At 38.0% G+C, this 72089-nt stretch overlaps 1 protein-coding gene and 1 long non-coding RNA gene across 2 annotated transcripts; one reads left to right on the forward strand and one right to left on the reverse strand.

Moving 5' to 3' along the window:
• Window positions 1–14952: 14952 nt before the first annotated feature.
• On the reverse strand, window positions 14953–17037 carry LOC110864036. The gene is made up of 3 exons (XR_002549564.2): window positions 16335–17037; window positions 15564–15633; window positions 14953–15091 (listed from the first exon to the last, which is right to left on the reverse strand). It is a non-coding gene; the product is annotated as an uncharacterized LOC110864036 (long non-coding RNA).
• A 31219-nt stretch (window positions 17038–48256) lies between these two features.
• Window positions 48257–49906, forward strand: LOC110865581 (probable receptor-like protein kinase At5g20050). The gene has a single exon (XM_022114877.2). The coding sequence runs from the start codon at window positions 48419–48421 to the stop codon at window positions 49829–49831; it is 1413 nt and encodes a 470-aa protein (XP_021970569.1). The 5' UTR covers window positions 48257–48418; the 3' UTR covers window positions 49832–49906.
• The last annotated feature ends 22183 nt before the right edge of the window (window positions 49907–72089 follow it).

A 72089-nucleotide genomic window follows, 5' to 3' on the forward strand; every position in this document is an offset into this window, starting at 1 on the left:
CAGTGGTTTGACTCGTTGTCAAAATATCTCGATAAAACGACAAACAATCAGAACAACCAAGTGTTGGACGAACAGGCTGACCAGGTCAGGGTGCTAACCGATCGGACTGCTGTCTGAACGGACAGCCAGCCGATCGGACAGTCAGCCGATCGACTGGTCAGCCGATCGGCTAGCACATGGCCCCACACTTAAACAATTCATTGAAGTGGAGTATTGAACGAACTGATGTTCGATCGGACTGCCGTCCGATTGAATTACTCTTCGGATCATGAGATACTTGACTTCAACACTTAATCAATTTTTTACATATTCAATGCAATAGGATTGCCACCCGATCGAACTACTGTCCGATCGAGTGACCTTTTGCTAAGGACATGTTCTCCTTTGAAGTATTAGCCGATCGGGTTGCCGGCCGATCGAACGACCGTCCGATCGACCGACCTGAAAGGTAAAGATACTTCAATGTTTTCAAATGCTACAACGAAAACTTCAAAAGTCAAGCCATCACACACAAACACATCTTACTCAAAGGAAGAAACAATCCACTCGAACAACCATCCGATCGGCCTACCGACCGACCGGATAGCTGTCCGAACGGACTGTTAACCGAATGGTCAGCCGTCCGATCGGACTACCGTCCGATCGACCAGCTGTCCGATCCTCCAACACTTGTTTCCGTTTTACGCGTTGCTTATCATTATGCTATCGAACTATTCAGGCTAACCCTACTCTCAAGCGCTCCCTTCAATCCATCAATCGCTGTGAGTATACTCGATCCCTTTTTGCTTTATGCACTTTTGGGTGTTACTTACGTTACTTATACAAAATCACAATCGAACACACTACTCAATATTTTGAACGCTAACCATTACCGCATGTATTACGTGACTTAATGAATGCTTGTTGTTATGTTTACACATGGAATGCTGTCTACATGCCTTAACGACGATAGTACTATAGTTTGGACTCAGCACCCGTTCACACAGGGGTTGTTAAGGACAATTACTTGCATGGATTACGGTGGTAATCATGTATTGTGAACTGCCTCGGGCAGTCAACCCGCAATCATTAGTATCGATAGGTTCATGTCGATAACTAACATGCATCGTTTTCCTCTGTGTACGTGCTGGTTATGCGTAAACTATTTCGAACTCTATATGCTATTATCAAACTTGTATGCTCACCTTTACATTTTATGTATTGACTTTATTTTAACGCATGTGACAGGTGTTTAAGATGCTTATTTGCTAGGAAAGCGAGGCTAGAATAAAGCTCTAGAGCCCAACAAATAGTTGTCTGTAGTGGTCAAATTATGGGTCTCTAGAAGCAGATAAACAATTGCTGTATTTAAAATCTGAGTTGTCGGAACGGAAATATTTGCCTGGATTTTGTCTGTAATAATTTGTTTACTGTTTGAGATACGGTATGGGACGTATTATTTTAAATTGAATAGTAATGATAATTGTTATGGAAACTTCTGGACAATCTGTTTCGCTCAGTGCCATGCCCCGATGATTCCGCCATCGGTTGGGGTGTGACAACCAGTTCCTGTGAAGACCGGTGGGCGGAAAAATATGTGACACTCTAGGTTTTCCCGAGTAACCCTCTTGTATTAGCAATGTGCACGTACGAATTATTAAATGAAGGTTGTGATTATCTCGTTATGCTATGTGTTGCATGTATGTATAATATACGTATGTGTGTATACTAGTGAGCCGAGACCCCTCCCTTGCACACTATGGGCTGCCAACCTACCTACCCAGCCCAACAACACAAGGACCCGACTCGAGACCACCCGGTCTCGAGTGAACAGTAAATAGTTGGGCCGGTTGGGGCTGCAAACCCCTTTAAGCCCACTCGGAACCTTTGTAGGGTGCACCACCCAAACCGAGTATAAAACCCATGCCCAAGCCAACCATCCCTCATTTTCCATCATTCTCCCACACTCACTCCCACACACACACTCCTTCTTTCTCTCTCACTAAAACCCTAACAATCAAGCTCACCTCCTCCTCTTTCTCTCGGATTCAATCGGCAACAACAAGGAGGGTCGGTCAAGCTCATCATCATCACTCGGACACTTCATTTTCTCACTTTCTTCCTTGACTCGGTGCCTTTCACAACCGGTTAGTGTTTCTTATCAAACACATGAAAATGTATGATGAAAGTGTTGATTGATGATTGTGTAGGAAGATGTTACTCATGGTTTATGAATTATATGCTTAAAAATGTGGGTTTGTATGAAGGAATAGGTAGCATAATCAGTGTTTGCGGTTTGAATGTTAAATGGTTGAATGTTGATAATAAGTAGTATACAAGCATGTTTTTGTATTGATTGGTTACACTAGAGTTAGTAGTCGATGATGATGAAACTGTTTGATTTACTATGTGCAAAGTGATAAAAACTTGTTTGAATATAATAGGAAATATTTGAATATGTGAAGAACATGTTTGAATGTGATTTGGATATTTGAAAAATGGTGTATTTGATCTGTTTTGATTAAGGTTTAGACAAGAAAACATGTTTATGCGATATCATTGGATAGTACACAATATCATGAAATCGGAATTCTGTTGGATAGTACAATGCGGGCAGATGCACCAGAATCAGCAGGCAAATGAGTCGAGACCTCTGGTTTCGACTCGAGACCATGGAGCTACAACTCGAGACCGAAATGGTTGCGACTCGAGACCCAGACCAAGCAACTCAAAAACGGACTTCAGGGACTCGAGACCATCAAGGTCTCGACTCGAGACCACATAGTGACAACTCGAGATTGGACTCGAGACCTCTGAGGTTGCGAGTCATGCCTGCACCACTCGAGACCAGCCATTACAACTCGAGACCTCTTGGTTGCGACTCGAGACCGCATGTTCTCGAGTCGAGACCACCTTGTCTCGACTGGGCTGCTTACTTTAATTATTGGGCCACTACGGGATTTGTTTGGACTGCCTGTTTAACTGGACTATGTGTTAACTGTTACTGTTTGACTGTGCAATTGCTAGAGCCGGCCCAATAACTCAATAGATAACTATATGCATATTATGTGTTAGATACGTGTAGGATTATACGTGACATTCTCTGTCACGGCCCCCGACCCGGTTTGACCCGTTTCAGGAGCCGCGGGACAGGAAATCCCGTGGTATCTAATTTAGGCGACAGCGGAAGCTGTTGGTGCACTACATCTGTTGACTCCGTCTAAGTGTCTAGGATCAGATCTTACATTGTATTGTATAGCATAGGGCATGAAATATGAGAAAACGGGAGTCTGTATAGGTTTTAGGAGTATGGATCGCTCATAGGGTCATAGATGTTTGGATCGCTTATGTGTCATGGTGGATCGCTTTTGTGGTCAAGTCTGGATCGCTCATATGTACATGTTCATATGAGCGGTTCCAAGACACTATATATAGGAGTGCTTGAGCGATCCTCAGTAGTGATTCCTGGTATTCTATGCCGAAGCTCTGCCGGTGTGAAGATCGAGCTGTAAATCGTTTCAAATCAGTAAAACAAGCAGTTAGGAAGAAGAACAAGCTATATCTACTTGCTTTTCTTATTATTCCGCATCTGAATTGCAAGAGACAACCTCTGAACGACTCGTTCGGGTCAGCAATCGATCCTACAAGTGGTATCAGAGCTTGGGAGGAGGTTTTCTGCAGATTGTAGCTGTTTTTCAGTGTTTCTTCTCTCTTCTACACCTTCTTTTCTTATTTCCGGGAGATTTCACGGTTGAAATTCGTTCAAAAGCTCACAGATTGTTCATTATCATACTAAGACAAACCCTTGGAAGTTTCAGGCCGAAATTCAGCTTAAAAACAAATCAAAACATGTTCGGAATATGGACCGCTCGTAGTGACGTCATTTCGAACCGCCTTTAGATCACTGTTTTGGATCGCTTATTTGTGCATTATTAAGGCTGAACCGCTCGTAATTCAATTTCTGGACCGCTCAAAATTTATTTTTGAACCGCTCGAAAGTTACTTTCTGAATCGCTCTTAGAACAATCTCTGGACCGCTCGAACGAACAGTCTTGAACCGCTCGATCGAACAACCTTTGGACCGCTCGAGTGTAAATTTCTTGATCGCTTTTTGGACAATCTCTGTTTCGCTTATACATCAGTTCGCTTATCAGTCAATATGAATTCCGAGTTTTACAACGCCTTTACTACATCGACTACTCCAGCTGCAATTGCTCAAGCAATGAATTTAGAAAATGAGACGGGAACGACTCAAAAGCCCCCTAGATTGATGAGCATTGAGGAGTACTATGGATGGAAATATCGGTTTGAATACTGGATTCAAGCAAACCATCTTAGATCATGGGAGTGCATATTGAAGAAGTACACGTTGCCTAGAACAGAGTTGCAAGTTATTAAAGAGATATCCGAGTTTACTGAGCAAGAACGAGCAATGTATAGAGCCGAGAAAATGATGATTAGTTTGTTACAGCAGGCGATTAAAGAAGATATATTCATTTTGTTGCAACACGACAAAACTGCTAAGTCTATTTGGGATGCATTAAAAGTCAAGTTTGAGGGAAGCGAAAACATGATTAAAAGCAAGAAAGCTTTATTAAAGAAAGAGTTCGATCTGTTTAGTAGTTTGCCGGGTGAGGATACTAAAAAATTAATCGAAAGATACTGTCACTTGGTGCGATCGTTATCAATGTTGGGAGTTGAAAAAGGTCGTGAGGAATGGGTGGATAAATTGGCTGACGCGTTACCTCAGAAAGAGTGGGGAACGTATTTGATGATCTTGAAGAATACAGGTGTGTATGATGGGTTGACGATCTCACAGTTCATTGAGAAAATAGAAAGTCAAGATCTTGAACAGCAAAAGATCGCGAGGATGAATAGTCCAAGTGGTCAACATGATGTGAAGATGTATTATCGTGGTAGTATTCCAGCGACTGAGTCTGAAAGAAGTCCGAAAATTCAAACCGCTTTCAGTGCTGGTGACTCATCTGAGAAAGCTGATCAGGGTTCTAACAAGAGTATCAGCGGGTTTTCATCGTTTCCGAGTGTAAATCCAAAAGAGACTAACACTAGTTTTCAGTCTCAGAGTACAAAAACTGGAAGCGGATATGTGATTCAATGCAACATAGCTCTCAACCTTCCAGAAGGTCAAAGCTTCTCCGAAGACACTGCTAAAGATCATATGGCACTTCTGGGTTCAGTTCTGTTATCCTATGAAGGTCTAGTGACTGGTCGAATCGGAAATCCTATGCTCACTAAAGAGGATTACGATCAAATAGACGCTGAGGAAATGGAACTTATGGATATCAAATGGTGTCTTGCAAGTGTTCTTCGTCGGGCTGAGAAATTCAAAACCATTACTGGGAGAAATGACTTTTTAGATGCTCATGTTTCAAGTTTAGGTTTTGATAAATCTAAAGTTACTTGTTTTCGATGCAGGGAAAAAGGCCATTTCAAGCGGGAGTGCAAAGGAAGAGAAGCTAGCGGAGCACATAATCCATTTGGGAAAGATGATTATTATCGCAAAGCTATCTATCAGCAAGTTGGACAATCCCAAGAACCTCAGACTGCTCATGGGAGAAAGATTGAAGATCCTAAGAGAGCATGTTTGGTAGATTTCAGCTGGAGTGATTACATATCATCTGAAGCCACAGAATCACGCATTATCGATCAAGATGATGAGAAACTACCTGAAGGTTTCAGCTAGGATATGTTTGTGGATAAGAAGGGAGAGTTCAAAGCCTTCATTGCCAAAATTGTCCGAGAACCAAATTTATTTGCTACTTGGATGAGATCTATCGGAGAGAATGTGAAAAGTGAAGATGAAAAGTCTGTGTCATCTGATGAAAGTTCAGACAGTACTGATAAAATTTCAGAACACTCTGGAGATGTTTCAGATAGCTCAGATGATAGCATACAGAGTTTAGATGAACTTGAGCAAAATGAAAATGTTCAAGAAAAGGAAGTTGTTTTTGACAAAACACCGTCTGATTCTGATATATCAGATGGTGATACTGACAAATCTGTACACTTTGATAAATCACCTGATAACAGCAGCAGTGATGATGAGAAAGAGGAACACATAAATATTGCAAAATCTCATTTGTCTCCTGAAAATTTTCATTTTTATTTTGCAGAAAGAATGAAGAAACTGAAGGAAAAACAAGCTGCAAAAGAACAACAATCTGAATCTGAAGGTGATGTTCAGAATGTTGAAAGTGTTGATGAGAAGGTTATCAAGGTAGATAAAGAAGTAGAAAAGGTGATTGAAATAGAGAAAGTGATTGAAGTTGTAAAAACAGTCGAAGTTGAAAAAATTGTTGAAGTCATCAAGCCATGTGAGAAGTGTTTGGAAGCCTGCAAAGAATGTGCAGCAAAAGATGACATCATAGCTGAGTACGAGAAAAAGAAAGAGCAGTTATTGTTCAACCTCAATTATGTGAAGGAATCGTACGACGTGTTGAACAAAACAGTAACTGGTCTCCAAACAACAAACTCAGAAAGAGAACAGGCGCTGACAATGATGAATGCAACTTTAATGTCGAAACAAAAAGCTATAAATTTTTACATTGAAGAGAGTGCCAAATGGAAGCAAGAGTTGGAAACTGAAAAGATTGAAAATGAGAGAATTAGGAGGTTATTTTTGAGTTATTCTACCTCTGATTATCTCATTGATCGTGTTTACCCGACTGTTGCAGGTATGGAAGCTTTTCAAGACGAGAAGCCGAAAGAAAAGAAAGACTGTGGTAAGAAAACAACTGTTAGCTATAACAAGTGTCCGCCTCCAATTTGGGATGGGTATTCACCTAGGAAACCAAATGAGGAGCAACTTGCAAAAGCAGTCAATATAAAGCTTAAAACCGACACAACTGACGTCTTACCAGAAAACATTGATGTGACGTTTACCTCATCCGATACTGATCATGAGTCTGAATTAATCAAAAAGGTGGTCGATCAGGTGTTGGATACTGATGAGGAGACAGAGTCGAAATCTGAGTCTGAAAAGCCAAATTCGTCAGTCAATAGTCAAAATTCGTCGGTTAAACGGTCTTATAGTAAAGAATTTTTGTTATCAAAGGCAGATTTGAATGATGAAACATTCGAAGTTGTGTATACTTTGAATGGTTCTGACAAATTATATTACAACAAAAAGTTTCCGATAATATCTATCAAAATGGAATTAATCACCAAAACTTTTAAACTAATAGAGGTTAATATTCCTGAATTAAAAGTTTTGAAAAGTTTTGATAAACCTAAAAAATATACTTCTAGAGTTCAACAACGTCTAAACAAGAAAAAAGGTTACAATTCTGATTCTGATTTTTCAAAGAAACTTAACCAAAATCGTAGCTACAAAAAGAAAGGTTTAGGTTTTATTCCACCAGAAAATCAGAAAAATGAGAAAAATTCTAAATCAAACACTGAATTTGTATCAGGTGGAAGCTCGGAAGACGAACAGCAGAAACCATTTTGGAGACAGTCTAACAAAGAGTTTCTTGCTGAGAGGAGAAGGAATGGAACTGGAGTATTTCATCCGAGAAATACTCAAACCTGTTTTAAATGCAATGAAGCTGGTCACATTGCATCAGATTGTCCGAAAGATATCAAAGCAAAACAGGGAGCTCCTCAGAAGTTGAAAGAAAAAGTCGTTGAAAAATCTAAAATTTTTGAAAATTCGAAAAATGAGGTTGGGGAATGTTCAAAGAAACATTTTTATCAAAGGAAAGGAAAAGACAACCAAGTGTGGGTTGCAAAAAAGGTAGAAGAAAAAGTCGGCGATGAATCTGGTTCCACAAAGCCAGAAGAGCCACAAGTTGTGAAGAAAATTCCAGTGAATGATGATGTTTTTCCATCACTGAAGTTTGAGGAAGTTAAAAAGAAAGTTGGCAAAATTGAAATTTCAAATCAATTTTACAATGAAGAAAAAGAATTTGATGTCGAGAAAACATTCAACGGGAATGTTAAAAATATTTTTGGGAAAATGTTAACTGGGAATGCAAAGGGGGTGAAAGATTTTTATGCCACCAAAAAGGCGACATGCAACCCCACTAAGCAAGAGTTGAAATCCATCAAGTCTGAGAAGACTTGGGTGGAAGTTTGTTTCCCAGAATAGTTAAAGGACTATGCCGGAGATCCCAAGTTTATATCGTGGATCAGGAATCGGCATCTTTCTAGTATTTGAGAAGTTTGTTTGTAAAATTTTGAAATGTTTGAATGTTTTGCAGGTGAAAGGACTACGCCGGAGCTTCCAGGTGGGTAATTGCGAAGCAGGAATCGGCATTTTGATTGGTAAAATGGTGATGTAGACGTAACATTCCTACATTTGGTAGTTTTTTTGGTATCTACAAGTGGTAATCTTGATCCCACAAGTGGTATTTGTGGTTAAATTTTGAGATGTTTGGATACTTTGAAGTAATTACATTTTCAAGTGGTACAGAAGGTTATTAAATGCAAATGGTAAATCAGGGACATTAAATTGTACTTGATTTACTATTCATGGCAAAAGATAGACAAAATGATGAACCACATCCCCGTTTTTTTTAAAAGATAGACCTACAAGTGGTTGTTATCAACACAAATTTATTTTCCGGAAAAATCATTTCGATTAAAACAAACTTAAGTGTTTTGAAATCTAAATGAGAAAATGGTTTGTGATAGGGGGAGTTCAGATTGTTTATGCCTAGTGAATGGCGTTTTGATGTGATTCAGTGTCAGTTGTCAAGTTTCTGTACAGTTTGTTTTGTTTTGTGAAGTTTAGAGTCTAGAAATCTTCAATTTTTCTTTAAAATGTGTTTGCATTTTAGGGGGAGTAGGGAAATCTCGAAAATCCAAAAACATTTGAAAATTTTGAAAAAGCCAAAAACATGATAAAATCAAAAATGAGTTTTGTTGCGAAAAAGAGGAAATGATAGTACATCAGTGGACTATCACGGCATGCTAAAGAATTGAAAAGTTTAAAAAGTGTTAAACAATCTTACTGCGGATGTGTCAGTAGATTTTCGCACATTTAGTAAATTGAATTGAGATATAAACCTAATTCAAACTTGCTTAATTCGTGGGTAACTATTTTTGAATATATGGGTAACCCCGAAATCTTGTTTGAAAGGTCCCATATTCTGAGATACTAGGTCTTTATACTCAGTGATATCTGGGGTATTATCCCGGGACTTCTGCTGTATGGAAGTACTGACCTAGTCCCCGGATAATACTTTCTGCAAATGCTTGAAAAAGCGTCGCCCTCAGCATGCTGATGAAACAATAAAATTGATAGTCGCTGCTGTTGAAATGCAAAAAGATCCTCTAAAGGGGACCCACCAAAAGTCGAGCCGTCATCTCTCTGATGAACGGAAGTTCTGACCTGAGCTCTCACGGTTTCGCATCTAACCCCTTTACAGATATCAGCTGTGGTATACTCACCTGTAAGACTGAATATTTTGGATCTGGATACAGGAGTATATTCAAGTGGAGTGATACACAATTAAGTTTAAGTCTCTAAAACATTAATATCGTATCTCGAATCGATTGAAATTTGTGTTGAGAATTTAAGAGGACAAACATACTGACAATCTAGGTAAATTGTTTAAAACTTAAAATGAAATCGAGCTTAACGGTGTTGGTGATTTGTCTCATAAACTGATATGATTCTCTTGCACGAACTCACAAAAAATATTGTCTGTAAATATTATATTTCTGTATAATTTTGTTTTCAAGTGGTGTCAGAAAATATTTCTCAGAAAATCCAAAAAGATTTTAGTGTGTTTTAGCATAAAATTTTGAAAAAAAATCAAAAAGATTTTCGACAACTGATATTGAAAAACTGATTTTCAAAATTCCAAATGCTAAACATGATGAGCAAAATTTGAGGGGGAGTGTTTGTGTAAATCTAATTGTATTTGTTAAATCTAACCTTCTTCAAGTGGTTCATCATAAATAGTTGAGAGAAAATTATTAGTGCATAGTGATTTGAAATGTTAGTGAAAGAAATTTATTTCTAGGTTGAGATTGTGCAGGTAGCCAAGTTTCGATCCTAGAAATCACTTCTGAAGATTTCTGTTTAGAGTCAGATTCTGTTTCTGAAGATCACGTCTATTGTTGATGCTGATGAACTTAAGGAATCAAGAAGATCTGATCAAGAGAATTAGAGTGATTTAAAGCCAGGCAAAGATCCTGAAGATGTTACTGAAGAACAAAAGAATGCCAGTAAATCGAGAGGGGGAGTCTGAAGATAGAGAGATAGAGAAAGCCCAGAGACTGATCAAGACTGAAGATGTGAAGACACAGCTTTGAAGTCAAGGTGTGTTGGCGACTCCATCAACATCTGAGGGGGAGTCTGTTGGTGCACTACATCTGTTGATTCCGTCTAAGTGTCTAGGATCAGATCTTACATTGTATTGTATAGCATAGGGCACGAAATATGAGAAAACGGGAGTCTGTATAGGTTTTAGGAGTATGGATCGCTCATAGGGTCATAGATGTTTGGATCGCTTATGTGTCATGGTGGATCGCTTTTGTGGTCAAGTCTGGATCGCTCATATGTACATGTTCATATGAGCGGTTCCAAGACACTATATATAGGAGTGCTTGAGCGATCCTCAGTAGTGATTCCTGGTATTCCACGCCGAAGCTCTGCCGGTGTGAAGATCGAGCTGTAAATCGTTTCAAATCAGTAAAACAAGCAGTTAGGAAGAAGAACAAGCTATATCTACTTGCTTTTCTTATTATTCCGCATCTGAATTGCAAGAGACAACCTCTGAACGACTCGTTCGGGTCAGCAATCGATCCTACAGAAGCCTTTTGAAAACAGGATCTTTTTAATATTAAAACTGCTAGTTTTATATAATATAGAGATAAATCCCATAATTTACAATAAGGTGATTTCCCGGGGAAATCTGTATTTCTCAAAACATGTTTCTTTATTTATTTACATTGAGCCACTTTTCTAAGCTTGTAGTGCTCCACGGCACTTTTCTTTGCTCACAACAGATCACCTGAAACATGTTTGAAAAAGGTTTTGTCAGCAGGGAAATACTGAGTGAATCATTCAGTTTTACTAAAATGACACGTTGTTATAATTTACAGTATTAAGAGCGATTACAATGTTTCCATATCAACCAACTACCCACAGTACTTGTCACTCGACCGGATCTGTGACTGTGGTCATATCACTGTTGGGTCCGTTCACCCATAAGTGACGTTAATCACTATTTCGGTCCGACTACCTAATAGTGTATATCATGATTTAGGCTCGCTCACCTAAAATGATACAAATAAAAGTAATGTGCACAATACCCCACATACCGGCTGTAATTTGGTGATTACAAAGACTTAATCCCTGTAATTATAACTTTGGAAAATAATTTGGAGTATTGTAAAACAGTTGATAAAAAGAGAATGACTCACATTGCAGATTTAACGAGCAGAGTATAAGCCTACTGGTTAGCCTTGATTAACCTAATTTAAATAACAATGCACACACAAACGGGTTAGTAACTAATACAGCAGTTACGACAATTCACAAGATTAAACCCTCACAACGATTTACAAGTGCAATACTTAACAATTCAGCGGATTCACAACGAATGACAGCGTATAGTCCGAATTCGAACAGCACTCAAATATTCAAGTCGAAATCACGGTGAATAACAAAGTATAAACTCAATTTGAGCGGCACTTAAACAATCGTTGGACAGTTATAATCGATCGGACGTTGAATCGTAATAGCGATCGAGTTATTACCCTGATTGCGGCAGCGTTTCGGGATTTAATGTGTGTTTTGTGCAGTATACAGAGGATATCTCCGTGTGTGTTTAGAGTTTTAACGTCGAATGAACAGCAAATTTCAAGTGCCAACATCCCCTATTTATATCTGGAAAATGTCCCCCTTCGCACCACGCGAAAGAGACATGTGTACCCGTCGCGTGGTGCGACGGGTCTACTTCCTAGCCTAGGTTGTGTCGTGTCTCAGATAGCCTTGGTGAGTAATTTGTACGAACAAATTTCAATTCTACAGCAAATTTAAAAGATAAATGTCCACTAGGGTTTAACCCCCCCCCCCCCCCCCTGAGTTTTAGGGGCCCTGATCCTGATTCCGATTGTTATGAAAATTTTAGGGTTTATGCAGAATTGCTTGGGTTTCTCAATTAGGGTTTCCTTAATAGATAATTAATCTACTAAGTATTAATTTTAGTGTAAGTTGTTACATTCTATGCCCCCAAACCTGACCTGTACTGGTAACCATGCTAGGACATGGTGACCAGCGTGCTTGACCAAGTAACCTAATCTGCCGAGCAACCCAAGGTGAGTTCACACACTAAAAGCATGCGTCCCAGGGAGGGACACAGACAAAGTGCCAACTTTGGGAAAAATACGTTTGAACTATTATTTCCGGGGGAATTCCGAATGGGTACTTACTATCTTCGGGGGAGATACGTTTGGATATTATTTATAAATCACAACTAGCCAATCTAAACGAAACTCTATCACCTTAAGTCCCTGCTTACAGTACCGATTAATCGCCGGGGGCGAACGGGTTATTAGTTGATAACGTTATTAGGTTTGACAACCTCACACCGTGACCGGGGGGATAGACATTGACTCGGGGCACAACAACTTTCCGTCAACAGTTTCGGTATCTACAGTTTAGTGAGCTTACAGATGGGGTAGCTCCCCACAACGTGATTATAAATGCTTTATCTAAACAACTTACGTTTTCAAAAACTAAAACTTGACACCTCGTGGACTCGCCAACATAATGTTGATACCCTACTGCATGCTTTGCAGGTACCCAATGATTCAGGAGCTTGCAGCTTGCGGATGTATAGTGGTCATCTAACCCGTGTGTTGGGTTCTAAACAAACTTGAACTAAGAATCTTGTTCTAAACTATTTTGTCTATGCTTCCGCTACTTATCTGAACTATTACTTAAACTTAAAACATTTGAACTTTGACTATGATATTTGCTAACCTTGTGGTTGGTGAGTATTACTTATGTTATTAATTAAATTGCTCAGTATAATTGGTGGCTGGATCCTGGTCAGTCACGCCTCCAAGCGGTGGTACTCCGCATGTGGATTTTGGGGGTGTGACAGATTGGTATCAGAGCCATTGGTTATAGTGAACTTGGTTTTAAAAAGGGGAAATCTTTTTGAGAAAAACCAGACTATAACCCGTGACTCGTGACGACACTACACTCCAAGTGCAAGACTCAACACATTAGACCTCATAGCTCGGACTAGCGTTTACTTGCTTGCTTTATGTATTCTGTTTTGCTATACGTACTAGTGTGCCTAGTTAGATAGATACACCTCCCTCTCCTATCTCATTCTCGCTACATTACGACATCACACTCATACTATGTTTTCTGATTATGAAGACAATGAGTGGACGAGGAAGAGGAAACATTAACATGACTCAGGCTCAATTCACTAACCTGCTCAACACGGTGGCTGCAGCTTTCGCAGCTCACCCTGGAGGTAAACTCATTATTTTAGGATGTTTAGATCTCACCGCCGCACCGTCTTTTCACCCCTAAACCTATTCGCTTCGCTTCTCACAACAGGTCAGCACGCGCCTGCGCAACCACATGTGTGTACTTTCAAAACCTTCATGGATTGCAAGCCTCTCCCTTTCAATGGCACTGAGGGTGCCATAGGTCTTCTGCACTGGATTGAGAAAGTCAAAGCCGTCTTTGCTGTCTGTGAGTGTCCCCCTGCGAATTGGGTGAAGTTTGCTACTGGTACGCTTGAAGGAAACGCGCTTTCCTGGTGGAAGGCGCAAATTCAGGTGTTTGGTTTGGAAACTGCTAATGCTACTACGTGGGAAGATTTCAAGGACATGATTAAGGAAGAGTATTGTCACAGGGATGACATCCACAAGCTCGAAAACGAGTACTTTGAGCTCAAGATGGTTGGATCAGAGATCGAGGCATACACCCAACAGTCCAATGACTATGCTGCTCTTTGCCCAAACATGTCTTGACGTATCGAAGAATCGAATTGTACATCAAGGGTTTGGCTCCAGAAATCCGAAGCCATGTGACTGCAGCGAACCTCAATACCATTCAGCCAGTAGTTCGTCTTGCTCACAAACTCACTGATCAGGCTGTGGAACAGGGCAAGTTGCCCAAAAGGATCAATGCAACTACTGGAACTTCTGGTGACAACAAGCGTAAGTGGGAAGGAAATCAAGGCAAGGATGCTAACCCCACTCAGGCCCCAACCCAGCAAAGGAAAACTGACAACAACAAGGGCCCTCAACAACAGGGTGGCTATCGCGGGAACCACCCCAAGTGCAACAAGTGCAACCGACACCACAGCGGGCCTTGTGGGAAAAGTCAGTGTCAGCGATGTAACAAGATGGGGCATGAGGCCAAGGACTGTAGGAGTCCACGTCCCACGGGGCAGAACCAGCAGCAGCAGCAACATCATGGGAACGTCAAGGGTTGTTTCCAATGTGGAGTTGAGGGGCACATTAAGAAGAATTGCCCTGAACTGAACCAGAACCGCAATAACAATCAGGGAGCTGGAAACAACGATCAAAACAACAACAATGCTGGGAATGGTGCAAGAGGAAGGGCTTTTGTGATTGGAGTTGGAGAAGCGAGGAATGACCCCAACGTCCTGGCGGGTAAGTTCCTACTCGATGATCGTTATGTTTCTGTATTATTTGATTCTGGAGCCGATGCTAGTTATGTATCCCTACGTATTAGTAAGAAGCTTAAGCACCCGCCTACGTTGCTAAGTTCTAAGCATATCGTCGAGTTAGCTAATGGTAGAAACATCGAGGCCTCACATGTTATCAACGACTGCAAACTAGTACTGTCTGGTCAGGCCTATAGCATCGATCTTTTCCCTATCGTTCTTGGAAGCTTCGACGTCGTCATCGGTATGGATTGTGTCACACCCCAACCGATGGCGGAAACATCGGGATGAGACGAACAAATTGCTCAAAACAACATAACACTAAATGTTTCAATAATTTATTTAATTCATTTCATAAACTCTAAAGTGAAATACATAGTTCCAAACAATACAACATATTGTTCAACAATAATTTAAATGTTATGTGGGTTTCTAGTGTTCATCCTAGCTTGATTCTTGAATCTTGTACTTTCAACCTGCAATATGTATTAAAATAATGTCAACAAAAACATGTTGGCGAGTATACAAGTTTTCATACATAGTATATACATGTTTAAAATGTTTACTCAATTCCAAATGTGAAATCCCATACCATATTGACAGTATATGATGTTACTCTATGTGCCCAAACCAAAGTTTAACGCAATTAAAGTGTACCCAAACGAGTTTGAGTAGGTTGACATAGTTTAACCTAACAATACCTGCTCGTAGAACAGGAGGGGCGTTTCTCAACCTATAGCGCTACCATTGTTAGGGGAGGCTTGTACGAAGTTAATGAACACATAGTCATTAGGTGTTTACAGTAGCATAACATGTCTAACATGATTAAAATGTATCACATAGAATAAGGATAGAGTGTGCATAAAATGTTTAACGTGTTGTGATGTTTGATATGTAATACATATTGCACCCAAAAGTGTAAAGCGAAAATGGGTCATGTATACTCACATTGATTGCGTTGCGCTTTCTTGTAATAATGCACGAGCGTAAAATAAGGAGTCGAACGAGAGTGATTAACCTAGATAAGATAGGGAATTTGTTATTGTTTAATGTTTTGAATTTCCCTATACCGTTAAGTATGGATAGGGAAGCACTCAAATTATAAGTTGAAAAGTTAAGTTTTAAATTGATAAAGTTTGTAACATAACCATTAATAAAAATTAACAAGGTGCTAATTTATAGCTAACAATAATGATTATATTAATAATATAATACTAATAATGATAATCATAATAATAATAATAACAATAAAGAATAATGAAAATAATAATAATATTTTTGTAAATAGTGAACTGGTTTTATAAGAATTATGTAAGTAATTTAATTGATTTTACAATTCAATAATAAAACTGATTTGTTGAAATAGAACATATTTAGGACAACAGCAAGTTTATTATCTAGAGTCATATAGAAATTTCAATGTTAACAACTTAAACTATTTTATTTTAATAACTATTTTATTTTAATAACCAACTAAACAATTGTTTTCATAGATTAATTGGTGTATCAGATTATTGAGGCCAACGAAATTCTTTTAATAAATATTACAACACTTCCAGAAGGCTTGGTTTGCTTTTCAGTAGGAATAATCAAAACTCAAGTTGAACAAGAAATCGTGTAATACAGTTTGAGTTTTGATTATCTATGTAACTAGTGTATATATGTAAGAAAAATATATATAAAAAAAATGATTATACACGAGTGGGTTGAAAGGTATACCGAAACGGATCACGAGTTCCCGGGTGCGTATATCCGACGAGAGCTTCCTCGTTCCGACTCGTGGTTGAGGCGACTCGTGTCAAATAAATTCCCGGCAAGTTGTTTTTCCGTCTACGAGTTGTGGGCACCTTCGGCAGTGTTTACGGACTCCGACGGCATCTTCCGAACTCCGGCGCTCCAAAGATTCGAACTGAGGTTGTAATGAGAAAGCATAATGGAACAAGAATGGTCGGTAGGTCTCCGGTGGCCTTTGGTTCTCCGGCGGTGGCTGGGACAAAGAGAGACGAGTGTTGTCGGGATTCGCGAGTTTAAACGAGGGTGAGGGTGATCGAGAGGTATAGATGTGTCGAAAACAGTTGTGAGGATGTCGTCTATATAGTGTCTCGCAAGTCTTCGCGAAATAAGGAAACGAGTCGTGATTGATTTGTATGCGTGCCAAGATCGAGTCCATGTTCATGGAACGGAGTCAACTAACATCAATCATCGTGCAATCAGTGGAGGTTTTTAAAACGGAAATGTGGTTGTCGGTTGTTTCCGAAAACGCGTGCATGGAATCTGGACTGATGAACGTCCGGGTTCGTGATTGTTATAAAAACGGAAACCGCGTAATCAAGATCAAATCATGGTCTTGATTGTTATAAAATTTTGGAAACGCGGAAATCAACTCATCACCGGAAAATCAACGAAGAGCAAGGAAGGAAACTAAGGTTGTGATGTTCATGGCTGTCAACAGTGGCGGCAAAAGGATTAAAAAGAAAGTCAAACTTAGTAAGTTTAATAATATTAAGCATTCCTAATTTATACGATTACATGGTGTAGCTTAGCTGGCTGTGTGTTGTTTGTTGGACGGGTAGACCCTGGGTTCGAATCTGGGCATTTCCTTTTTTTTGTGCTTTGTTTTATAACAGGTTTCCTTTATTACAAAACTAGTCCTTGTACTTCATTTTTAGGAAAATGCCAAAGAAGCCCCTTAACCTTGGAAAGGTGTAACTAATTAGTTGAATTAACTTGGTTTAAGTTATCTAACTAAGTTAACCAACCTAACTAGTTTATATTAAAAGTTTTAAAATGTTACAACTTAGCCCCTTAACTTATGTTAATAGGACTAACTAGTTTTAACTAACTAGGTTACTTACGTAACCTCAATCTAACTTGAAAGACTAACTGGATTATTATTTTTATAAAAGAATAAAACTTTTAGATTATAAGATTAACTAATTGTAATTAGTTAAATAAAAGAAATAAATAACCATTTTTTATAACGGATTAAATTAACGATATCCTTCAACGATTTATTTATTTCGTGAAAATTTATGAGGATTAAAGTTTAGGATCCGTATTTTAAGACGGGTCGATTTTGACGGGGGTTACAGATTGGTTATCCAAACATCGCGCTGAAATCCTCTGTCTAGAGAAAATGGTTCGCATCCCCCGCCGTTCTGGCAAACCCCTCATCGTACAAGGTGACAAAGGCGGAGAAGTCACAGGCATCATCTCGTTCTTGAAAGCCCAGAAGTGTTTACGAAAGGGGCACACCGCTATCTTAGCACTTGTCACCAACACACAGGAGAATGAAAAGAGGATTGAAGATTTTCCAGTGGTACGCGACTACCCCGAGGTGTTTCCTGAAGAACTACCTGGACTCCCTCCCCACCGTCAGGTCGAATTCCAAATCGAGCTAGCTCCCGGAGCAGCGCTCATAGCTCGTGCACCTTATCGACTAGCCCCCGCAGAACTGAAGGAACTCTCTACGCAACTACATGAACTATTGGATAAAGGATTTATCCGCCCTAGTTCGTCACCCTGGGGAGCACCAGTGCTCTTTGTTAAGAAGAAGGATGGCACATTCCGAATGTGCATCGACTATCGTGAGCTAAACAAGGTTACCATCAAGAATCGCTACACTCTCCCACGTATCGACGATCTATTCGATCAGTTGCAAGGATCGAGCTACTACTCTAAGATTAACCTACGATCGGGCTATCATCAGCTAAGAGTCCGTAATGAAGACATCTCCAAAATTGCATTCAGAACTCGTTATGGTCATTACGAATTCCTTGTCATGCCCTTTGGAATGACTAACGCGCCTGCGGTTTTCATGTACCTCATGAACCGAGTGTGCAAGCCTTACCTCGACAAATTCGTAATTGTGTTTATTGACGACATCCTGATCTACTCGAAAAATCAAGAGGAGCATGAACAACACCTGCGTCTTATTCTTGAACTCCTTCGCAATGAGCAACTGTACGCCAAGTTCTCGAAATGTGACTTCTGGCTTCGAGAAGTCCATTTCCTTGGGCACGTGGTCAATAAGGATGGAATTCACGTCGACCCAGCTAAGATCGACTCAATAAAGAATTGGCCTACGCCCAAAACTCCGACCGAAGTTCGCAATTCTTGGGATTGGCAGGATACTATCGTAGATTTATCAAGGGATTCTCGAAGATTGCTCAGCCTCTCACGGCTCTCACTCAGAAGGGTATTGCTTACAAATGGAATGAAGCTCAGGAATCCGCATTTCAGAAGCTAAAGGATAACCTCTGTAGTGCTCCTATTCTCTCGTTACCTGAAGGTACCGACGACTTTGTGGTTTACTGCGATGCGTCTATTCACGGGCTCGGTTGCGTGTTAATGCAACGCGAGAAAGTTATTGCCTACGCCTCTTGACAACTTAAGACTCACGAAAGGAACTACACTACGCACGACTTGGAACTGGGAGCAGTGGTTTTTGCTCCTAAGATATGGAGACATTACCTGTACGGTACCAAGTGCACTATTTACACCGATCACATGAGTCTCGAGCATATCTTCAAGCAAAAGGAATTAAACATGCGACAACGTCGATGGGTCGAACTCTTGAATGATTATGAATGCGCAATCAAGTACCATCCGGGCAAGGCCAATGTCGTGGCAGACGCCCTCAGCCGAAAAGACACTGCGCCCAAGCGCGTGCGAGCGCTACAACTTACCATCCAGTCTAACCTCCCTACTCAGATTCAAAATGCTCAGGTTGAAGCTCTGAAACTTGAGAACATCAGGGCTGAGTCCCTGCGAGGATCGAGGCAGCGATTAGAACAAAAAGAAGATGGCGCTTACTATGTGACAGGGCGCATTTGGGTCCCACTCTATGGAGATCTACGTGAACTTGTGATGGACGAAGCCCATAAGTCCCGTTACTCAGTACATCCTGGTTCGGATAAGATGTACCATGACTTAAGGACTACATATTGGTGGCCTGGCATGAAAGCCCACATAGCAACATATGTCAGCAAATGTTTGACCTGCGCAAGAGTCAAGACAGAGTATCAGAAACCAGCGGGCCTACTCCAACAACCCGAAATCCCGAAATGGAAATGGGAGCAAATTTCCATGGATTTCGTCACTGGCCTACCAAGATCCCAACGCGGGAATGACACTATTTGGGTAATAGAAGATCGATTGACCAAGTCCGTACACTTTTTGGCTATTAAGGAAACAGACAAGTTTTCTACCTTGGCAGAGGTTTACTTAAAGGAAGTAGTTTCGAGGCACGGGGTGCCAACTTCCATTATTTCCGATCGAGATGCACGATTTACTTCCGAGTTGTGGCAAGCTATGCACAAATCCTTTGGCTCACGTTTGGACATGAGCACCGCTTATCACCCACAAACGGATGGGCAGTCTGAACGCACCATCCAAACCCTGGAAGACATGCTTAGAGCGTGTGTGATCGATTTTGGCAAGAATTGGGAGAAGCATCTACCGCTAGTGGAATTCTCCTACAATAACAGCTACCACACCAGCATTCAGGCAGCACCCTTCGAGGCATTGTACGGTCGTAAATGCCGATCACCTCTTTGCTGGGTGGAAGTTGGTGACAGCCAGGTCGCAGGCCCAGAACTGGTGGTAGACACCACAGAGAAGATTGCCCAGATCAGACAACGCATGGCGGCAGCTCGTGACCGTCAGAAAAGCTACGCTGATAAGCGTAGGAAACCGCTAGAATTCCAGGTCGGGGACCGGGTTCTACTTAAAGTCTCACCCTGGAAGGGTGTGGTTCATTTTGGTAAACGGGGCAAGCTTAATCCGCGATACGTTGGACCATTCGAAATTACTGAGAAAATCGGTAAGGTTGCGTATAGATTGAATCTGCCTGAAGAGCTGATTGCGGTGCACAACGTCTTCCACGTGTCTAATCTGAAGAAGTGTCTGTCAGATGAAACACTCATAATCCCCTTCAAGGAACTCACTATTGACGAACAGCTACACTTTACTGAGGAACCGATTGAGATCACGGATCGAGAGATCAAAACCCTCAAACGTAGCCAGATACCTCTCGTGCGAGTACGTTGGAACTCGCGACGTGGCCCAGAGTTTACCTGGGAGCGGGAAGACCAGATGAAGTGCAAGTATCCCCAGTTGTTCCCAAACGAAACCCCCAGCACTGAAGCTACAACCGAATTTCGGGACGAAATTCCAAACTAACGGGGGGATGATGTGACACCCCGTTGAAAAGTCGCACTCATACTAGCATGACAGTGGCTGCCTTAAATTTCGGGACGAAAGTTCTTAAAACTTGGGGATAATGTGACACTCTAGGTTTTCCTGAGTAACCCTCTTGTATTAGCAATGTGCACGTACGAATTATTAAATGAAAGTTGTGATTATCTCGTTATGTTATGTGTTGCATGTATGTATAATATATGTATGTGTGTATACTAGTGAGCCGAGACCCCTCCCTTGCACACTATGGGCTGCCAACCTACCTACCCAGCCCAACAACACAAGGACCCGACTCGAGACCACCCGGTCTCGAGTGAACAGTAAATAGTTGGGCCGGTTGGGGCTGCAAACCCCTTTGAGCCCACTCGGAACCTTTGTAGGGTGCACCACCCAAACCGAGTATAAAACCCATGCCCAAGCCGACCATCCCTCATTTTCCATCATTCTCCCACACTCACTCCCACACACACACTCCTTCTTTCTCTCTCACTAAAACCCTAACAATCAAGCTCACCTCCTCCTCTTTCTCTCGGATTCAATCGGCAACAACAAGGAGGGTCGGTCAAGCTCATCATCGTCACTCGGACACTTCATTTTCTCACTTTCTTCCTTGACTCGGTGCCTTTCACAACCGGTTAGTGTTTCTTATCAAACACATGAAAATGTATGATGAAAGTGTTGATTGATGATTGTGTAGGAAGATGTTACTCATGGTTTATGAATTATATGCTTAAAAATGTGCGTTTGTATGAAGGAATAGGTAGTATAATGAGTGTTTGCGGTTTGAATGTTAAATGGATGAATGTTGATAATAAGTAGTATACAAGCATGTTTTTGTATTGATTGGTTACACTAGAGTTAGTAGTCGATGATGATGAAACTGTTTGATTTACTATGTGCAAAGTGATAAAAACTTGTTTGAATATAATAGGAAATATTTGAATATGTGAAGAACATGTTTGAATGTGATTTGGATATTTGAAAAATGGTGTATTTGATCTGTTTTGATTAAGGTTTAGACAAGAAAACATGTTTGTGCGATATCATTGGATAGTACACAATATCATGAAATCGGAATTCTGTTGGATAGTACAATGCGGGCAGATGCACCAGAATCAGCAGGCAAATGAGTCGAGACCTCTGGTTTCGACTCGAGACCATGGAGCTACAACTCGAGACCGAAACGGTTGCGACTCGAGACCCAGACCAAGCAACTCAAAAACGGACTTCAGGGACTCGAGACCATCAAGGTCTCGACTCGAGACCACATAGTGACAACTCGAGATTGGACTCGAGACCTCTGAGGTTGCGAGTCATGCCTGCACCACTCGAGACCAGCCATTACAACTCGAGACCTCTTGGTTGCGACTCAAGACCGCATGTTCTCGAGTCGAGACCACCTTGTCTCGACTGGGCTGCTTACTTTAATTATTGGGCCACTACGGGATTTGTTTGGACTGCCTGTTTAACTGGACTATGTGTTAACTGTTACTGTTTGACTGTGCAATTGCTAGAGCCGGCCCAATAACTCAACAGATAACTATATGCATATTATGTGTTAGATACGTGTAGGATTATACGTGACATTCTCTGCCCCCAAACCTGACCTGTACTGGTAACCATGCTAGGACGTGGTGACCAGCGTGCTTGACCAAGTAACCTAATCTGCCGAGCAACCCAAGGTGAGTTCACACACTAAAAGCATGCGTCCCAGGGAGGGACACGGACAAACTGCCAACTTTGGGAAAAATACTTTTGAACTATTATTTCCGGGGGAATTCCGAATGGGTACTTACTATCTCCGGGGGAGATACGTTTGGATATTATTTATAAATCACAACTAGCCAAGCTAAACAAAACTCTATCACCTTAAGTCCCTGCTTACAGTACCGATTAATCGCCGGGGGCGAACGGGTTATTAGTTGATAGCGCTATTAGGTTTGACAACCTCACACCGTGACCGGGGGGATCGGGCGTGAACTAGTAGACCTTGCATCTTGGTCAATGACGATAGACATTGACTCGGGGCACAACAACTTTCCGTCAACAGTTTCGGTATCTACAGTTTAGTGAGCTTACAGATGGGGTAGCTCCCCACAACGTGATTATAAATGCTTTATCTAAACAACTTACGTTTTCAAAAACTAAAACTTGACACCTCGTGGACTCGCTAACATTATGTTGATACCCTACTGCATCATTTGCAGGTACCCAGTGATTCAGGAGCTTGCAGCTTGCGGATGTGTAGTGGTCGTCTAACCCGTGTGTTGGGTTCTAAACAAACTTGAACTAAGAATCTTGTTCTAAACTATTTTGGCTATGCTTCCGCTACTTATCTGAACTATTACTTAAACTTAAAACTTTTGAACTTTGACTATGATATTTGCTAACCTTGTGGTTGGTGAGTATTACTTATGTTATTAATTAAATTGCTCAGTATAATTGGTGGCTGGATCCTGGTCAGTCACGCCTCCAAGCGGTGGTACTCCGCATGTGGATTTTGGGGGTGTGACAAAATAAACCGACCTTATCTTAATAAGTCATGTTTATTTATAGCTTTAGTCTAATAGGGGGTGATCATTTGAGAAGAAGATTTAATTGAGAAGAAAAGAACAAATGATAAAATTGTAAAACATTAAATAGTTTTTCTCTAATCTCATTTATTATTTTCTTTGACTAACTAATTAGTTATAAAGACTATCATCATCCACAATAATTTTTTTTGCCTAGACACATCAAAATTTATCTACACATACCGAAATTTATCATGCGCTTTATCATACACAACTCGTAATCTGTCATACACTAATTATTTTTTTCTTTGAAAAGATATATATATTGAAAATAAATTACAGATTTAATGTAGTTAAATATTAAAGAGTAAAACTACAAATTAATGATCTATGTAAGTTTACAAATATACTTTACGCTAATATTTAATACAAATATTAATTGAAACATTCTTATTAGTTGAAATTTTTTCTCTCTTCTTCTTACAAAAAAAAATCCTCTCATTTGAACCCTCCACTTGTCTAATATCCGGGATAAGGATTGGAGAATGAGTAGCCATGATGACCAGGCTTGCGTATAAACGTGGTTGTTCACTAAAGTATCCGATCACGTTAAACAATCAAATGATGATTATCATGTGCATACTAAACTAAGATCAATGCTCAATCGTGCCGACAGTGCATAGGCTAAGCCTCATCATGTGTAAAGTACGAATATGCCAACTAAAACGTTATCTAGATTTATTCTTATTTGGTTACGTACTGTAAGCCTTACAATTACGGTCCGTAGTGTGTCTGACTTGGATCAAAGTTTTTCATATCTATTATGGACCATAAAGGTACTGTAGTACAATCCTTAATATGTTCAACATAGCAAAAATATTTGAATTAGATTCCGGACCATAATGACCCATATTATGACCCGTAATGAGCCTTTTGTCTAAAATTTAAACTTTCCGTTTAAGCGTTTAAAACGTGATTCCAACACAACACAAAACCCACAAATAATTTCAGCCATAAAACACACATAAAACCCACAAATAATTTCAGCCATAAAACACACATAAAACCCATAAATAACTGAGTGAATATTTCTAAAACATCATATTCAAACCCTAATAGTCCATAAAAACTTCAAACACACCATCGCAGAACTATGAATATAAAGCACAATATACTAAGCAACATAAAACACAATAATGTTTGTGACTCCATAATCAGAGTCTTGCCATCCAAATCACAACACAAAACACACATATATGATGTTTTAGTAATATTAATTATGTTATTTGTGGGTTTTCGGTGTGTTTTATAGTTGATATTATGGTGTTTTATGACTTTTGTTTTATAGTTGATATTATGGTATTTTATGACTTTTTAGAAAATTTGGACTCTATAGTCAGCTCCTATCCTTATACTTATATACATAATACATAATTGTATAGGCTATTGTTTCTCTAAATATTTGTAGATACTATCATATACATTTTAATTTTGAACGGCAAATTTGGATCATTGATTGACCACTAGAGCATCATCGTGCCAACAGCTGAATCTAGGGCAGGCCGCGAGAATTCGTGTACCCTGTTCGAACTCGAAAAAATGTGCCCTAAGGCTTTAACGCAATTGGGTATTAGGCGATCTAAACCTAATGACAATGGGCTAATAACTAGGGCTGTAAATGAACCGAACGAACATGAACATGGCCTTGTTCATGTTCGTTCGTTAAGGAACAAGCTTGTTCATGAACTGTTCACGAACGCTTACCGAATGAGATTTCTTGTCCGTGTTCGTTCATTAAGGAAACGAACATGTTCGTGAACTGTTCACAAACACTTACCATATGCTAATGAACTCTAACAAATGTTCATGAACATAAATGAACACAAACGACGTTTATGAACATAATATTCATTTTAGAATAAAATCTGCATTTTCATCACAAACATTACGAAGAATCCACAAAAAATAAATAAACACATAACATAATTATCCGAACACAGTTGGCGTGATTATCAAAAACATGATAAACACAAATTAAAATTGAAATAGTGAAATAAAGGATGTTCTAAGAGGTATATAAGATAACTAGGGTTTCGAAATTTTAAAAACTAGAAATAATAAAACAAATACAACATATAAAAACCTTTAAACGAACTAACACAAATAAATATTAACGAGCAAACATAAATGAACTCATTATTGAATGCTCACGAACATAAACGAACACATTACAGAACGTTCACGAACATAAACGAACGAATGCAACCTCTGTTCATGTTCGTTCGTTTAACTTAACGAACGAAATTTCTTGTTCGTGTTCGTTCATTAACTAAACGAACGAACATAAACGAACTTCCCGCCGAACGGTTCACGAACTGTTCGCTGAACGTTCGGTTCGTTTACAGCCCTACTAATAACTAATCTAAACTAGAAAAATAGTTTTGTAAGTGGGCCTATGTTGGTGTTTATATGGATATACCCTATTAATTTACTTTTTTACCTATAAATATCGGATTTTTTTTTTAAATAATGTGCCCTTCGAAATATCGGGCCCTGGCCGGTGGTCCTCCTCGCCCACCCTCAGGGCCGGCCATGGCGGAATCGCCCGATTATATCCATCTTCACTATGCATAATTGCATATACACCAATCTAGGAGAAAACCCAATAAATATGGGAAAACCCTCTTGTGGGTAGGGGTGCAAACGAGCCGAGCCGAGCTCGAGCTCGATTAACTTATGAGAGCTCGGGCTCGAGCTTGGTTCGATTCGAGCTTTGTTTTCAAAGCTCGAGTTCGGCTCGTTTGTATTTTATCAACCTCGAGCTCGGCTCGGGCTCGACTCGTTTATTATCTATTTATTAGTATATTAAAAAAATAATATAAGTAATAGACTTTTTAGGCTTGCGAGCTCGATAAGTAAAGCTCGGGTTCGGGCTCGTTTACTAAATAAGCTTATTTTTAGGTTCGAGGTCGGCTTGTAAACAAGTTTAAATAAGCTCGGCTCGACTCGGCTCGTTTACACTAAGGCTCGACGAGCCTAATGAGCTTCACATGTGAGGCTCGAGCTCGGGCTCGATAAACAAACGCGCTTTGTTTTGAGGCTCAAGCTTGGCTCGGGCTCGATAACGCTCGGCTCGTTCCGAGCTTTTTCTCGAGCCGATCTCGAGTAGCTCGCGAGCCGCTCGGCTCGTTTGCACCCCTACTTGTGGGTTCACTAGGCATAATTGCATATACACCAATTCAGGAGGAAACCTGAAGGGGTAAGGTCCCAAAAATCCCACAAAAAGATATGGGACCATACCACCAAACCGACCTTTTAACCTTTCTAACCTTGCGCGGCCGCGCATTGGTCTTGCAGAAGGAAGAAAGAAACCGACGAACAATAGTCGCGCGCCCAAAGGGAAAACTGAACCCTTGCGCCGCCTTCCATTTAAAAGGGTCAAAACCCTGAGACCGAAATGTCCACCCAAATATCCAGACTTGGATATTATTTTACCCAGACTGGGATTTGTTCAGCTGTGTACACACTAAGAGGTGTCACACCAGATTACAGCAGTAATCTTCTAGAAGAAATACAATCGTGCACCACCCAGACGGTTATAACCGTCTGGACACGTGTCATCATCACAAACATTCCTGAAATCACAACGATAACATGTAATTGGAGAATGATCTCCACTCAAACCACTTTCCACGTGGCAATTCCCCAACCGTAGATCAAGTCGTGATCCGTGTGCACTTACGTCGGATCAAAGCAACTTAACGAAGAGTAAAAAGACGTAACGGAAGGAAAGATAACCGCTACGGTGTTAGCATCTTCCGTTATCTTTTCAATAACAGATTTTCCCTCCCAAACTCTCGGTTATAAATAGGAGAATTCTTCAGGTAAAAAATCAGATCCAATCTCACTACTCACTTACCTTTACCTTCTCCATACAAATACTTATTCTCACACCGGAGTCGGGTCAAGGAGAGAACCCTTTTCTCCCCTTGACGAGGCTAACGGTGCTCTGTTTTGCAGAATCACCGGAGAAGGAGCTCGGCAATCACTGAACCAATAGAGAGAGAACTAACCTTTCATGCGGATTCAAACCCCCTAGATATCTCGGTTCCGACCATTTATCTAGTGTTTCTTCATTGGCGCCCACCGTTTTCTCAGTTTTTCTAGTTCCTATCTCGTTTCGGTTCAGTTCATCTCATTTTTCTGTTTTTGCATATGGCAGAAAATTCATCTTCTCACCGACAGCATGGTCCTCGACCAAACGTCGGAAACAATTACCAGCAAAAACGATTCCCAAAGCTTGGGATTAGTAAATACCAGACTGCTGTAAACACAATCACCAGATCTGATTCCTCAGACATCAGATCTGGAGAAGGAGTCAACAGTACAGAATTGAATCTGGTAAACCCACCTTGGAGAAACATCCAATTTAGCCAAAACAAAGATGGCGGTCATCAGGAACAAATACACATGGTTCAAGGGGGACCATCACGGAGAGCAAGCAAACGAAATTATGATCAACACTGGAGAGAACAACAAGTCGTGTTCCCTGTTGTTCCTGGGGGGCCCTCAGGAAGAACGACCAGTAATTATCACCGGTATTTTTGGTCATTACCGGACGGACTATATGTTCATAGATCCAGGAAGTTCAATGGATATCATATATGAGCAGTGTTTTAAGCAACTAGATCCGGAAGATAAAGCACGATTGGAACCGGTCGATTTTCCTCTCACCGGATTCTGTAATGAAGCTGTTTTCCCGTTGGGACAAATCGCTTTCCCGGTAACTTTGTCAGACGGCAAACACTCACGAACAGTTACAGTAAATTTCATGGTCATGCCAGCAACATCACGACATGACATTTTGCTCGGAAGAAGGTCGCAAAGAGAATTCAGCATGATCACTTCCATTTCGCATGCGGCTTGTGGATTTCCAACAGAAACCGGAGTTGCAATTCTCTATTCAAGCAAGGAAGTCATGTCTGTAGATGATGAACCCCCAGCGAAGGCAGTCAAAACTTCAGCACCAAATGAACCAGAGAAATGGGTTTTGAACGGCGAATACCCAGAGCAAACCATTTTGCTAGGACATGCCATGTCACCAACAATACGGATACAGCTGAAAAGCTTGTTATCTAATAACAAAGATATATTTGCCTGGTGCCCAGCGGACATGACGGGGGTACCACGCGATATCGCGCAACATTGTTTAAACATCAAACCATCAGTAGATCCGGTCGTTCAGGGAAGGCGCAACTTCAGCGAAGAAAAAGCAAAAGCGATGGACGAGCAAGTAACAGAATTGCTCAACGCGGGAATCTTGCGCAAAGTGAAATACCATACATGGGTTGCCAATCCAGTCATGGTGCAAAAACATAACGGCGGGTGGAGAATGTGCGTCGACTTCAAAGACCTCAACAAAGCATGCCCTAGAGACTGCTATGCGCTCCCAGAAATAGACAAGAAAGTCGATTCTTTAGCATCATTCAGGTGGAAATGCTTTCTCGACTGCTATAAGGGTTATCACCAGGTCCAGATGAAAGAAGACGACGAAGAAAAAACCGCATTTCGCACAGACAAAGGCATCTACTGTTACACCAAAATGCCGTTTGGGTTGCGCAACGCAGGCGCCACGTATCAACGCCTAATGGACACAATCTTTAGCGAGGATATTGGCAAAACTGTCGAAGTATACATGGATGACCTCGTCATCATGAGTCATGAAGAGGAGACTATGCTCAACAATATCCAACGCACATTCGATTCCTTACGAAGCGTAAATTTAAAATTGAACCCGACAAAATGCTCCTTCGGAATGGAAGAAGGAAAGTTTTTGGGTTTCATAGTTACCAAAGACGGTTTTAAAGTCAATCCAGAGAAGGTACAGACCATTCAGCAAATGCCATCACCGGCAACAGTCAAAGAAATGCAAAGGCTTGCCGGACGATTAGCAGCTCTAAATAGATTTTTGGCCAATCATGCAGCAAAATCTTACCCATTTATCAGTACGCTGCGAAACTGCGGTAAGAAAACTCCCTTTCAATGGACACCCGAAGCAGAAGCAGCGTTCAAGCAAATGAAAGAATATTTAATCCAATTACCAACACTGACCGCGCCAAAGGAAAAAGAACCATTAATCTTGTATTTGTCAGCCGCGGAGGTGGCAGTTGGCGCAGTATTAATGGTAGAGCGGGAAAACATTCAGACTCCAATCTACTACATCAGCAAAATGCTCACCGGTCCTGAAACTCGTTATTCAATATAATTTAAATTTATAGTTTTATATATACCACTCTATTAGATTTTGGTCCACTATATACAAATTTACAACTATATCTATATGTAGTAGCCCAACCACGCCAATACAAAATTAATATCAAAACCTAAAAGTTAAATCCTAAATCGATAAATGACAAGCTGTTCATCGTCTCAATGTTTTATGTTATTACCTTAAGTCGATCGTCTCCTGCTGTCAACGTAATTGTTCGTGCAATATGATCATCGCCTCATCGGCCACAACATTGTTATTCATAAGAGAAATATTATGTTATGAAACGTGCATATTTTTAAAGACAGAAAAAATTGAGATCGAACATTGTCACTAGCTCTCTTAGCGAATTTCAATCGGGCGACATGGTTGTCCAAATCGCTCGACGCTCGCTCGGAATATTTACTGCTTGAAAAATGCTCGCTTGATTTGAGGCTCGGTTTTAAATGAGCCGCTCCGCTCGGTTCGGTTTGTAAACGAGCCAAGCATGAGCAAAGGTCCGCTCGGTTCGGCTCGGCTCGTGAACAGCCCTACCATCGAGCAATTATACATTTTGTCTCGTATGGAAGTCGAAAGACTTTAAATATTATGTCGTTATTTGAAAGTGCCGGTGATGGGATTAGACATCAATATGTCATAAAAAGTAAGAATTCGATAATAAGTTAACACAGTAAAAATTTGGTAAATGTTTCACTTAACATTTATATTTAAGTTATTAATAATATTGAGATTGTATTTAAGTTATTAATAATATTGAGAGTATATATTACGTTACACGTAGATATTCCCAATGTTAGGAATCATACAATGTTTCAATGTTAAGATTAATACAATGTTTAATTTTACTTTTACTAACATCGTTGTGACCAAATATCACTGAATTTTCAAAAAAAAAAATGTAGTTCTAGATAACTCGTAAGATGCATTGAGATTTCCTCTATGGTTGATTGTTGAATAGTATAATTATCAACCCAAATCATGAATTATAATTATATATCAAATTGTTTTACTCAACCTTGATTCTGAGACCACCCGTACTGGGGCGTCTTTTAAAAAAAAAAATTGAAAAAAAACGTCCGGAAACGCCCCGAGCCCCACTAGGGCCGGCTTTTCAGGCGTTATTTTTGAAAAAAAATGCCGTTGGCGTTTTAATTAAAACGCTGGACTTGCATAGGGGGGCGAGACTTGAACGTTGGCAACGGTCAATTGTGTATATTTTTTTTTTAATTCAAAAATTTACCCACTATATATATATATATCACCATCTTTCTCTAATTTTTTATAAAAAACCTCTCACTTTCTCTACTACTTTCTCCTATTTTTTTACCAAAAAAACCCACTTTCTCCTATTTTTTATACAATCATGCATCTATTCCGACCCCCCGCAAGACCCACGAACCCGAACAAAACCCAACCGCAAAACCCGTATAACCTTCAAGACATGGACCCGAGCTTTTTACCGTACGCGGCTTACTTGACTGGCGCCACTCCGTTTGTACCTCTCACCTTCGGCTATGGTCAAGCCGGCGGGTCGCAATCGTCACAAAGACAACCTGAATCCGAACCCGATGTCGATGTCGTGCCGGAGACGCAACCCAAACCGGTGCAAGACAAATCAAAACGCGGCAGAAGGTCGCATAAGAAGAAGGATAAGGACGAACCTCGACGTACAAAAACTACCATTAAATGGACGAAGGACGAGGAATTCACGTTGACTCGGGCGTGGCTCGACATTCGGAGGACGAAGAAACGGGTAACTCTTTTATTATTATTATTTTTACTTATTTTTTACTTTTATTTTTAACATACAACTTATATTTTTACTTTTTTTTAATTTGTAGCAAACTTTCAAACGGGTCCCTTTTTTGGGATAGGGTTCGTGCACTCTTTTTTAGCACGTGGGGTCAAGGCGAACATCGGGACAAAGATTCCATTTCTAGCAAATGGACCGACATCAACAACAAGTCTCACGTGTTCCAAGAAATTTACCAACGTAACTACGATACTCGCCCGAGCGGTGAAAGTGGTGTCGGGGTTTTAACGAGGACTTTGGAGGAGTTCGAGAGGACGAAATGCCCTTTCACGTACTATAAGTGTTGGGAGCTACTACGAAAAAGTCCAAAGTGGGCGCTAGTTAATCCAATGACGTCTAGTAGTAGACGTCGAGCTAAAAGGTCAAAAACATCATCCTCCGTTGACCCGTCAACTCCGACATCGGATGCACGCAATGTCGATTTAAATGAGGTGGTGGACGTTGACGAGGGAATTCAAGAAGAGTTGACCCGACCCACCAGTAGAAGAAAGGGAACCGGGAAAAAAATGGTCGAGTCGTCTTCCGATCTCGAGTTAAAGGAAGATTTCGAGGAGATGAACCGTCGTCTCCAAGACATTCGCGACCTCGGCCACCAACGTTATGAGATTATGAAAGAACGAGTGGCCGAAACCAAAAAGTTTAACGAGATGCAAGAGACGAGGCAAATGGAAAAGGACATTGAGTTTTTGTCCAAACCTATCGACCACCTCCAAGGCGATGCGTTGATCCTTGCGCAAATGCGTCGCCAAAAAAATAGAGAAAAATATGGACTCTAGATAATGTTCTTTTTTTTTAACTTTAATTTTTTTCGGTTTTTTTTTCTGTTTTTTTATTTTCTGTTTTTTTTTTCATTTTTTTTTCAAGTAGTGTAATTTTTATTTTAAATTAATGAAGTTTTTTATGTTTTAAATTAAAAAAAATAATTGGGAAATGATTGCATGGGCGTTATTAGAATAATGCCCCACTACGCCATTTTTGCTATAATGCCCAACGCTGACTAAGATGCCACGTGTCGGATAATGCCCAATGATGGGGGCATTATTTTTTTTCACGGATGGTCTGACTAAAATTGTAAATGTACGGATTGTTTTCATTTAATTTTCTTTTAATACTATAGCATACACCATAAGAAAGGTATTATAGAATTAAACAATTACATTTAACATTTACACGTTATATACTTTCGTTAGTTTTAATTTAAGAACTAGTATAAACACAATTATTACAAGTCTTTTGGTATTTGCTCATCCTATAGGATTAAAATGAATAAATAAACAATCTAAGTCACATGCATATGTAATATCATGTGCATCTGTTTTGGAATTTGGAGGAAGGGTTATATCACTTTGAGAGTACTCGGGAAGTACTCGGTTTAGGCGGAGATTACTCGAAGAGTAATTGGCATGAGAAAACAGTACTCGTGCCTTGGCTCTGATACCAATCTGTCACACCCCAACCAATGGCGGAAACATCGGGATGAGACGAAGTGTGAAGATTGCTAGAGACATCATAACGCTATTTGTGACAATATTTAGAAAATCCAAATTTCATTTCATTTCATAACTTCAAATAGTCAACATTACAAGAGATTCAAATACAACAAGTTTAACGAAACAACATGATAACATAACAAAATTTGATACAACATATTAAACCCTAACGTCTATATGTGTATCTAGGCATCAACGCTATTTCTTTTTTTAGCATCGTCCTCATCAACCTGTAACATGTTTAAAATAATTCAATGCAAAAGCAAAGGCGAGTATACAAGTTTGGTACATACATAGCATACGATAAAAGTGTGAACAATTCCTCATAGCAAGCATGCGATTCAAGATAAACATTAAATATGGCATGTGTATAACATATCAAACCAAGAAAACGCAACTTGCTCATGACATAACCAAAGTTTCAGTAGAGGCGGGTCGTTAATCCTATAGCGCTACATATGTCAAGGTTTGGCTCGTACGAAGTTAATGATAAGTTCAACACATAAGAATCACCCAAATTTAAAGTATCAAGCCATCACATATACAAGCATTGTTATAGGAATGTTCGTGTGTTTAAACAAAAGTTCATGTGTAAGTTTCAATAGGTAAACATGTTACACCCCAAAAGTGGTAAAAGTAAAAGGGGAAAAGTACGAGTATACTCACAAAGTTTGCATATGTTTTTCGATTATCCAATTGTTGACGAGTAGAGATTTAGAGTCCGAATGTATAAGGGTTAAGGTTCAAGTATGTTTAGAGTCGAGATTCGGTGTTTAAAACAACATAAAAATAAGATATGAGAATAACATGGAAAATAATCATTTAGTACATATGATGCTTGTTCTTGACACTAGGAAACTCGAAGGAGTTTAGATGTTTTCATGGAACAAGGTTCCATTAGAATCGTGACAAGTTATCATAGTCTAGGATGATGTAATCTAGTACCCCGACATATGAACACTAGTTCATCATCAAAGATTCGATTATTCGAATAATATATTTAGGTTATATAATATATGTCCAATAGTTCAAGCATGAGGTAGAAGATTAAAATCTTCATTTTGGTACCTCTAAATGTCATAGAAGTCATGTAGGAGGTAGGAAGATCAAGTCTTCCATTTAGGCACCTCTATGTGTTCACCACTACACTTGATGTAAAAAAAACAACCAAGGAGGGTCATGAACATACAATAAAGAATAAGAAATATACACACTAATTAAGAGAAATCATCAAATCATATGAGGATTGTATGTTTGGACAACCCAAGTTGTTCCATAATCACTCATGTATCAAAGACAAAGTTTGACATGACTTGTGGGTTAAAAACCCTAAACAAAACACCAAGTTTATGAGGTTTAATCCTCTGATTTTAAATGTCTCAACCTTGTTTTTAAGCTTAACCAACCATGGGATAAGTTGTAAGCATTAGGACATAGGTATGAGATGTGTTGGACACAAGTTGCATAGGTTTAAACAAGTTTTTGATGAACATAAAAACAAACAGAAAGTTTATGGACTATTTCGGGGCATTTCCAGGTCTGATTTCTCCAAGGAGAAGTCTAGGAATCGAACCCCATGATTATACAAGCAAGTAGGAAAAAGAATCGAGTGAATCGGATAAGAATTGAGTGAGTTATGCTCATTTTCGTGAAGGGGTGTCAATCTACTCGAACCCTTGCTTTCAGCTACGGTTTGGTGGATGTTTTGTGAGTTTTTAGGGTTGCAAAAGTGGTAGGGAGGCTGGTTATAAGTGGTATTTATAGGGGGAAGGATTAGGGTTTCAATGGGTTGGGCTTTGGAAGTGTTTAGAAGGGGTTACACCTTGAAACTAGCCCACAAAACCCAACTATATGGGCTGAATTTTGCTGAATTGGGGCTGCCATATTTCTTTATTTTTTTTATTTTTTTAAAACATTATAATGAGTAATTTTGTTAGTTAAGTTGTGTAATAATGTGCAACAATGTTTCCCCTAACTTGTAACAAGGTGAAATATGAAATAAAACATGATTTAACTAGGTAAAAAGTGTAATGTACAAGTTTTATTTACGAAGCAAGTTCCGTATTTTACAACGATTACAATGAAAGAATGGTTATAAGAACACAAGATTTCCAAAGTTAGAATTTCACGTAAGGTTTCTAAATGTAGGAAGTTTGAAAACGCATGGCGTTACAGTCTCCCCTCCTTTAGGAAATTTCGTCCCGAAATTTATTCAAGAGGAAGGCTTGAAAGAGTTTTTGGCATAAAGGTGATCATTAAGAATTGAAACTTGGGAAGTTTGAAAGTTTTGAAAAGTACCAAATTTTGGAGAACATCAAGGTAGATTTGCAAGGGGAAGTTTTTAAGGATAGTATAAAAAAAATCATACTTTCGTAAAACCTGTTTATTGAGAGGAACGAAAAGGTTTGTTACTTTAAATAAAGCAATAGAGAGATACTAAGTATAGTTACACAAGAATCAAGAATAGGGAGGCTATTTTATAGGTAATGAGGTAAGTTAGGACTCAAATGTTTAAACAAGCTGGATTGCGCACGAGTTTTGTATAAAATAATACGAGTATAGAATGAACGAATGGCTCTTAAAGAGTACAAGTATGTGAATAGCATAAGTGTTGGATAGATGAACGTAGTGTGTTAAGGATGAAGTCTCGTCATGAATAATCGGATATAATGCGTTTGTGAGTTGCGTGAAGTTGTATTAGGTCCAAAAGGTCTGCAACACACTGAATTTCTCATGGCACGTTTTACGAAAGTTTGGTAACATGGTGAAAACACTTATATATAGGAAGTACCAGCGGCGTATCCACCATGTTTTAACCACATTACGTCCGTTTCGTTACTCGGGGTCATGTTACGTTCCGTGTCTTACCATACACAGTAGTACACTCTATGGTTCTCATACGTCTATCACTATAATCCCGTGTGCACCCGCGATTATACTGATCGTCGCATGATCCACATAGCTTGTACTAGTTATGTATGAATCAAGGTATACATGAATTTGAAAATAAGAATGTGTACGTAGAAGAATGTCGTATGTAAGCATGTTTATGTTTAAGCATGTATGGGACCCACGTAAGCGAATCCCTCGGATTACGCTCGCGTATAGGTACGAATGTACGAATCATGAGTAAGGATGAAAGTATGAGCATAAGTTTAAGTATGAATACGCATGAATGTATGAGCATAAACATAAAACGTGTAAGTAGTATGTGTACAAGTAGAAGCGTAAAACGTATAAGTAGTATGTGTATGAGTACAAGCATAAAACGTATGAACATAGGTGTAGGTATGAAAAATAAATATTGCGTATATGGTGTACGTTGAGACATTGCGGAGAAAAAAAAAAGGTTAAGTATGTAGATACGAACGATATAAATGATGTTATCGCGAGATATCGTCTAAAATGTGTATGATGATGTGCATGTATAGTTGTTTAAACAAAACGTTGAGTTTGTCGAATCGAAATTAGATTGAGCTTGGTTTGAAAGGTAGAATATAGTTTGTATATGTAAAGGAACATAAAGTACTCATTGGTCATGCTTAACGTATTTTGTAATGATTGAAATGCTACTTTTGTTAAAAAAAAGGAGTTCACGTATGTTGAAAATTGTCGGTCCCCATGAAGTCTTCTAGCCCACGTGTTTTGAAATTTGGATGACGAGTTAAGCGTTGTAGAGAAGGTTTTTTTTTTTTTTTTTTTTTTTTTTTTTTTTTAAATAACGGGTTTGTTTCATTTGCATCAAAACATGAAATTTTGAACTTTGAAAGTTCTTGTGAAAACGTCGACCCTTAGAAAAGAAATTTAGTAAAAGAACTTAGTGATTGTTTAAAAATAATTTTAACAAAGGATTTATTGATGTTGGAAAGAGTATTTGGTAAAACGATCATATAACATCTATGAGGCCTTATAAGTAATTGAGAAAGGTTAGTTTGATTTCGATTAAGAGTGGAAGTCTCTAGTATGATGATATAATGTGAACGTGTTTCAGTTAATAAATCAGATGTGAAGTTCATGGGCAAGAGATTCATTAGACCGATTAAATTGATAGGTAGCATTTCGTAAGGTTTGGAAATTCGTGTAGTAAAACGGTAAAGACATGATTAAGAATCTCGTGTATATGATTTGAGTGAAAATGGATGGTAGAATAAGAAGTACGTTTGATAAACAATGTATTTTGAAATCGGTATAAGTAGGTATTTTGAATAATGATAAATGATTTAGGTATAAAACATGATCGGGTTTGCATAATAAAATATTTTGAAAGAGAAGTTTTGGGTAACGGTCACCTAAGTAAGGGAATCACCCCTGGTGAGGTCGTTTTAAGGGAAGAGGGGTGGAGTCACTCGTCAAGGTAAGGAAGTCACTCCAATCTCGATGATACCTCTCCACTAGTTGTTACAAGGAATATGAATTTAAATTATATGAAAATCATGCATATATAAATGTATCGAAAAGGTTCGATATGTTGTGCGTGTAAAAAGAGAAATCAAAGGTAAACTCGAGGTTGAAAGATTGCATCGTATAAAATGAACAATAGAAACACATGTTTGACCAAAGTTTGGAGTGTTCCAAATGGAACTTTGACTAACCAAAGTGGTCGAAAAGTCTTTTGAATTTGAGGAGCATGCTTTGGCCTAATAGGTAAAATACTCTCGCCGACAAGTCGGTTAACGGTATTTACCCTTCCGGTTACTACATGTCCCAAATCAATCGAAATTTCGAGACTTGGCGGGATTTATGAAAAAAATCAAGGAGTGGAACTAGTCGACAAGATGCGGGTTTCACCCCTATCTTGACGATTTCGTATCCTAAGTGTGGTTGGTACTCGTCGGGTCAAAATTTAAATTTCGACATGTTGACGAGGGTCCACTAGAATTTGAAATTTGAGATTTGCTATTTAGATGTGGATTTCACTCCTAGCTCAATGGCGATATCTCGTGTAAAAAGAAGAATAGATAGATTGAGAGTCGTTCACTAAACTGTGGGTTTCACGCCTATTTTGGTGAATTCGTCTCATTTGTACAATATGAGTGTTGTCGGATTTAGAATAATCGAGTAAAATGCATGAGGGAAGTGTGTGTTGAAGGAAATACACAAGCAAGTATAAACACATAAGAAAGCATATCAAGAATGGTACTTAAATAATGAAATGATAAAACAAGTGTTAACACATAATAGAACAAGCTTTAATGCGTACGAATAACATGTCAAATATTACACATGAGTAACATACATGTTTAAAAGAGCATAAATAAGTAACAAATAAGGTATCATGTAGTAGTCCAAGCAAAGCATACGAATAAGGCTCTAAAACTATAGACTAGGTGAAAGCATTCCTACTTTTCCTAATTCCCTATAGTTATGGCTCTGATACCAATCTGTCACACCCCAACCAATGGCGGAAACATCGGGATGAGACGAAGTGTGAAGATTGCTAGAGACATCATAACGCTATTTGTGACAATATTTAGAAAATCCAAATTTCATTTCATTTCATAACTTCAAATAGTCAACATTACAAGAGATTCAAATACAACAAGTTTAACGAAACAACATGATAACATAACAAAATTTGATACAACATATTAAACCCTAACGTCTATATGTGTATCTAGGCATCAACGCTATTTCTTTTTTTAGCATCGTCCTCATCAACCTGTAACATGTTTAAAATAATTCAATGCAAAAGCAAAGGCGAGTATACAAGTTTGGTACATACATAGCATACGATAAAAGTGTGAACAATTCCTCATAGCAAGCATGCGATTCAAGATAAACATTAAATATGGCATGTGTATAACATATCAAACCAAGAAAACGCAACTTGCTCATGACATAACCAAAGTTTCAGTAGAGGCGGGTCGTTAATCCTATAGCGCTACATATGTCAAGGTTTGGCTCGTACGAAGTTAATGATAAGTTCAACACATAAGAATCACCCAAATTTAAAGTATCAAGCCATCACATATACAAGCATTGTTATAGGAATGTTCGTGTGTTTAAACAAAAGTTCATGTGTAAGTTTCAATAGGTAAACATGTTACACCCCAAAAGTGGTAAAAGTAAAAGGGGAAAAGTACGAGTATACTCACAAAGTTTGCATATGTTTTCCGATTATCCAATTGTTGACGAGTAGAGATTTAGAGTCCGAATGTATAAGGGTTAAGGTTCAAGTATGTTTAGAGTCGAGATTCGGTGTTTAAAACAACATAAAAATAAGATATGAGAATAACATGGAAAATAATCATTTAGTACATATGATGCTTGTTCTTGACACTAGGAAACTCGAAGGAGTTTAGATGTTTTCATGGAACAAGGTTCCATTAGAATCGTGACAAGTTATCATAGTCTAGGATGATGTAATCTAGTACCCCGACATATGAACACTAGTTCATCATCAAAGATTCGATTATTCGAATAATATATTTAGGTTATATAATATATGTCCAATAGTTCAAGCATGAGGTAGAAGATTAAAATCTTCATTTTGGTACCTCTAAATGTCATAGAAGTCATGTAGGAGGTAGGAAGATCAAGTCTTCCATTTAGGCACCTCTATGTGTTCACCACTACACTTGATGTAAAAAAAACAACCAAGGAGGGTCATGAACATACAATAAAGAATAAGAAATATACACACTAACTAAGAGAAATCATCAAATCATATGAGGATTGTATGTTTGGACAACCCAAGTTGTTCCATAATCACTCATGTATCAAAGACAAAGTTTGACATGACTTGTGGGTTAAAAACCCTAAACAAAACACCAAGTTTATGAGGTTTAATCCTCTGATTTTAAATGTCTCAACCTTGTTTTTAAGCTTAACCAACCATGGGATAAGTTGTAAGCATTAGGACATAGGTATGAGATGTGTTGGACACAAGTTGCATAGGTTTAAACAAGTTTTTGATGAACATAAAAACAAACAGAAAGTTTATGGACTATTTCGGGGCATTTCCAGGTCTGATTTCTCCAAGGAGAAGTCTAGGAATCGAACCCCATGATTATACAAGCAAGTAGGAAAAAGAATCGAGTGAATCGGATAAGAATTGAGTGAGTTATGCTCATTTTCGTGAAGGGGTGTCAATCTACTCGAACCCTTGCTTTCAGCTACGGTTTGGTGGATGTTTTGTGAGTTTTTAGGGTTGCAAAAGTGGTAGGGAGGCTGGTTATAAGTGGTATTTATAGGGGGAAGGATTAGGGTTTCAATGGGTTGGGCTTTGGAAGTGTTTAGAAGGGGTTACACCTTGAAACTAGCCCACAAAACCCAACTATATGGGCTGAATTTTGCTGAATTGGGGCTGCCATATTTCTTTATTTTTTTTATTTTTTTAAAACATTATAATGAGTAATTTTGTTAGTTAAGTTGTGTAATAATGTGCAACAATGTTTCCCCTAACTTGTAACAAGGTGAAATATGAAATAAAACATGATTTAACTAGGTAAAAAGTGTAATGTACAAGTTTTATTTACGAAGCAAGTTCCGTATTTTACAACGATTACAATAAAAGAATGGTTATAAGAACACAAGATTTCCAAAGTTAGAATTTCACGTAAGGTTTCTAAATGTAGGAAGTTTGAAAACGCAGGGCGTTACATTTATACTTTTTACAATTTAAGTTTTACGTTAAACTTTTTACGTTTTTTTGACGCGCCGTTTTTAACGCCGTTTTTTAACGCGCCGTTTTTTAAGCGTAACGCGCCGTTTTAACGCTGTTTTTTAACGTCGTTTTTTAACGCGCCGTTTTTAACGCTGTTTTAACACTTTTTACGTTTTTACGTTTTACGTAACACTTTTTACGTTTTACGTTTTACGATTTACGTAAAACTTTTTACGTAAAACTTTTTACTGTTACGTAAACCTTTTAACGTTTTACGTAAAACTTTTTACATTTTACGTTTAACGTTTTTACGTTAAAAAGTTTACATTTTACGTTAAAAAGTTTACGGTATAACTTTTTTTTTACAAAACATTTTTACGCAAAATACGAATGCACCCAGAAATCGCAAACTCTGGAGGTGTCTCAGATATATTGTTATCATCATCGACTAGGGGGGGGGAATAAAAAACCAACAACATCAAAACAAAGTGTATCTCGAAAAAAACGGGGTTCGGCTCAGATTATCCGATAATCAAAAGGCTGCAAAAGTGGGTTGCAGGTTCAAAAAACCTACCCTCCGCCGACCTTGCCGCGCCATCATCATCAAAGTCTACGATTTTTTTTTTGCATCATCATCGCCGCCCAACCAAAAACAGATCAAAACCCGGGAGAATCAAAGAATACAAATGCATCATTCAAAACAACCTGCATCATTCAACAAACATTCAAACCAAATGCAACTCAGTTTTCCCAGATCCAAAACCCACCGCCACACCCCCAAACCCACTGCCACACCACCAAACCCACCAAACCCACCGCCACACCACTAAACCCACTAACAGATAACACCTATCATTTTGGTGCATAATTAACACTCATTATAATATGATTTAAAACCCTAGTCCCCAAACTAACTTCTGTCGATCACAAAATTAGAAAGAGAAAAGCACAAATATAAAACCAAACTTAGAGTATCAACTGATTTTGTACACAATTTCAAGGTAATCTTCATCACACAAGCATATTTCAAACTTCAACCTCATACATCCAAGCTAATAACACGATGCTCCCACTTCACTTCAAGATTCATGTGATAGATAGCATAATTAACAGAAACACAAAACATTTTTATGAGTTAGATGAGAACCTTCATCAATGGCTGAACCTACCTTCATCGTAAAAGGGTGGTTGTGGGCGGCGGAGAAGGGTGGTTGCGGGCGGCTGAGAAGGGTGGTTGTGGGCGGCAGAGAAGGGAGAGAAGGGTGGTTGTGGGCGGCAAAACCACCACCATCAGCGCCAAACATCGTCACCGACCTTTTCACCCTTGACCAACCACCCACCACAAACCCACCACAAACAACCACATCACCCTTCAACGACCGCCGCCCCTAACCCACCATAACAACCACATCACACTTCACCCTTCATCTGCTAACCCAAACCTCCGCCTCAACAAAAACCCACATCTCTCTTGACGGTGGCGCTGATGGTGGTTGACGATGACGGTGGTGCTGATGGTGGTTGACGATGATGGAGCGGTGCAGATAGGGGTTGGTTGTCGGGTCAATGCGGTTCCGGAGTGGTGGTGGAAGGGAGAATGGATTGAAGCCAAAATGGTGATCAAGATGGTGGTGGGTTTGTAGAAGGCGATGATGTCTGGTGGTGGGTTGGTGTTTGGGTTGAAGATGAGATATGATCTGGTTTTTCAAAGTGATGAGAGAGACAAAAACCAAAACCAGATTTCTATTAAATGTGTGATGGAGAGAGAGAGAGAGGAAAGACTTTTAAAGAAAAGACAGTAGATTGGACATATGGAGTAAGTTACCATATTACCCTTTTTGTTTTAAAGTAATAGTGTATATGTGGCAAATTTTGATTGGTGGAAAGTGGTTCTCACGGTTCTTACAACTGAAGGTGGTTTTCATTTTAGCGGCTCCACATATATATATATATATATATATATATATATATATATATATATATATATATATATATATATATATATATGTGTGTGGGGAAAGATAAATCAAAAACCCATGTGAGTTGAGAAAACCCAAATAAACCCTATGTAACATTTTTATTTTTTTTCTAAAAAAAATAGGGAATGTAATATAAATGTACACGGACCTATTTATAAAAAAAATGTAAAAAACGCTTATTAGTTTTTTTTAAAAAAATGTTGAAAATTTGTATGTTACATTTTTTTGGGCATAGATATTATGTAACCTGAAATTTGTAACATTTTTTTTAAAAAAAATACTCGGTGTTTTTTTGTGTTTCTTTTTTAAAAATGTTCAAATATATGTATATTACATTTCCTATTTTTTTAAAAAATGTTTCTTGAGTTTACATGGGTTTTTTACAAAGGTTTTCTGAGTTTTCTCAACTCAAGTGGGTTTTCGATTTATCCTTCCCCATATATATATATATATATATATAGGGGATGGATCATGAGAAAACCAAAAAACTAACTAAAAAAGCCTAAAAAAACATACCCAATTTTTTTTTTTTTTTTACAAATTTTTATAGAAAAATCACTACTTTTTATGTATGGAAAAAAATTTTCAAAAAAAAATATTTTTTTTTTGTACTGCACATGTGCACTAATACGGAAAGCCTAAGCCACTTAACCCACCCCCACCGACACCCCCCAAAAACCTAAACCCCCCCCACCCCCCAAAAACCTAAATTCACCCTCCCACCAAAAGCCTAACCCCCCCACCCCCCAAAAACCTAACCCCCCCCACCCCCCACTAAACCCTAAACATAAACCCGAAAAAAACCTAAACCCCCCCCCCCCTCACACACACACACCCAAAAACCTAATCCTAATCCTAAACCTCCAAAAAAACTAACCCTAAAAGCTAAACTAGACTCAAAAAGCTAATTTTAAGTATGTAATGCACATTGTAGTACATGTTATATTGCACATGTGCACTACTGTAATAATAGTATTGAAAACAAGACGACACCATAAATCTTTTTTTATGTCATAAAAAATATGCTCGAATATACTTGAATGAAAGATAAGAAAATTTGTGATCTTATGGTGCCATTTTTGTTTTAAAATGATAACGTATAGAGAAATGGGAAATGTTTGAAAAGTTATATATTTTTTGTTCCAATTTTATCCCTCCTTCATTAAAAGTCCCCCTCCTTCATTAAAAGTCTCCCTCCCTCCTTTTTAGTGGCTTTTAGTTAGTTTTCTAGTTTTTCTCATATATATGTAGTTTTCTCATGATCCTCTCCCTATATATATATATATATATATATATATATATATATATATATAGGGGTGGGTTTCTTAAGAATGCTAAATATTGCGAGAACCGTGAGAACGAATGAAAAAACTAATCAAAACCAATTTTTTTTAATACAAACTTCATTGTAATTAAGATACAACATCAAAAAAAGAATTTACAACATCAAATAATTCATTTCTCCTTTCAAAATCACTCTTTTTAGATTTTTTACACATGTGTAACTATAACAGATTTACACATGTGTAAATGGCAAACTTACACATGTGTACATTTTCTTTATTTACGAATTCACGTAAATTTAAACGTGGAAATTAAATTTCTAACGTTGTATTCAAATAATACTGATAAGTGTAGAAAAAATTTTAGAATTTGAATTGTTTTTGACCAAGTTCTCACGGTTTTTTGTCATTTGTTCTCACGGTTCTCACAATATTTAGCGTTCTCATTTAAACCTTCCCCTATATATATAGGGGGAGGTTCATTTGAGAACAAAATTAAATTGAGAAGAAAAAGAACAAATGGTACAATTGTAAAACACTAAATAGTTTTTCTCACATTTCATTTATTATTTGACTAATTAATTTAGAGACTATCATCCTCCACACTAAAATTTTTGCCTACACACATCAAAATTTATCCTACACGTTTTGAAAATTATCCTACACATATTAAAATTTATCTTACACAACTCGTAATTCATCCTACACGCCTCGTAATTCATCCCACACTTTAAATTAATTTTTTTCTTCTTTGAAAAAATATTTTTTTTTTGAAAATAAGTTACAAATTTAATGTTAGCTATTAAAAAGGAATACTACAATTAATGATCTATCTAAATTTACCAATATACCCTTACACTAATATTAAATACAAAAATTAAACGAAGTAAAATGAAGAATTCTTATTGGTTAAAATTTCTTCTTTTTTATTCTTACAAAAATTTCTTCTCATTTGAACTCTCCACTATATATATATATATATATATATATATATATATATATATATAGGGTAATGCTAGACAGAAAACCCTCAAATTCTTAGAAAACTCTGGAAACCCAAATCTCCCTCCATTTTTACCCAACCTCCCGACATTTTTTTTTGAAAAAAATTACACATGTAATATACATGTTTAATATACATGTTTTAGAGTGTTTTGGGCCAAAAAAAAAACAAAAAAGCGCCGAAGGGATTTAAAAAAAAAAATAAACAAAATTCAGTGCCTAACATGTGTTAGACAAAAATGCTGAAAGTTGCTGAATTTTTTTTTTTTAAATTATCCCTTCGGCGCTTTTTTGATTTTTTTGGCCCAAAACTCTTAAAAACATGTATATTACATGTGTTATTTTTTTTTCAAAAAAAAATGTCGGGAGGTTGGGTTTTCTAGGGTTTTTTATATAGATAGGGTTTTCTATCTAGCCCTACCTTATATATATATATAGGAAAGATAAATCAAAAATCAATGTGAGTTGAGAAAACCCAAATAAACTCTACATAACATTTTTATTTTTTTCTAAAAAAACAAGTAATGTAATATAAATGTACACGAAAATTTAAAAAAAATGAAAAAAACGCCTACATGTTTTTTTTAAATGTTGAAAATTTGTATGTTGCATTTTTTGGACATATATATATATATATATATATATATATATATATATTATGTAACTTGAAATTTGTAACATTTTTTTTAAAAAACTACTCGGTGTTTTTTTGTGTTTCTTTTTTAAAAATGTTCAAATATATGTATATTACATTTCCTATTTTTTTAGAAAGGTTTTTGAGTTTACATGGATTTTTTACAAAGGTTTCTTAAGTTTACACAACTCAAGTGGGTTTTCTCTATAGTCTTCCCCTATATATACAAAGATGTAAAACTCAAGAAAACTTTGTAAAAAACCCATGTAATATTTTTATTTTTTTTCTAAAAAAATAGAAAATGTAATATACGTATATTTGAACATTTTTAAAAAAGAAACACAAAAAAACACCGAGTAGTTTTTTTTAAATGTTACAAATTTCAGGTTACATAATATATATGTCAAAAAAATATAACATACAAATTTTCAACATTTAAAAAAAAAAACAAGTATGCGCTTTTTTCATTTTTTTTCATAAAAATGTTCGTGTACATTTATATTACATTCTCTGTTTCCTTTAGAAAAAAAATAAAAATGTTACATAGGGTATATATATATATATATATATATATATATATATATATATATATATATAGGGAGAAGATCATGCGAGAACCACCTCTTATTGTGAGAACCGCGAGAACCAATGTGAACACACCAAAAACGCCTAAAAATAGCTAAAAATCACACAATTTTTTTTTTAATATTTTTATATAAAAATCGCTACTTTTCGAAGCAAAAAAAAAAATTTTTTTTGGCCACTAAAAGTAGCGATTTGAGCATAAAAAATATTAAAAATTTTTTTTTAGATTTTTTAAAGATTTTTTTAGGTTTTTTGGGGGTTTAAGTTTTAGCATTTTAGCTTGAGAGGGGGGGGGGGGGGTTAGGTTTTTTGGGGTGGGGGAGGGGGGTTTAGTTTTTTTTTTTTTTTTTTTTTTTTTTTTAGGGGTGGGGGGTTAGGTTTTTTTTTTTTTTTTTTTTTTGGGGGGGGGGGGTGGGGGTTAGGTTTTTTTAAGGTTTGTTTTAGCTATTTTAGGTTGTGTTCACATTGGTTCTCACAATAAGGGTGGTTCTCGCATGAGCCCATCCCTATATATATATATATATATATATATATATATATATATATATATATATATATATATATATATATATATATATATATATATATATATATATATATATATATATATATATAGGCAGAGGATCCTGTAAAAAGTGCTTAAAGTGTGAAAAGTGTGAGAAATGTATTATAACACTATATAACACTATATAAACACCGTATAACAATATGTAACACCATATAATACCATATAACACTATGTAACACTATATATCATTATATAACAAATATAACACTATAGGTTGTCTAATAGCATGTCTATGATAGATGTATAGTGTTATATTTGTTATATAATGTTATATAGTGTTACATAAGGTTATATGGTATTAGTGGAAGGTTCAAATAAGAAGAAAAATTTTGTAAGAATAAAAAGAATAAGTTTTAAACCAATAGAAATGCTCCATTTACTTCATTTAATATGTGCATTTAATGTTATTAATAAGAGCATATAGATAAATTTCCAATTGTAATTAATTAGTAACTAATTAAAATTGTAACTCACTTTTATATATATTCTTTCAAGATAAAATATTTAGGGTGAATGAAAATTTTCGATATGTGTAGGATAAATTTTAGTGTATGTGTAGGCTAAATTCTTAAATGTGTATGATAAATTTAGTTATGTGTAGGGTAAATTTCGGTAAGTGTAAGATACATGTAGGATTTGAAATGTGTAGGATAAAATGTTTTTTTTTTTTACTTTATTAATTAGAGATAACATAATTAATGGAAGGAGTTATAAAATATTTAATGTTTTACCATTATGCTCTTTCTTCTTTTTATTCTCACATTAAATTTCTTTTCAAATGAATCTTCTTCCCCTATGGTATTATATGGTGTTACATATTGTTATACGGTGTTTATATGGTGTTATATAGTATTATATATGGTGTTATAATAAACTTCTCACACTTTAGGCGCTTTTTACACTATCCTTATCCTATATATATATATATATATATATATATATATATATATATAAAATTATATTTGTATGTATATTTAGGCATAGACAGAGAAAGCGGTTACATACACAAATACATTGCATCTTTTGGTACATTTGTACGTCATTTCTTTAGAACGAACACAATTGATGACTATTTATGTATATATGCAGTATCACTGTAGAAAATCCATTTAAAATGGCTGTATTTGGTTATCGATTTAAAAAAAAAAAATTACTGTTGTAATTGGCTGTATTTTGTAACATACGCTAAAATTAAATATTTATTTAAAAAACATGATGCAACACTTGTCATCGTATATTTATTTATTACTATTACTATTTTTATCTGCTATATGATATTACAAGAACGAACTTAAAATAAAGATACAAAAATATATAATACTGTAGTCCTCGTATTTATTTTATAAAAAAAATATTGCATTTTAGTAGTCCTCGTATTTATTTTATAAAAAAATATTGCATTTTAGAGCTTTCAACAAATATAATTAATTGTCATGACGTTGGTATTAAATATAAATTACACACGTAATAAGATGTAAAACTACTAATACTAAAAAGTCAATAACATTGTCATCCATAAATATTCTTATATCTTTTTTAATAATATTTGTATGGTAAATAATTTATGAATCAACAGTGTTTGTCTATTTGATAAAGTCACATGAGACTTAAATTCCAAAATAAAAGGTCAAACATTTTAAAAAAATAATTACTTTTATTAAATCACAATAAATAATTAAAGAAAAACAACAAAGCAAGAAGAAAAAGTCAAACCTTTAACGAGTCAAACATCGCACACCTACATAGATTTATCAGATTTGTAGAATATAATTTTATCATAATCGATTCAAACAAAAGTTTCAACATTATTTTTTGATCAGTTTCATCCCAATATCTATACTGAGATTATGAAGCTTCATTAATGGAAGATAAAACAGCTAACATCGTCGCCACAGTAGCGATCATCTTCCTCATCGCCGTCATAATCATCGCCAGGGTGGTTCTAGATCTCTCAAAATCATTCTTTCTAATAGTCGGCGCGGCTGTTGCCGCAATCTTCGCCGTCATTGTTTGCTACTTCATCCGGCGACATCTCCACCTCCGCAGACGGGAGATGGAGACCAGACTGGCTTCCGAAGGAAGAGAACTCCGGATCGAGTATAGCTTCCTTCGGAAGGTCGCCGGGCTTCCTACCAAGTTCCGCTATAAGGAACTTGAGGAGGCGACGGATAACTGGAAAACGCTAATCGGAAAAGGTGCTTCCGCTTTAGTATTCAAAGGAGTATTAAAAGACGGAACCACGGTTGCTGTTAAAAGAATTCAACATGAAGAGGAGAGGGGAGAGAAAGAGTTTCGATCCGAGATCGCGGCCATTGCCAGTGTCCAACACACAAACTTAGTTCGTGTGTTGGGCTACTGCATTCACAACAACTTACGCTTTTTGGTGTTCGAGTACATCCCAAATGGCTCTTTAGCCAATTGGATCTTCTCCCGGCCTATGACCGGGAGAAGCAACGGAGTCTCCAGTGGTTGTCTGTCCTGGAGACTCCGATCGGCAGTCGCGCTGGACGTCGCGAAAGCTCTCGCGTACCTACACCACGACTGCCGATCAAAAGTTCTCCACCTTGACGTAAAGCCAGAGAACATACTCCTTGACCAGAATCACCGTGCTATCGTCTCGGATTTTGGATTATCGAAGCTGATGTCACAGGATCAAAGCCGAGTTCTAACAACATTACGCGGGACTAAAGGATACCTAGCCCCGGAATGGTTGCTAGAACTGGGCGTGACGGAGAAATCAGATGTGTTTAGTTTTGGAATGGTATTATTGGAAATGATAGGTGGACGGAGGAACGTGACCGTGATAGACACCGGTGACACGGGTAGCCGGTCAAGTAAAAAATTTCAATATTTTCCAAAAATTGTAATGGAGAAAATGAAAGCTGGGAGGGTGATGGAAGTGGTGGATCAAAGGTTGTTAGATCATGGTAATATTGATGAAAAAGAAGTAAAAAAATTGGTACACGTGGCATTGTGGTGTATACAAGAGAAGGTGAGACGGCGGCCGAGTATGGTGGAGGTGGTGAAGTGGTTGGAGGGGCGGGTGGCGGTGGAGGAGCCGCCGGAGACGCAGATGATTGTGGTGGATCTTTTGAACATTGATGATGACGACGATGGTGGTGGTGGTGGTGGAGGGCAAGATGGTAATAAGAGGAAGAAACCAAGGGTGGTTGCTAGAATAGGGTCTCAGTTGAATGGATGTTTGGGTGGTAGTACACATTCTTTGTCATCTAAATCGTTCTCGTATTCAATGTCGATTATTTCACCTAGATAGGTAGGGAAGGTGATATGTTATATGGAATAATTTGTACATCATACAAACAATACACATTTGATTTTTTTAGCTTTATGGGAAACTTGAATCTTGTTCTCTTGGTTGGTAGTGTAAATTTTGACAAGGGGGTAACCTACGTTGTCCTTTAACGCTCAGATAGTAGTGTAAATTTTGAAAAATTTTGACGTTTTTTCGATTTCGTTACCCCTTTTCTTTGAAACGTTGTCCCTATAAGAGTTTTCTAAATCCGTCACTGATCGTCTGTGTTTTGTATAGTAGACGGTAAGAAAGAGGATACAAAACCATTTAAATGTATGTGATCATTCTTCTCTTGTTTTCATTAGTTTCGTTGTACCTTCTTTATTACATTGACTAGTATTTATGAATATTTGTAAATTGTTTACAAGAAAAGCAAAAATATATTTGGTATTTCATATAAAATATATTCAAGGACAAGTGACCTTTTGTTGTGGTCTAGAAGGAAAAAGATCTTTTAAACGATTTAGAAAACAAATGATTGATTTTTTGAAATTAAAATGTCAACTTGGGCCTTTACAAATGAAGTGATTTTAAATTAACTTTTAAACCGAGTTTGTAAACGTTATTCATTTTGCTTTAAATAAAAGAACGTCCAACATGTTTGGAAAGGCAAAAAGAAAACAAATACAAGATATGGGTCCATAACTAGTGACTAATTAGACAAAACAAAAACCGACATTAAGTCGGTCCTAATATATACCAAGATACCTAATGTTCTCATCCCTAAAATACATATTGGTTCATTGTTTAGGTTGAATATGAGGGAAATGAAAGCCAACCTTCATTGGAGTATGTAACTTATTTTTGGGATAAGATTTGGCCATCAAGATTGACTTGACCGTTGTAAGTTAGAGACGTTGACATCACAAGCCAAGAAGGGGGCCAGCCTCCATAGGCCTTAAAATATCAAAGTTTGTTAAGTGGTCTTGTGGCCCAACCTCCATCACAGGAACCAGATTTCGACACCACCTTCAAGTATTTATACTACTACCCTTGTAATAATATTGTTTTCATAATCGTACTAACTCAAATCATTATTTATAAAACATTTAAACCACAGGCGGCTCAGCCCAACCCAACCCAACACAACACAACACGAATAATGTAAGCTGAACAAAAAACGACATGCTTGAAACCTTGAACCCATTTCTTACCAAAGCCACCTGACCTACACTTCTAATTGCCACCCCCATGGTCAATACAGTTACTTACATGATTTGCACCACCAAGAGAAGGGACACCAAGATGAACAATGTATTCAACATCAACGACACCAACCTAAGTCTAGTTGTTTCCCCACCGAGCGTTGCGGCGGTAAACTCCTCTAGAAAAACAACCGTTGGTGGACACGGTTGTTACGCCGACAACAAAGACCGTTTGGGCACAGATGAGGACGGAGGTAGTGCGGGGGACAACTTAGTCTAGGCTTTGGTTCTTTATCGCCAATCGTTACAACATCCGAAAAAGAATCCTAAACAATTGTTGTGTTTGAATCAAGAGCATAGGCACGAATAACCGCATAACAAAGCCAATGAACATATAAAATTACAAAACCTAATGAATGTATGTTGTTTACTCCACAGAAATTGACAAAAAAATACACAATTCCTTAAAGCTTTCTCGTAATGAAATAATTTTACAACCAAGCTTCTTTGAACTATCTTACTCTTTTCATAGGCCTTTTGAGGCTGCTTAATTTACACTCTTTCATGGTCATAAAATCAGCTTTCTATATGGGAAGAATTTTGAATTTTGAATCTATGCAGGGATTTTGATGCCAGAGGTTTGAATTTCGTATGCATGAATACATCTATATGGGCAGAGGTTTGATAGCAGAGTTTTAAATAGATTTTAAAGTGATTTTATATATTAAGACTTATGATGCAATAATGACATAAGAAATGCATTATTGGACAACCTCTATGGCTGCACCTCAGCTTTTTTATGTTACTGTGTTTTCACCTTTTATAGAAAGTATAGATAAGTGTACTTTCACGAGTTTTTTTCCCAAATAAATGTTGGTGAAAGAAATATTTACCAAAATGGTGTTTATTGAAAAATATTTACCAAAATAGTGTTTTTAAAAGCTAGTTATGTCTCTCTCCTAATCTCATTGGATAAAACTAATTTCTATCAACATTATTTTTTATTGGAACCTAACATAAGACTGCTATATATTTATTTTATTTCCATCATTTTATTCTAATTTATTCATTTTTTTTTTGTTATAACGGTTTTTTTATTTATATTCAAACAATATAATATTTATTTTTCTTCAATGAAATCCATTATAGTTATTTTTACCTTACACTAACTCCTTATAATCTATACATATAATAAAAGAAACCTCTTTGGGGACACGTGTCAATCAATGAGGCTATCAAAATTTGAGTTTTTTATAAATATTATTTAAGTGTGATAATATCTTTTGTTCAATATTTGATTAATTCATGGTTGTTTATTGCCTAATGATTTAAAGATAATTTAATCCATTAAAATTTTTAAATCTTCCATTCAAATTTTATTTAACATTGGTGTTGGGTTTTGAATTATTTATTCAATATTAGAATAAAGGATTCAACTGACAAGCGATTGGATCGACACTTTATTTGAAGAAATCTTCATTGGAAATGAATTGTGTCAATGTGGTCAACAAAATCAATTCTCAATTTTTTTATTTCTAATTTTCATAGTGGAGGGTTCAAATGAGAAGAATTTTTGTGTAAGAAGAAAAAAGAAGAAGTTTCAACCAATAAGAATGCTTTATTTTACTTCATTTAATATTTGCATTTAATTTTAATATAAGGGTATATTGGTAAACTTACAAAAATCATTAATTTGTATCTTTCCCTTTAATAATTAACTAAATTAAATTTGTAACTCCTTTTCAAAATATATACTTTTTTTCCAAATAAAAAAAAACAACTTAATTTAAAGTGTAGAATAAATTACTAGTTGTGTAGGAGAAATTATGAGTTGTGTAGGATATAATTCGAGGCGTGTAGGATAAATTTCGACTGTGTAGGATAAAATTCTTTAATGTGTAGGGTATATGTAGGAAAATTTTGATATGTGTAGGTTTTGTAGATTATATGTAGGATAATTAATGATTAATTGACTAATTAATTAAAGAATTAAAAATTAATGATATGAATTATAAATGAAATAGTATTTTACTAATATGCCCTTTCTTCTTTTTCTTCTCACATTATATTTCTTCTCAAATGAACCTTCCCCTTTTCATATCCTTCCTTTTATTTAATTTATTCTACCGTATATTATGTTGATTTACTTACTCTATTAATTTCTCAATGGGATGTTATAATAACTTTACTTTTAAATTACACCAAATAGATCCTAATCTATCCATGTTATTATGTTGATTCAGTCTCTTTATTAATTTTTTCAATGGCGAATGTTACTTTTTGTGTTTACAAATACGTCATAAGTTCTCATATCTTTTAAAAAACTTAAACATATTAAGTATAGGTACTTGGTGTCTTTATAGATAGATGTATTTTTCATATAACTAAGTTTTTTCATTAGCCATTTTGGAACAGAATGCTTCACTATAACGAAATCGTTTGTTTTTTGTGCTATAACTTTTTCTTATTATCACGAAAACCATACTTTGTATTAATATGTTATTATTAGTTTTTTATGATACAACTTTTTTTTCTTATTTGGTACATAAAATTGGGTTTATTTAACCCGTGTAATACATAGGGTTTTAAAAAAATAATTTTTTATTATTTACTATATAAAATTACATTTATTTAACCCATGTATTACACAAGATTTTTAATGATATAACTTTTTTGTTTATTATTTTGTATATAAATTACATTTGTTAAATCCATACAATACACGAGTTTTTTAAGAATATATTATTTTTATTATTTAGTATATAAAATTACATTTAGTAAACCCGTGTAATACACGGAGTTCTAACCTAGTATAATAATATATGTAAAAACTAAAAGGTTATTTAGTATATTTTATCAGATTTACTCTCATTGTGATTATATTTTAAAGTAATTTAGTATATTTTATCGGATTTACTATGTTTGTGATTATATTTTAATTTACTATGATATTTTTGTTTTTTAAAAATTTTATAACATGATTGTTAATGTTAAATTTGAGAATGTGAAAGATCTATTTTCTCTTAATGAATAAAACAAGATACAAGATACAATATATAGAAAATACATTTACAATTTAACTACCTAAAGAATATCACAATAACACTAATAATAAATCTTATATATTATCTAACACCCCCTGCAAGCTGAACGGTGGTGACCCGATGCAAAGCATGTGTCTAAAAACGGTAAACTGAGCGCTTGGAAGACTTTTTGTAAAGCTATCAGCCACCTGAAGCTTGATTGGAACAAATTTAGTAGCCAGATGACCCGCAATCACTAATTCACGTAAAAAATGATAATCAAGATCTATGTGTTTGGCACGTTTGTGAGCAACGGGATTTTGAGTTAGAAAAATAGCGCTTTGATTATCACAGAGAATAGCTGGTCTTTGTGGAGGAAGCGCATGATCTTGAAGAAGAAGAGTTATTCATACAATTTCCGCAGCAGTGTTAACCATAGCCCGATACTCGGACTCGCAGCTGGATCTGGCGGCGATAGGTTGTTTCTTAGCACTCCAAGAAATCAGATTACCCCTTAAAAATATAGAGTAACCATAAGTAGATCGACGAGTCTCTAAGCAACGAGCCCAATCAGCATTAGAGTTGCCAAGCAATGAGGTAGAGGTGGGACGACTATAATGTAATCCAAAAGCAATACCACCCTTGATATATTGTAAAATCCTCTTAACTTCTTGAAATGGTTTGTTGTCGGAGCATGCAAAATTTGACTGACTTGATTAACAACATAGGCAATGTCAGGTCTTGTGATCGTTAAATACTGGAGAGCACCCACAATAGATCTGTAAAGAGTAGTATCTTGAAATATAGTACCTGTGGAAACAAAAGAGACATTGGCACTCAAAGGTGTTGTTGGAGCAGGTTTAGCATCCAACATCTTTGCACGTGTTAGAATGTCTAAAGCATATTTAGATTGATTTAAGAAAAGACCATTTTGAGTGTAGGTAACTGTTGGGGCTGGATTTTACTATAAATGATCCTTATACGTGATCCTGACCAGTGATCCTTGTTTCTTTGGCAGATAGTGATCCTCAGCCAGACTTCAGGATCAGGATCATGGGACGATATGGTGATCCTTACACTAACGGTCACTTCCACTTGTTACAAAATTGTTTTGCAGGAACACCTAGCAGGATATGCCCTACACATCATGATCCAGGGACGCGTTTTCACAAATATGGCAAGAGCTAAATTGGAGATAGACGTTGTACCGGATATGGAAACTTAGCTTGATTAATGGGCAGCAATTTAGGCTAGATTATCTTTATTTCTAAAGGGGTAATGAGCTGATTAGTGGTCTATCTACCTAAAATAGGTCACCCACACATGTATAAATACCACTCTTCCTCATTCGGAAGAACACACACAACATACGACACAACTCTCAACACTTAGACACTCAGTGATCCTTGTACTCAGCTCATTATCATCCGAAGTTGTAACTACATTTTTATTATATTGAAGTTGGTGATCGGTAGTTGCCATCACCCGAGGTTTTTTATGCCGGAGATCATACATTGATCAAGGGCTTTTTCCTCGTATAAATCATTGTGTCTTTGTATCTTTATCACAGAAGTGATCCTTTACTTTCATAGCTAACCAAGCATCATACCCCGTTTACATAAAGTTTGGTTACATTATCCTTGTGTGATTTTTGACCAAAACAGTTTGGCGCCCACCGTGGGGCAATTGGTGCTTCATTCATAAAGAAAATCTTTTGTTCGAAATCATTTCAAAGAGTTACATGGCTTCATCATTGAAGAACACCTCCACGGCGATGTCTGCAGTCACCTCAGCACAAACCACTCTACCTCCTCCACCGGCAGGATCCCAGAGAAATGCTGAGAAGAGACCAACCCCTTCTTTCTCTAAACCTCCATCTTCTTCTGCTATGAATTCTTCTATTCCCAGTACTAGTGATGTGTTTGCTTTAATTTTGCAGATGAAGGATCGTATGCAGCGGCAGGATGAAACTAATGACAGGATCCTCAGGGAGATTGGAGATCTCAAAAGACAAAAGAAAGCGGCAGAGGATCATTCCCCACTGATGCCAAAATCCTTGAGTTTTGAGACTCCAATGGTCACCTCTCAGCCATCAGGGATCCCAGACGTACAGATCACAGGGGAGACGAGAGGATTACATCTCAAGTCAGCAGCAATGACTCAGACATCGGGCTCGTATTTTCAGCCAGCAGGATCCTATCCTCAGTATATGGGATCCTTTATGAATTCAGGAGTATATCCGGGTGCACAGCAATTTCAAGGATCCTACTTCGTTCCGGGCTTATCCCAGGTTCAAGGATCCTCCTTTGTTCCAGGATCATCCCAGGTTCAAGGATCCTCCTTTGTTCCAGGATCTACTCAGACACCAGGATCCTTCCCGATGCCAGGATCCTTAAGAAGTTTACAAACAGGAAATCCAGATGTCCATCAAGGGGACTTCATTCCGATGCAGACCATATCCTCCACTGGTCCCTCCATTGTTCCTGAATCTCAGCAACATGGATTCACAACCACTGTTCCTAATTTGAACCCAATGGGAGGTAACACTTTGAATAATTACCCTACTACTAACCATGGATTCATGCAGGATACAGGTGTCAATCACGCTATGGCCAGGGAATTACAAAAACTAAAGGACATGATCTCGAGTGTTCCGGGAGTAGTTAAACCCATACCTGAAATTGCAGATGGGAGCCATAAGGTATCTCGTTTTGCACCACCAATTTGTGATGCAAAGGTACCCAAAAGGTTCCATATCCCTACTATGAAGCTATATGACGGTACAACGGATCCAGAGGAACACGTAGCACAATATAGGGAAAGGATGGAAATCAATCCTATCCCAGAAAAATTGAAGGAAGCATGCTTATGTAAAGGATTTGGATCCACTCTTACTGGATCAGCTCTTAAGTGGCTGCTAAGTCTTCCCCCTTACTCTATTACTTCATTTGCTAATTTAGTTAATTTATTCAATAACCAATTCTCTTGTAGTAGAAAATTTGAAAAATTAACCAGTGATTTGTACAGGATAACTCAAAATAATAATGAATCATTAAGGGATTATATAACTAAATTTAGTAAAGAATCCTTGGATATTCCCAACTTGGATATGGCTACGGCTGTTGAAGCCTTCAAAATGGGACTTCTTAAGGATTCGTTATTCTATGATGATCTTGTTATGACACCTTGCAGGAATTTAGATGAAGTAAGAACTCGAGCACTCAGGTTTATCCGGCTAGAGGATGACAAGAGGATCCAGGAGAGACAAGTAGGATCCTCAAAACAAGATAAGCAAGGATCCTCCTTCAAAAACAACAAGTTCAAATCCTACCATAGAAACGAGAACAAGAATGTGCATGCTGTCGACCAAGAAGAGGATGATGAAGAATATCCTCCAATCTCAGAATATTGTTTTTCCGTTGATAATCATGAACTAATCCTTGCAATGCAGAATCTAGGTGAAAAGGCTAGGTGGCCCAGGAAGAATGATAAACCATCCGGGACTAAAGACAAGTCCAAATGGTGTGCATACCATGAGGATTTCGGGCATCTAACTGAAGATTGCATAGCCTTAAGAAAAGAAATTGGATACCTGCTAAGCAAGGGGCATCTAAAAGAATTATTGGGGAGAAAAAAGCAAAGGACCCAGGATCCTGAAAGGATCCCTGAAAAGGCTCCAGCACCTCCGGCAAACGCACAAGTGATCAACTTCATATCCGGAGGATCAGACATTTGTGGTACATCCTTTTCAGCGGCCAAAAGACATGCAAAAGAATCAAAAATGGACAATGGAGAAAGGCCTATTAGAACATCAAGTGTTTCAGAAGGGAAAACGATAACCTTTGATGAGGATGATCGCATTAACATCCAGGATCCTCATCATGATAGTTTGGTTATTACTCTCTTTATTTCTAACCATTTTGTCCGCAGGATCCTTATCGATGGAGGGAGCTCAGTGAACATAATCCAGCTTGATGTCTTGAAGAAGATGGGAATCCCAGAATCAGACATCACACCAAGATCCTCCGTGCTTGTAGGATTCAGTGGAGAAACGAAGAAAACTCTGGGGGACATCAAACTCCCAATCTACGTGGAAGGATTACATAATTACCAAAAATTTTGTGTTATTGACTGTTTATCTTGTTGCAACGTTATCCTTGGCAGGCCTTGGATACATGACATGAAAGCAGTTCCATCTACCTACCATCAATGTGTGAAGCTCCCTAGCCCATGGGGGATAATCAAGATCGACAGTGATCAGCAAGAGGCTAAGGATTGCTATACCTCATCCATGAAGCCAACCTCGAAGCCAAGGGAGCAATAGCAATTACAGTATCCTCCGAGGAATGTCTTGGAGGCAAGGGAACAAGATGTAGATGAAATCCTCTTGGATCCTAGTGATCCAGAATCAAAAATCTATATCGGATCAGGGATCCTTGGCAACATGAAAGAAGACATGATATCCTTCCTCAAAAGAAGAAAATCTACCTTTGCTTGGAAACATGAAGATATGACAGGTATATCTAAGGATATTATTACTCACAAACTTGGCATTGACAGGTCTATCAAACCAATCCATCAAAAAAGGAGGAAGTTTGCACCAGAAAGGAATGCCATTATCCAAGAAGAAGTAGAGAGACTACTTCGAGCAGGTATGATCAGAGAGGTAAAATATCCTAAATGGTTAGCCAATGTGGTTGTTGTCCAAAAGAAAAACGGAAAGTGGAGGGTATGTGTCGATTTCACTGATTTGAATAAGGCATGTCCCAAGGATCCTTTCCCATTACCCCACATTGACTCCATGGTGGATGCAACAGCGGGGCATGAACTGTTGACCTTTATGGATGCATCATCTGGGTTCCAACAAATCCAGATGGAACCATCTGACCAAGAGGATACAGCCTTTATGACCCCAACCGGTTTATATTGTTATATTGCCATGCCTTTTGGACTAAGAAATGCAGGTGCAACATATCAAAGGCTGGTAAATATGATGTTCAAAGATCAAATTGGAAAAACTATGGAGGTGTACATAGATGATATGGTGGTCAAGTCAAAGAAAGCTGAGGATCACCTAAGGGACTTGGAAGAAGCATTCGATATCCTTGATAATTATAACATGAAACTAAATCCTTCAAAATGCCATTTTGGTGTTAAGGCAGGAAAATTCTTAGGATACATGGTAACCCAGAGGGGCATTGAAGCAAGCCCGGAACAAATCAAAGCATTAATAAATATCAAATCTCCTGCCAATGCCAAGGATGTTCAAAGACTAACAGGCAGGATAGCAGCTTTGAACAGGTTCATATCGAAATCCTCAGAAAAGTGCAAAGAATTCTACGATATCCTAAGGAAGAATAAGAAGTTCGAATGGACTGAGAAGCATGAAAATGCTTTACAAGCCCTAAAAGAGTATATGTCCTCAGCACCAGCATTAGCAAAACCGGAAAAAGGAGATGTGTTATCCTTATATCTGGCGGTATCCTCAACCACTGTAAGTGCTGTCCTTGTTAAGGATCACGAAGGTACACAATATCCTATCTACTATGTAAGTAAAAGTCTACTTGATGCCGAATCCAGGTACTCACACCTCGAAAAACTCATCCTTGCATTAATCATGGCATCCACTAAGTTAAGGCACTATTTTGAAACCCATACTATTGTTGTTAAAACTAATTTTCCAATTAAGAATGTCCTCAGGAAACCGGATATGTCAGGGAGAATGGCTAAGTGGGCAGTGAAGCTTAGTGCCCATGATATAAGATACGAACCAAGAACAGCCATTAAATCTCAAGCACTAGCTGACTTTGTGGCTGATTTCAGTAGTGATCTACAAAAGGAAGCAGAATTGGAGGTCCAGCAGCTGGATGAGACCAAGGATCCTTGGATCCTACACACTGACGGATCCTCAAACATCAAAGGCACAGGGCTAGGGATCCTACTAAAATCGCCACAGGGGGACATAATACCCCACTCCATAGCCTGTGAGTTCCAAGCAACTAACAATGAGGCTGAGTATGAAGCCCTAATTGCTGGCTTACAAATCGCTAAGGATATGGGGGTAAAGTATCTTAACGTATATGTAGATTCATTATTGATCACTAATCACTTTAACGGATCCTATGCTGTTAAAGGTGAAAAACTAACCAAATATTTAGAGATAGTCAAAGAATTGGCACTCTCTTTTGTTTCTTTTAGCTTAACACAGGTACCAAGGGAGGAGAACACGGAAGCCGATGCATTGGCCAACTTAGGATCATCCTTGAAGATTCCAGAAGATATAAGTATCCCTATCATCCATATCCTGGCTCCTGCTATTGAAAATCAGGTGGCCATGGAAATAGAAGAGGATACTGCAATGATCCCTAGTGAAGAAGCCCAATCTTATTCAGGATCATGGATCTCACCAATCATGAGATACTTGCAAAATGGGGAGATCCCAATGGGAGAAAATCCTAGAGCTTTCAGGATCAAGGTATCTCAATTTACAATCTTAAATAACATGCTGTATAAACGATCCCTTGCAGGACCATATTTAAGATGTATTGAGGATCCTGAAATTGAAGAAGTGTTGAAAGACTTCCATGAAGGAGATTGTGGAAACCACACTGGGGGCAGGGCATTATTCTCGAGGATCCTCAGAACAGGATACTACTGGCCAACCATGAAAAGGGATGCTGTAGAGTATGCTAAGAAATGTGATCCTTGCCAAAGACATAGCAATATCCTTCACCAACCAGCTGAATTACTACACCCCATACCATCCTCTTGGCCATTCATGAGATGGGGAATGGATATAGTTGGCAAGCTCCCTAAAGCACCTGGTGGAAAAGTATTTATGCTTGCCATGACTGACTATTTTTCCAAGTGGATAGAAGCTGAAGCCTTCGCTCAAGTCAGAGAAAAGGAAGTCATATCCTTCATTAAAAGAAACATTATAACTAGATTTGGCATTCCCTCTGAAATTGTATGTGATAATGGCTCCCAATTCATTGGAAGCAGAACCACTAACTTTTGTGAAAGTTGGGGAATCAAGATGATCACATCAACACCAGTTCACCCACAAGCCAATGGTCAAGCAGAATCATCCAACAAGATCATCATCAACAATCTGAAGAAGAAGCTAGGATCCAAGAAAGGGAAATGGGCAGAAGAGTTACCTTATGTGCTATGGGCTGATAGGACAACTCCCAAGAATGCCACCGGTCAGACACCCTTCTCTTTAGTATTTGGGGCAGAAGCAGTGATCCCAACAGAGATGGTGATCCCAACTGCTAGAACAAGTGTTCGTGACCCTGAAGAGAATGCTACAATCCTAGCTCAGGATTTGGATACTATTGAGGAAAACAGGGATCTAGCTAGGATAAGGATGGCAAGTTACCAACAGAGGATGGCTGGTGCCTACAACAAGAATGTCAGGATAAGGAAGTTCCAAGTCGGAGATATGGTGTTGAGAAAAGCATTTCAAAATACTATCAATCCTGCTGACGGGAAACTAGCACCAAAATGGGAAGGTCCCTACTTGATTGAAGCTGAAGCAGGAAAGGGGGCATACAGGTTGCTAACCATGGAAGGGAACTTGTTGCCAAGAGCATGGAATGCTGTTCACCTAAAGAAATATTTCATGTGAACATGATCCTTCATGCATGTGATCCTCACATTGGAGTATCCTTGAAGGATCCCGGTGCCATCGATGATCCTCATTCTAGTAATATGCTTATCCTAGAAACTATTATATTTTCCTATTTTTTACCTAAGGATAAGGATCACGTATCCTTTATCCTCTTCTCACGAACCGTTTGAGTTATGATAGTCCAGGTATCCTCCGCATCTCGTCAAGATCCTCGAAAGCACCACAAGTCTTTGGGTCCAACCCCAGTTATCCTTGGGGTTATCCCCAATTTTCGCCAGTAGCGCACGATGATCCTGGTATAGTTCACGTCTTTGGGACCAGTACCCATTTCCGGGGCCGACAACCTCATCGTACTGGCTATACTTAGGATCCTACGTATAATGGTGGACGCACCATACATCCGTTCCTAAGGTTTCTAACGTTTTCACGTTAGCTAAGGTTTTGACATTTTCATGTCACTAAGTTTGGATAGTTGCCAGAAAGGGCCATACTCCAGTTTACATACGATCCTTTGGGCTTGTCCCCAGTTATTCTATGGGCTTGTCCCCAGTGATCCTCCGGGATCATCCCCAGTTATCCTTTGGGCTTGTCCCCAGTGATCCTCTGGGATCATTCTCAGTTATCCTTTGGGCTTGTCCCCAGTTACTAACTTATCCTTTATATTGGCTTAGTCCCAAGTTGTATTCCATTTTTTCAGGTTTTCGAAGTTAAACAATTAAGGATCCTTAATCCTTATTATCCATTAAAGTTTTACCTATGGTGATTCCGATTAAAGGTTAGGATCCTAACTTGGATCCTCAGGTATGATCCTTAACTATTTTTAATTTCATTATTCATTATCCTAACCAACCCTTATACTTTGACAACCAAACCTATGATCCTCGAGCTAAAATACTTTGAATAATTTCAATTTGAGGATATTTGATCTAGGATCATATCCTAAGTTTATTAAACACTTTTTCAACTCTCGTTATTTTAACAAATATAGCAATTGAGAAATAAGAGGATTATTGAAGGATAACAACACAAGATAAGTTAAGTTATATTATTAAGCAAAAGGATCATTAACCCTTTCAAAAAGATTGTCAAAATTGCCAACCCACATTTCTACCAGCAAAACGTGGCCCGTCCACATGGGTTGGCAAAGGGTGTCCATTGTCTATGCGGTCTTAGCATTTTGCAGGAAATAAAAGCGGCAGGATCACAAAGGTTTCATCCCCAAAACAGAGGATCCCTCCACCTTTTGCAATCCTACCCATTGTTCAAAGGATCCAGGATCCTTAACTCTAAGAAACTATTGTTCAGAAATTACAAACCATAATTGTTCACAAACACCACTACCACAAAAAACCACTACCAATCCTAAAAAATTGGGCTCCGGCCTAGTCTCGAAATATCCATCATCGCCCAATCATGCAGCCTACACCTTCGCTGCTTCATCACCACCAGCATCTCCACCTTGATCCTTCTCAACATCACCTCCCTCCAGCATTGGGATATCCTCAGCATCATCGTCATCTTCCAACTCTGCTAGCCTTGCCTTCCAGCCTTCAACATCCCATGTGCTCCTGTCAAAGGAAGGATCCTGAGCCTCCGTAGCCATCTGCAGTTGTATCTTGTACATGGTTACCGCGGCAGAGACCTTAGCGTCTTGGGTAATGTCATGCTTCTCATAATCAAACTTGATCAACGCTTTAACAGCCTCATCTTTGACTGCCCGGATCTCCTTCTCAAGATCGGCAATCTTAAGATCCTTCAGCCCACACGTCTGTTGAAGGTCAGCAATTTGACGATCCTGATCCTCAACCTGATTGACGTAAGTCTCCATTTCGGAGAATTTCTAAAGAAGTGATCCTCCAAACCCAGAAAGTAGTTGAGTTTCCCAAGATCATTGATAGCAAATTCGTTATTGAGGTATGGGATAAAAGATTTAAGAGTCAGTTGATCATTTCCAGTGAGAATAAGATCATCAACATATACGAGCAAATACATAATGCACAAGTTATGATTTTAAATAAAAATAGATGGATCGGCTCGGCTACATAAGAAACCCTTGTTTAGGAGAAACAGACTTAGGCGATGAAACCATGCCCTAGGAGCCTGTTTTAAGCAATAAATGTCTTTGTTTAATTGACAAACATGAGACGGAAATTGAGGATTAATAAAACCCTTTGGTTGTTCCATAGATACCTTCTCAGAGAGATGTCCATGCAAAAAGGCATTATTAAAATCTAATTGATGAAGATGCCATGTAACACCTCGAAAATTCCTGCCCAATAAAGTAAAGACACGTGTCATGTGACAAACGTGTCAGGGACCCGGGTCAAATAAAGATGTATGGTAGGATTCAAAAAGGGCGTCATGTTATTAAAATACCTCTGAACGACCCAAGGGCGACATGTTATTAAAATACCTCTGAACGACCCGCATTATAAATCCCAAGATCCCTAAATCATTTTGATAGACATCTTTTATATTAACCGGTTGTTCCTAAATAAATAAAAGTTCCATCTTTTATATGGAAATTGGGTCATTAAGGTTATTACTACTAAAATGCTGATTTAAACCTTTGTATAAAGGAAATTTAAAGTAGTTAACTAACATAATTAACCCTCATGAGAATCCAAGACTTGAAACCTTGAAGTTTCCGTCAATTTAAACTTTTATAAGATGCCAAAGTTGTAAGAGCATGCTAGGCATGCAATGGCTGAGCAAACTGGTCCCTCAACTGAAAAAGAGGGCATGAGATTCGGAATCCACGAAGTTGCATGGTCAAGGCTTGAAGTTTGTAAAATTTTTGTTTTCTGGCCACCGGTTACGGACCGCAAGGCCATGGGCTTACGATCCGTAAGGTGCATACCTGGGCGATTTCAGCAAAGGTCGGTTACGGACCGCAATCATTTTAGTATACGGTCCGCAAGAGGAGCTTACGGACCGCAAGGCCTTAAGCTTACGGTCCGTAAGGCTGTCGCTGGCAGCAGGTTTTGGACAGCTGCCTGTTCAGCCTGTTGCACCGACTTAAAATGGTGGTTTTCGAAACAAGGGTCTTGCTAGGCAGTATTTAGCCCTCTAGGGACACCTGGGGTGATCACACAACAATTGTAGACTTGCATGTCTTGATCTTATGCTCATTGGTGCACTATATAAGGGACATGAGTTGTAACCATTTGGACATTCTTTGGCATCTTCACTCCTGGAGCTCCTGGACAGCTATCAAGTTTTCTTAGGCTCCATAAACCTTCTTAGGACTCTTGTAAGTGTCCTTAACCTCCCTTAACCCTTTTTAGCTTAGTTAATTAGCTAAAAGTCAAACCATCGTAATTAAGGTTTGACTTCGAGATTAGTCCATAATTACTCAGTAATATCTCGAACTAAAAATACCTTTAAGAAGGTAATTACGTGGGTAACAAACCCTTAAAAGGGTATTCCCAGAATCCCACTCTAACTATGCAAATTGTCGAGTCAAAGCTTACTTTAAAAAGTCAACAGAATGCTTAAATCTAAATTAATACATAATTAGCAATGTGGGATACATGCAACCTGTTTGATCACTAATATAACTTGGTAATAAATATAAGAACATGTTCCAACATGTTCAACTCGACAATTTTCTGATTAGACCCGGTTTGGAACCGAAACTCGCATAGTTTGACTTTCGCCTTGACTTTCAGTTCTGACCCGTTTTAGTCAAGATTAAGATTTCCTTAGAGCTTCTTTTGGACCTAGTAACATGTTAGTATAACCCTCTGTGATTATACGGCTTAGTTCACTAGTTGTCTAATTATTATGCAAATTTCCGTTAAATGCCCATATGTTGACCATTATGCCCAAATATTCATAAAATGTGATTTTTGAAAATATGAAAGGGTAAACATCTTAATTACTGAATTATAGACTTGTAACCAAAATTTGACATCAGTTTGGGGTCTAGAATTAAAGTTATGCTCATTAGCGTAATTAGGAGGCTTTCTTAATAAGTTAATGGCGTAAATTGCATATAGCCTATCTAAACCCAAGTTTTTATACAAAACTTTATACCTACTGTTATAAAATAATATTTTGGGATTTTTAAGGATTTTTATTCAATTTTAGGCTGAGTATCACTTAGTGTTCTAAACTTAATTCGGCTAATGCCGGTTTTGCCCTTTTAAGCCATAAAATGAGTTTTATAAATCCTTTTGACCTCAAACCTTTTTCTACTGATTAATTATGTTAAATATATTATTTTGAGCCTTCTGGAATTATAAAAATGTCAGCTTTCCTTTTAAAACCCGGAAATGGCTCTAAATCGCCTTTTTAGGCATTTTTACGACATAGTCTATGTCAAAACTAGCTTCTATGTATAAGAGTCAATACCTACTGATATGTTTAGTAAAATTCTATATTATAACATTAAACTAAAGATTGAAACTCAGATTTCTAGTTTTGACCTATTAGGCTTATGTGAAATTACCAAAATGCCCTTTCGGTAAATAAGATGGTTACAATTAATAAAATTCACATATATATGATACCCTACTGTTATAACATGATAAACTAAGTATAATTACTGATTTATTCAGTTATGAAACTCAGATTGTTAGTTTAACTCTTTTATATCCTTTTAAATGACCAAAATGCCCTTATGAGGCGTAATTTGAGTTTAAAATCATTTGGGGCATAATAGGACATATCTTACTGATATCACAACATATTTGGTGCATATAATCTCAGGAAACTTGTATATGATTTATATGGTTACCCGTTACGTATTTTCGCGTTCGGATCGGCTTATGTAACTAGTTTATGCATATTAAGCCGAAACGGGTCAAACCATATCATCTTTGTCTCAAAATCTAGAATGTGTTTAGTTTACCCATATTATACAGGTCTCCAAACTTGTTGGGTCTAAATCACATTCCTTCCCGGTTTTCGCCTTCCATGCGATTAAACCATATTTATTCCTTGAAACTAACCGGTCTAAGCTTAGGCTATATTAAAGACCCGTTAGGATTCTAATAGGTTATTATAAACCTTCGTTCCAGAATAGGAGACCAGTAAAAGACACTTGCATTTGCTTATTGTGGTTATTATTTACTCAGGTAAATACTTTTAACTTATTTTCCCTTATACGGGCTTGGGGTACGGTATATAAAATACCGCTTGGTCGGGCAATTGACCCTTACTCATTAGTAGTTGGGTATTATCAATGTGACCCGTTTGAAAATTGGTTTTGTTTGTTTTACGCCTTTGGGAGTTTAATGACCATGTCCCGGATATCCTTGGCATCATTTTACGAAATGGCCACGACCTTGACACGCGGGTGTAGGCGTACACCCGACAATGTGTCCATATAGTTTAGGTATAACCGTTGGTTTCCCGCCGCGGATTTATACTATGTGGTGTGTCTATTGACCTTAAACCCGGCATGAACCGGGCGACTGAACGCATAACAAACATGTAATTCTTTTACAAGATTAGATTTAATTAATTATCCCAAGTTATAAAAAGTTTTGTGCCATGTGCATTTAAATCATTTTTTACAACATTTTCAAAATGAGTCAGTTAAATTGTATTTACCAGTGTAAACTAACGTATTTTCCCCAAAAAGATTAAGTGCGGGTTCTACACGTAATAGGCTGGCTACTCCTTAGCATCGTTAGAGTCTCGCAAGCTTGGGATGCCATTCATCTGTTGAACAATTTTCCTCTTTATTTTGATCCGCCTGTGGATCTATTTCAGCTACTATGTGATACTGGATATTACATTTTATATGGTTGAAATAAATCTATTTTTATTGCTTCCGCTGTGCATTAAAATTTGTGTTATTTGACTATGATGATATCAACTATGTCACGACACTCCCCCACCGGGCCCACCGGTGACACGTGGAAATTAGGGGTGTGACATGCCAGTTGTGAATCACACTTAGAGCTAAGACAGTACGAACAGTAGTTGCTTTGGCAACCAGACTAAAGGTGTGAAAGTAATCGAGACCAGGGACTTGGCTAAACCCTTGAGCAACTATACGAGCTTTGTGTCGCTCAATAGATCCATCGGATCGAAATTTGGTTCTAAAGATCCACCTTGACCCATCAACATTCGCATTATTTGGACGCGGAATGAGAGTCCAAGTATTATTTTTATTTAGAGCGTTGAATTCTTCTTCCATAGCATGAATCCATTTTATGTCTTTGGATGCATTATGAAAGGTGGTGGGATCATTTGTTGCAAGTAAAGCATGATGAAGCGGTTTTCATTCGTGTGCGCTAAATCCATACGATGATAAGGTTTAAAGATGTCAGATTTGGCACGGGTTATCATGGGGTGAGAAGGAGGAGGTGGCAGAGCCGATGTTTGTGATGATCGAGGAAAGGGGGAGGGGTGTTAGCATGAGATGTAGAGTCTGATGATGTATTACTGATCGAAGTTTCTGTTTGGGCCGGTATAGGGAAATCATCGGCTGGACTTGTGTGAGTAGTGATAGATGGGTCAGCAGTAGTAACGGATTCAGTAATGAAATGGGGTAGAGGTAGAGGTCCGGAAATGGTTGTAGTTATAGATGGGCAGTAATAGGTGGGCCTGTGGAAGAGATGGTCGGTTTGGTAAGTGGACTTAAAGATGCTGTTGGTATAGCAGCAGTTGTCACACCCCAACTGATGGCGAAATCATCAGGGCGCGGCACTAGGCGAATCAAATTGCTCAAGAGAATCCATAACAACTATTTAGTGACAATATTTAAAGCGTTCATTATCCCATACTAACAAACAACACATCAATAAACAGTCATACAGATCTTCATGTTCTCTCAAACAATACAAATCCGACAACCTAGATTTATTGTGAGTTTCTAGACTTCCTAGCTTGATTTCAAGATAGCCTGCGATTATCCTGCAACATACGTTAAAGCGATTTCAATACAAAAGTATTGGCGAGTATACAGGTTTGACATAGTAAATGAAATAGATAAAAGTATTGCGAATTTCCACATACATAAACGAGACACACAACATATACACTATAAACCAGTACTACCAGCTAAGTCACTCGATGCTAGCTAAGGTGGGACGTCGCGAGTAAAAGTCCTAGCACATATGTATCAAGCATCAGGTGTAAATATGTACGACAGTAATTCACATTTGAGAATAGTTTTGATAAGTGCGTTTTAGATATGAACGTAAGTTACACCCCAAAGTGTGTTTAAAGCGTTAAAAATGGGGGTCAAGTATACTCACAGTAGGCGTTTAACAAGTAAACACCACTTGATTGGATTGATTGGGAATGCGTCTGAGTTAGCCTGATCACAGAACGATAGCGTAAGCGTTGAACAGCGTGTAACAGTGCGTTAAGTGTGATGTTGGATCGGATGGTGATTCGATCAGATGACTCATCCGGACGGATGGTCATCCGGGCGGATGACCGTTCGGTCGGATGGTCTTTCGATTGGAGAAGTGTGTTTGTGAAGTGTTGAACTTTTGAAGTTTTCATTGTAGTATAAACAAAGTCATTCGATCGGATGGGCATCCGGACGGATGGCCGTTCGATCGGATGGTAACTTATTTAAGTGTGAAAGTTTCAAAGAATGAAGTCTCATGTCCGGATAGTCATTCGATCGGATGGTCGTCCGATCGGATGACCATTCTTTTGGAGGCTGATTATTCCTTGAAGTTTTGAAAGTAGTTTAAGTGTTGAAATCCAAGTCACCTGGTCGAATAGCCGTTCGATCAAATGGTCGTCCGATCGGATGGCTATTCGATCCAGCAACTGTTCGTTTTGAAAAACTTGCAAAAACAGTTAAGTTAGAAAGTTTGCGGTTTGACCGAGATGGTGTGACACGTGTTAAACAACAGAAACCACATCAATTACAAGTCATCCGACCGGACGGGAATCACCCCGTTCGATCAGAACCAACTGTTCTTGATGGAGCTTCATATTCAACCCGTGAATCGGTCGTCTCTTCGATAGAAATCCATTCTCAGACAGATTCTCCAGTAGAGTATGAGTAAAGAGCCTGAACGAGCTTAGATTCCATCGGTTTTGCATGGAAGAATGTAAAAGAACATTGAATCAGTTGAAAAGTGTTTGGATTTAGCTTAGTTTTGTAACATCATGTAGAAATCCTTTAGATCTGGACCGCTCTTGATGAGGTGAGGTCACACCTCAACGTTCATAAGAACCCGAGATGACGTCACCCTAAAACAGCCCAAATCAGGTGATTTCATGGTGAAAAAGCATGATTTGATGAAGAATATGATGAGAAGTTGCGTAATGATGATAGAAGTATAAGATTTAGGATGAAATACTTACAGAATCACAAGGAATCGAGAGAAAAGTGCTTGAGGGCGTGCTGGTCGGATGAGGCTGTCGCATCAACTGTTGTTGATGTGACAAGTGGGGTATTTATAGGTGAAAAGGAAGAAAGGCGGTGCCAAGGCGACGGGTCAGATGGTCGTTCGATCGGATGGCCATCCGATCGGATGGTCATCCAGACGGATGGCCATTCGATCGAAGGGTCATTCGATCGGGCAGCTTGTGCGAGTTGGTTTTCCGACTTTTGCTTCGTTCGACCTGTTTTTATTGCGTTAAGCATTGTGGACACATTAAGCGTTTTAGCGATACTAGTGGCGTCATGCTGAGTGTGATAGATTGAGGTGCGCGTGCTTGCAAGTGCGCGTTTAGATTGCTTCACACCTTTTATTATTATTATTATTATTATTATTATTATATATATATATATATATATATATATATATATATATATATATATATATATATATATATATAACAGGTCATATCATAAATAATTGCGTTGAGTCTGCGTTAGCGTTGCGACGCATCACGGCGATCGATGGGGACCGCTTAAGTTACTTACGCGTTGTCTTCGTTAGCGTGATCGTGTTGCATCACGACGATTGATGGGAACAACTTAACTATCCACATGATGTCATCGTGAGCGTTAGTGTATGCGTTGTGATATGCGATATAGCGTGTTGAAAGTATGCGAATATATGCGAAATAGCGTTGTAAGCGATATATTTACATTATGATCCGAATCTCTGGTGCTAGGCATTATTATATATATATATATATATATATATATATAACAGGTCATATCATAAGTAATTGCGTTGAGTCTGCGTTAGCGTTGCGACGCATCACGGCGATCGATGGGGACCGCTTAAGTTACTCACGCGTTGTCTTCGTTAGCGTGATCGTGTTGCATCACGACGATTGATGGGAACAACTTAACTATCCACATGATGTCATCGTGAGCGTTAGTGTATGCGTTGTGATATGCGATATAGCGTGTTGAAAGTATGCGAATATATGCGACATAGCGTTGTAAGCGATATATTTACATTATGATCCGAATCTCCGGTGCTAGGCATAACGAGTGTAACGAGAGTAACAAGCACGTAGGTGCGGGTTGTTACAGTCTCCACTGCTTTAGGAAATTTCGTCCCGAAATTAATCCACAAGGAGGGCTGCGAAAAATTTATGCGAGTAAGAGTAGCGATAAAAGTGAGCGAGATAAGCGGAGAGTGAACAAGCGAGCGGCGATGAGCGAAAAGCGACGAGCGACGAAGGCATTAGAATAAGTGAAGAGCGAGTGAGCGGTCGATCAGGGACTGACTAACGGGTGCATCTTGTTAACATAGAGAAAGCAACGAGAAAGGCGATTCGTATGTCTACAGGATAGTATTCTACGAGTGGGCGATCCAAAAGTGCTTTGAGTTCACAAAAAGTTTTGTTGCAAAGGATTTTAAGGAAAACTTAATTTATGAAAATTTCCTCATGGTATGGTGTTAAACTATGTCGATGTTCACGCCAGCATTGTCACACCCTAACTTTTGCGGAAGCGTATGATGTGTGACTGGTTTAATATCATTGCATTCAATCGTAATAAACAACTACATGATCAAAACGATGTTCATCCATTCATAAAATTCGAGTATTATAAACAATGGTTATTCAGGTTTTTAAAACACAACCTTCGACTAGGTTACAAACCAACAAAAGTGGATGACATCTAAAACTTGAAGTCTACTTCTAGTTACGACACCCGCGCCCAAGATCCATCCTGTTACCTGAAATACATGTAATTTTGGAAAACATCAACAAAAGTTGAGTGAGTTCATGCGTTTTGTATGAGTACTGTAATCTTGTAAATCTTTGAGAGACTCCATTGTAAACAGGTATGAAAAGCGTGTATGAACATAAATGTTTTACAAGGATCTTAAGGCATGTGAGGACATAGGGAGCACTCGTAATGAGTAGGCAAATACCCTTGTCGATTTTCCTCGACTGCGTCGATTAACCTCGACTGTGTCAATTTCCCTTGACTATGTCGATTACCCTCGACTGTTTCGATTACCCTTGACCGTTTCGATTACCCTCGACCGTGTCGATTACCCTCGACCGTGTCGATTAACTTCGAC

The sequence above is a fragment of the Helianthus annuus genome, chromosome 6, assembly GCF_002127325.2.
Source record: "Helianthus annuus cultivar XRQ/B chromosome 6, HanXRQr2.0-SUNRISE, whole genome shotgun sequence".
NCBI classification, from domain to species: Eukaryota; Viridiplantae; Streptophyta; class Magnoliopsida; order Asterales; family Asteraceae; genus Helianthus; species Helianthus annuus.

What these genes read in the sequence shown, in the direction of transcription:
- LOC110865581 (XM_022114877.2), top strand. Translation starts at nt 48,419, where the DNA reads ATGGAAGATAAAACAGCTAACATCGTCGCCACAGTAGCGATCATCTTC.